Source organism: Dipodomys merriami, unplaced genomic scaffold (assembly GCF_024711535.1).
Source record: "Dipodomys merriami isolate MVZ:Mamm:240054 unplaced genomic scaffold, mDipMer1.0.p SCAF_20, whole genome shotgun sequence".
Lineage (NCBI taxonomy): Eukaryota > Metazoa > Chordata > Mammalia > Rodentia > Heteromyidae > Dipodomys > Dipodomys merriami.
In genome coordinates, this window is record NW_027203382.1 from 17,378,154 (window position 1) to 17,450,242 (window position 72,089).

The 72,089-nt window shown below is 35.7% G+C and overlaps 1 long non-coding RNA gene and 1 pseudogene across 1 annotated transcript; one reads left to right on the forward strand and one right to left on the reverse strand.

The window, feature by feature from the left end:
- Nucleotides 1-20,971: 20,971 nt before the first annotated feature.
- Nucleotides 20,972-50,760, reverse strand: LOC138832828 (uncharacterized). The gene is made up of 5 exons (XR_011373700.1): nt 50,675-50,760; nt 49,272-49,353; nt 25,642-25,738; nt 23,666-23,835; nt 20,972-21,311 (listed from the first exon to the last, which is right to left on the reverse strand). It is a non-coding gene; the product is annotated as an uncharacterized lncRNA (long non-coding RNA).
- Nucleotides 50,761-54,689: 3,929 nt separating this feature from the next.
- LOC138832799 (IST1 homolog pseudogene) lies at nt 54,690-57,202 on the forward strand (annotated as a pseudogene).
- Nucleotides 57,203-72,089: the final 14,887 nt, after the last annotated feature.

Here is a 72,089-nt window from a genome sequence, read left to right on the forward strand (position 1 = left end):
GCCTATTCACTTTGTTTAAAAAATTTTGGATTTTAATAATGAAATTATGATTTAGATGGAAAAGTTGATGTAAGGGCAAGTAATATAAGGAAGGTAAGAAAATGTAGGTGTATTGTCAGCTATAACCTTTCAGACTTGAGATATTCTATTTACATTGCAAAGATCGTGGTTATATCTTTCTGTTTAGAGCAAAAGACTTTAAGATTTTAGTTGGTCTAGATAAATTTTAATTTTCTTTCATTGAAACTCACTTTAAATATTTTTTCCGTTCCTGAAGGGGGTATCAAATTTCAGCCACTTTGGCTTATAAAGTGATTTAAAAATTTGATTGCTAAATCAAAGACATTTCAAGAGGACAGAGAGACTGTAGAGATCAAGAAATATATGTGGTTTCTATATATGTTAGGGACCTTAAAATATCCTGTATAGCTCTCATACAAAATTCTGAACATTTAGTGATTGGACAAATGAATAGAAAATTAGAAAAAAAAATCATTCCATGCAATCAATAATCTGAACTGAAATGATCAGCAGTGTTGACCCAGGCATGAAACTAAGCACATGGACATACCTTATAATCAGTCCATCATGCAAACAAAATCATTCTATCCATGTAGCATTTTCTCCACCTTTTGCAGGTAACCCACCTTTCCTGTCTCCAAAAATTTCTGTCTCACTATAGATAAACATGGATTTCATGGCCATTTCATTTTACTAGTGTATTTTCCCTCTTGGATCCCTATACATTTGTAGAAATACATATCTCAAAAAATATGTAATCTTTATAATATGCTAGTAGTTTATTAAGAAAAAAATATTTTCCATGATGACTAATAATATGAATATTTTAAAGAGCAAGTTTCCTGAAATTTAGTACAAATTTTTATTTACTTACGATTGTATATGTGTTTAGCATGAATAAATCTCCCAATTAAAGTTAATCAACCAATCCTTGGAGATCACTGTTGTCCTAGCTGTACACCAGGGTCTTCTGATTGACAGATTTATTTTTTTTTTAATTTTTAGAACAGTTCTCTTTGAAAACAATTTACAAATTGTAGACAATAAAATAAAAAGGTATTTTGTTCAGACTTTTGCCCTTATTTTATTTTTTATTATTTATTGAAAAGGTGAAAAACAGGGGAGTTACAATTATATAACTAAGGTAATGAGTAGATTTCTTTCTGCAGTTACCCCCTCCCTCATTTTCTCCTGCTTTCCCCTCACCAATTACCCCTCCCCAAAGCTGGTAAGTTCATTTCCAACAGAGTGTCTAGTATGTCGTGTTATTTCATCCTTTGTCCTGTGGCTTCTGTGATTCTCTTAGTGTTCTGAGGGTCAGATAAACTTTTATACAAGACAAAGGGTACAGAAAACTAAAACAAAAAATAGAAATAACTGCAAAGATAACATGACAAAATCCTCATGTTTCTAACACTTAGAGTTCATTTTGATATTTTTTTATTATATATTGTCATATGTACCTAGCAATTGGGCTATTGTGGTTCTCTGCTAAACATATCAGATATATTCTAGTTATTACAAATGGGAAAAACCATGCAAGCTACATTTCTTTGGGTCTGGCTTGCTTTGCTTGATATATATAATTTTTCTATGTCTTTCCATTTCCTTATGAATGTGGCAATGCCATTCTTTCTAATGAAAGCATAGAACTCCACTGTGTATATATACCACCTTTTCTTGATCCATTCATCTACTGAGGGCCACCTGGGTTGGTCGATATCTTAGCAATGGTAAATAAAACGGCAATGAACATGGTTGTTCTGGAAGCTTTAGAGTAGCTATGTTTGGGATCATTTGGGTAAATGCTCAAGAGTGTGATTGGTTCATCATAGGGAGCTATATGTTTCATCTTTTGATGATTCTCCATACTAGTTAAACGAGTTTACACTCCCACCAACGGGTTATAAGCATTCCCTTTTAGCCACATCCCTGCCAGCATCTGATGTAATTAGATTTCTTGATAATAGCCATTCTAACTGGGGCAAGGTGGAATTTGCATTTTTTTTGACATTTTTTTCTTGTTTTGAGGAATACATCTCTTTCTGTTTTTAATTGTGAGAATAAAATAAAGAGCATGTAATTGCATTTCTTTTATAGCCAGAGATGTTGAATGTTTATTTATTCATGTGTCTATTGGCCATTATTATTTCCTCTCCAGAGAAGTATTTTTAAAAATTTTTATTTATTTTTTATTGTGAAAATACTGTACAGAGGGGTTACAATTACATGGGCAAGATAATGAGTACATTTCTTATCAAGCATTGCAGCCTCCTCCTTTGTTTACCATTCCCATCCCTTCCCAGCCTCCCCCAGCTCCGCCTACCCAATCCTCCTGCCCCCCCACCAAAGTTGTAAAGTTCCTTTTCGACATGACAACTTGTAATACTCATTGTTGCAACGGGTCCACCTGTATTCTTATTTAAACGACTTGTTTTTCCCCTTCCCCTCCACAAATTATACCTACATCAAATACAGTGAAAGCAGGGGTTATAGTGTGGGGGAAGGACATACAAAGCAACAAACAAATAATCATATAAATTCGTTAGAAACAAATGCATGAAAGAAAAAAAAACATTTAAATACATATCTTAGGGTTCATTTTCCTAACATCACCTTATCTGACCGTTTTTGCTTGACTCAGAAATAAGTAGTTATTGCAAATAAGGGAAACCATGGGACCTATGTTTTTTTGGGCTTGGCTTACTTCACTTAATATAATTTTTTCCAAGCCTTTCCATTTCCTAACAAATGGGGCAATGTCATTCTTTCTGATGGAGGCATAGAATTCCATTGTGTATATATACCACATTTTCTTGATCAATTCATCTACTGAGGGGCATCTGGGTTGGCTCCATATCTTAGCTATAGTAAATAATGCTGCAATAAACATAGTTGTGCTGGTAGATTTAGTGTGGTCTTGTTTGTAAACATTTGGGTAAATGCCCAAAAGTGGGATTGCTGGGTCATAGGGGAGCTCTATGTGGAGTCTTTTGAGGAACCTCCATATTGTTTTCCAAAGTGCTTGAACAAGTTTACACTCCCACCAACAATGCAGTAGAGTTCCCTTCTGTCCACATCCCCTCCAGCATCTGTTGTTATTAGAGTTCTTGATTTTTGCCATTCTAACTGGGGTGAGGTGGTATCTTAATGTTGTTTTGATTTGCTTTTCTTGTATGGCTAGGGAGGGTGAGCAATTCATGTGTCTATTGGCCATCCTTCTTTCTTTTTCAGAGAAGTTTCTCTTTAAGTCTTTAGCCCACTTATTTATTGGGCAGTTGTTTCTTTGAGGATTTGTTGTTGGGGGATTTACTTTTTTGAGTTCCAAGTATATTTTAGATATGAGACCCTTATCCGTTGTATGGCTAGTGAAGATCTTCTTCCAATCCATGGGCTTTCTATTGATGTTGCTAGCTATGTCATTTGCCATGCAGAAGCTCCGCAACTTTATGCAATCCCATTTGTCCAACCTTTCTTTGATTTGTTGTGTTTCTGGGTCTCTATTAAGAAAATTTCAGCCTGCACCAAGGAGACCTAGGGTTTCTCCTATTTCATCCTGTAATGTTTTCAGTGTCTGCTTTGACTCCTAAGTCTTTGATCCATTTGGAGTTGATTCTGGTGCAGGGTGGTATATAAGGATCTTGCTTTAGTTTTCTACAAGTACTTAACGAATTTTGCCAGCAGCATTTACTGAAGAGGCTGTCTTTCTTCCATTATATATTTTTAGCTTCCTTATCGAAGATTAGATGGCTCTAGGTCTGTAGGTTCATTTCTGGGTTTTCAATTCTATTCCATTGGTCCTCAGGTCTGTTCTTGTGCCTGTACCAAGCTGTTTTGATTACTGTGGCTTTATAGTAGAGTTTGAAATTTGGTATTGATATTCCTCCAGCAGAGTTCTTCCCATTGAGGAGTGTTTTTCCTATTCGGGGTCTTTTATTGTTCCATATGAATTTTTGGATTGCCTCTTCTATTTCCTTGAAGAATGAGGTTGGAGTTTTGATAGGTATCGCATTGAATTTGTAGATAGCCTTGTGAAGTATTGCCATTTTCATTATGTTAATCTTTCCAATCCAGGAGCATGGGAGTTTTTGCCACTTTCTAAGTTCTGTTTTGATTTCCTTTTCAAGTTTTTAAAGTTTTCATCATAGAGGTCCTTCACTTCTTTGTTTAAGTTAATTCCTAAGTATTTCATTTTTTGTGGGGCTATTACAAATGGAGTTGCTTTCCTAATTTCAGCCACACTTTTCTCATTGTTGGCATACAGAAAAGCCATTGACTTTTGGGGGTTAATTTTATACCCTGCTACTTTGCCAAAGTTTTGAATCAGCTTGAATAATTTAGGAGTGGAGTCTATGGAATGAGTACATTTCTTATCAAGCATTGTAGCCTCCTCCTTTGTTTACCCTTCCCATCCCTTCCCAGCCTCCCGCTACCCCCCACCAAAGTTGTAAAGTTCGTTTTCCACATGACAACTTGTACTTCTTATTGTTGCAATGGGTCCACCTGTATTTAAACGACTTGATTTTCCTCTTCCCCTCCACAAATTATACCGACATCAAATACAGTGAAAGCATGGGTTATATTGTGGGGGAGAGACATAAAAGCAACAAAGAAATAATCACATAAATGCATTAGAAACAAATGCATGAGAGAAAAAAGAACATTTGAATACATATCTTAGGGATCATTTTCCTAACATCACCTTTTCTGACCTTTTCTTCTTGACTCATACATATACTAGGTACTGCAAATAAGGGAAACCATAGGACCTATGCTTCTTTGGGGTTGGCTTACTTCACTTAATAGATTTTTTTCCAAGTCTTTCCATTTCCTAACAAATGGGGCAATGTCATTTTTCTGATGGAGGCATAGAATTCCATTTTCTTGATCCATTCATCTACTGAGGGGCATCTGGGTTGGTTCTATATCTAGCCAAACAATGGACAAGTGTCTCATATCTAAAATATACTTGGAACTCAAAAAAAATAAATCCCCCAACAACAAATCCTCAAAGAAATAACTGCCCAATAAATAAATGGGCTAAAGACTTAAAGAGAAACTTCTCTGAAAAAGAAAGAAAGATGGCCAATAAACACATGAAGAAATGCTCAACCTCCCTAGCCATAAAAGAAAAGCAAATCAAAACAACATTAAGATACCACCTCACCCCAGTTAGAATGGCAAAAATCAAGAACTCTAATAACAACAGATGCTTGAGGGGATGTGCATTGTTGGTGGGAGTGTAAACTTGTTCAACCACTTTGGAAAGCAGTATGGAGGTTCCTCAAGAGACTCCACATAGAGCTCCCTTATGACCCAGCAATCCCACTTTTGGGCATTTACCCAAATGTTTACAAACAAGACCAAACTAAATCTACCAGCACAACTATATTTATTGCAGCATTATTTACTATATCTAAGATATGGAACCAATCCAGAGTAGTCTTTTTTTAAGTCAGTAGCCAATTTATTAATAGGGTGGTTGTTTATTTGAAAGCTTGTTTTTTGTGGAATTTAATTTTTTAGCCCTGGCTATATTTCTTTCTTTTAGATATGAGACTTTGCTTGTTGTATGTTTAGTGAAGAACTCCCAATCTATATCCTTATCTATCTATCTATCTATCTATCTATCTATCTATCTATCTATCTATCTATCTATCTATCTATCTATCTTGCTAGCTATATCCTTTGCCATGCAGTATTTCTTCAATTTAATGCAATCCCATTTATTCAAAAAGAAAGAGATTTCCAGTTTGTTTGGGGGAAGACATATGTCCTTGATATTTGCTATTCAGTGTCTTGATGAAGCCTTGATTTTCTTGTGGTGGTCAGTTTTCCTTGTAGTTTGGTTGTGTACCGACACCCTCTTGATATGGGAGTTTGGCTGTTACCTAGATTCCGATTCCCTGGCCTGATTGATCCTAACTCAAGGTGAAAAGTTAGGTGTTCAAATTAGTTTGTTTGAGGGCACAGAAAAAATTCTGCCTTCCAGGCTTGGAGACTTTGTGCCCCTCCTTGCAGCCGAACTTATTGAGAGAAGGAGTTTGCCAGAGATATGGAAGGATTTGGGATCTGCTGTGTTCCAGGATTCTTTCCAGGGTAGCTGAGGAAGAGTTTGAGGTTGGGGAACTATTTCAGGGACCTTTGGGTCACCACAGAGAACTTGTTCTTCAATACAGGGGTTCCCTATGTGTTACTCACAGGATCTAAAGGTGCGTTGAGCTGGGCATTGAGATCTGTTGAGGGCCCTCTGTGGCTAGATTGTAGTTTTCAAATACCTCTTCCTAGCTGCACCTAGGAGGTAGTGGAAGAGGCAGCAGTGGAAGGACGCACCAAGGAGGACTCTCAGTCCACTAACTGATTCTGGGATTTTCCCTGATTATCATCCTTGGTTCCTGCGAGTCTGAGTACTATGTGATTTCTTAAGTATTAGTGGGGTCTTCTGTTTAATGTTTGGTTGATAGCTTTTCAGGTCTGTCTTTCTGGGTTTCCCTGCACTTCTTCCTGAGGCAGCACAAGCTGAGGAGCCATGGCTACAGCTGCACAGGAGGGGTCTACTCACTGTTTTGTTGTGTTTCTGAGGAGACATTTTTTTCTGTATTAGGATAAATCTTTATCTGTTTAAAGTTTAATTGGTGTGGCTCTCTTGAAGTAAATTGTGACCTGAGACTGTATAACTCCGATTGGTCAGAGACACCGAGGGAGTTTACCTGTGTCATTGTGTGGCCATCTTCCTGGAAAATCTCTATTTTGTTAATGAATAAGCCATAGCATGTAAAAAACTATTTTGATAGGAAAACTGTTACATAAGTTGCAGAATATACTTGAAATGGTTGGCCATGTTTATGCTCATATTTCCAAGCAGCTAAGGATTCAGTACTATTTCTTGGCCTGAAGTTTTCTAATGAATACATGGGACTTCTAGTCCATTAGGGCCTTGACATCTGCAAATTGTACATTCACAACATATTTGAATTGGCCAAAAATATTTGAAGAACAAAATACTTTGTACTTCAGACTCTTTCTTATGGTTTTCCCTTGATAATGTTGTATAATGATTTAAATGTCATTTACCTTATAGATTGTAAAAAATCTAGATAGAATTTACCTTAGCATTTGCCTAAATTGTAAATATTACACTACTATACATAAAAGATTTGAATGTTGGTTAACTTTGGTTTTCTGCAAATAAAATTCTGGTACTTATTGTCCATATTTAACAAGGAAATAAAATGTTTTGTGTGTAATGTAATACTGACAGATAATATTTTTTTCATGTATGAAGGCAGCTCATCAACTACCAATCCCTTGGCAGTGTTTAGAGAAGAATATAAATTAGTCCCTGCCAGAAATTCATTGTTACAAATTGCTGAATGATACTGGACTTTGTTGCCAGTCAGTAATGATTTCAGGTATCAGATAGTCTCTGTTATTCAGTCTCCCTTTACAGCATGTATCTTGTGACCAGGCAAGGTAAAAATGTAAGTCCCTGACTATTTTTTCTTTTTTTTATTGTGAAAATACTGTAGAGAGGGGTTACAATTACATGGGCAAGATAATGATTACATTTCTTATCAAGCATTTTAGCATCCTCCTTTTTTCCCTTCCTATCTCTTCCCATTTTCCCCCACCTCCTCACCCAATCCTCCTTCCTCCTTGTCCCCCACCAAAGTTGAAAAGTTCATTTGACATAACAACTTGTACATATTATTGTTGCAATAGGTCCAACAATATCCCTATTTAAACGACTTTTTTCCCTTTCCCTCCACAAATTATACCGACATCAAATACAGTGACAGCAGGGGTTATACTGTTGGGGACAGACATTCAAAGCAACATCTTATAAATGTGTTAGAAACAATCGCATGAAACTTGGAAAAAATTCTATTAAGTGAAGTAAGCCAGGCCCAAAGAAACACAGGTCCCATAGTTTCCCTTATTTGCAATAACTAGTATATGTCTGAGGCAAGCAGAAAAGGTCAGATAAGTTGATGTTAGGGAAATGAACCCTAAGATACGTATTCAAATGTTTTTTTCTTTAATGCAATTGTTCCTGACTATTTTTCTAATTCCTAGACAAGTGACGTATGATTCTATCTGGGAGCTACTTTTAGGATTGACCATTTCAGATTGTCATCTCCATCTGTTGGATCATTCCTTCTATTTCTTCTGTTGGTGCTCATAACTAATAAAAATGTTGCCTCTCATACTGTACCATACACCTTGTGTTGTAAAAATCAATTCATAACCCATTCAATGTAAAATAAAATAGAAACATAGTGGAAACTTTGATCCAGAGCCACATTTATGCATATTATACAATTGTGAAGGCAAGAACAAGGACGATTATTAATTTCTACCTATCAATGTGTTAACAGATAAAGAAAGGACTTTGTGAAGCAAAGGAAGTACTGAAGTATATTTTGTTTTCTCAGAAAATTACCAGAAACACTAAAAGGAAATGGAATATTTGGCTCCTTTTACCAGCACACTTTCCAATGTAAATTAATGTACTTGGAAGCTGACTAATTAACCCTCTTCCTCTAATGTCATGTGTTCTTATTCTGTTATGGTACACTTTAATACATTTTGGTTTAGTTGCATTTGTCTTAAAGCTCAATGAATTTAAGTTTTGTTTTTGTACTTCCAAATGATGTATCATGAATTATTTGAAATCAGTTTTTCCTCTCATTCTCATCAATACTGTTATTGAATATGTATTAAGAATCCCCGTCAGACAAATGCAGCACAATCTGGCAAGTTGAAACCAGGTGTGAATCTACTATATGTAAGGAACTGCCTGAAATGTCCCTAGAATTGCCCAGATCCATTTTCCACCCCTGTAAAAGTTGAGATCATTAGAGTTTTTTATCTTCTTCCATAGTGGTATTATATTTTTAGTCTTGTCTGTCCCCTCATGTTCCTCTGACATTTTATGTTGTTAGTTTTTACCCCACTATAAAGGTAATTACTCTTCAGTCAGCCTCACCAAATTTAGGGAGAAGTCACCTTCCTTTTTTCTTGTCCTGCAACTTCCTATTTTTTTTCCAGTGGATTGTATTTAGTGGGTTTTTTTTTCTACGTTCCATTCTTGTTGAGATAAGATTTGCAGGTATTTCAGAGTTTTCCCAATGTAACCAAGAAAAAAGTATTTGGTAACATTTTAATTATGTTCAGAAAAGCAAAAAAATATTTCCAGTCAATTTTTTCCAATGGATGAGGTAAACATTCATAAAAGTATTAGATTCTAATATGCACAAAGAACCAAAGTGTTAAAAATTTTGACAGAAGTTAACAGTCATGAAAGAAGTTCCATTTCTTTAAAAACTATTATTATCTTTAAGTAATGGTACGAAGAAATTAGCATTCTACAACTGAGTTTATAAGTACAAGACATCATAATAGCTATCACCCCTTTCAAAAATTAATCCTTACTACTTTAATCCATCAATACCAAAGTTAACTGTTTCTTTTATACCTATGAGACTAAAGTAGTTAGCCAGATTCAATAAAATTCTACAAACTTTATTTCCAATTTAAAACATGTTTCTTGAATTAATATGACTAGTAGAAGTGACTAAATATATAAACCATGTGTGAATTTCTATTTTAATCAAAACATCAAATGCCTTTAAAGAGCTTTGTTTAACCTAATTATCATGCAGAGTTATCACTACAAAAGTGATAGTCACAATAGTTCATTTGATAAATATGTGTTTTGTTTATTTGTATAATTAATTGCATATAACCTTTCTTTTTTCTGTTTCCCTATCTTCTAGGAGAATTCTATTTAAAGGTGAAAAAAGTAAGGGTGTATTATAACCCTAAGAAGTATTTTTTCTTGTTGTTATTGTTTTGTTTTTAGCATGGATTTTATGGTCTAGGAAATTAGCTTATTATGATTTCCCAAGCCACAGATGTTCAAATCATTCAGCAGCCAGTCTTCAGTTTATGACACAGCATGTAGTAATGTAAGTGAAGTTACTGGTCATGTCCACAGATGCAGGATTTCATATTGCCATGTCTACCTAAGTATGCAGAAGTGTAAACACATAGACACACACACAAAAACATACACACACACACACACACACACACACACACACACACACACACACACACACATATATATATACTTATAATCCGCTAAATTCTATAACTTATTAGTGATTGATTCCAAATGTAAATATTTCTTTTCCTTTGATTAATTTGGACAATTGAAAAGAACATATTTCCTTTTATATCGATTTCCAGTTAGAATATATCAGACATTCAGAATATGAGAATGTGCTCTCATTTATTTTGTTGTATAAGAAAAACTCTTCTTTAGGTCTGTGATGGAGAAAGACATTAAGCCCTCAAGAAAATTCAAATTCTAAAGCAATGTGACATATTGATAGAAAGTTTTGCTTATAATTAATTGGAAAATTCTATTAGAATTCTAAAGAATTCCATGGGTCGTGCATTTAACACACCATTCAGGTAAGTCTGTAAATTGTTAAAGGCATTTTCAAATCAAGATAGAAATTTTAGGAGTTGGAGGAAGATGGGGGCTAAGCAAGCTCTCACGTAGAAACCAGTTTTAGTGTTCCAGTGGGAAATCTAAGGCTGGAGAGGCACACCAAGTGTGCCATCATTTTACAGAGAGTTTGGCCAGAGAGGAAAAACACAGGCAGCTTGGTTAAGGACACAGATTTGAGCAGTCACTGGTGTCTGTGGCAGGGGTGGTAGCGGCTGCTGCCTTGGCCACCATATCAACAAAGAGAGCTATGGACAAATTTGCCAGAGGGAGTGTGCAAGTGGATTTTACTCACCATCAGCAAGAATTGACAAGGAATGGGAATCTTCATCCTGCTGACCACAGTCGCAGACCATGTATGGCCTGGAAACCAAGGGAAAGGTGTGAGTAGCCCTAAGACATCCTCACTCCTTGCCACAGAGCAGTGGTGGGAAGGTAGCACCTCCCCCACCACTAGAGAAGAACACCATCTGTGGTAATGACAAAGACCAGGCCAGAGCAGCTAAGGCCTAACTCAGGTCTTGGAAGAAGACAATAAGAGCCATTCAACAGTTCAAAGGAACCTGACCTGTGGGGCTCAGCTCCAAACGTGGGGAAAATTGACCTTCCCAATTAGAGGCAGCTCTGCAAGGGGGGTGACTGTACTCAGTGGGTAAACAGAGCCAGAATCTGCCACACCCATCTGCAGCTGAGGCAGCAACTCCAGCTGCTGAAAGGTAAAAAAATAAATAAATGGAAACTCATTGCACATAAATTCTGAAAATAGTTCCAGATTGGGTTGCTTGAGTCTCTCAGAAGGAAGCCCATCAGGATAAAGCTACTGATTGCTGACAGGCCACAGCCCTACCTACAACTCCCATACTGCAACTCCAAGCTAGAGGAAAGAGCCATCTCCCTCTTTTGTAATACTCAATACAGATCACCCTCCCACTTAACTAGCCTGGGAGGAGGGTCATAAAGGCCCTAGTAAGGAAGGGCTTCACTCTTCCTGCTCAAACAAACCGATTTAAGAAACCAGTCAAGCCACAGGAATACCAAACACCACAAGCCAACCAGCGACTACAGCAAGAGACTGGTTATGGACACAGGAGAAACACAAGATCCTCCCCCACACACACAGAAAAACAATCAAAGAACACCATTTTTCTACCTAATTAAGAAAATGTTTTCTATTTTTTAACATCATTTTTATTTTAGGTTTTTTTGTTTGCTTGTTTTTATTCTCTTTATACTCTTTCCCTTTCTGGTCATATTTGTTTTTGTTTTGCTTTACTTAACTGCTGTCCTGTTCATCCTCAGATATACACCCATCCTGAAATTTTAGACTTTATCCTTCATTGTGTCCATACTTAATTCAGATGTTTATTACTCAGTTCACAAATTCTCAGCCTTAATTAATTTAGTTGTAGTATTATTCCTTTATACTTACATAATTTTAAGAGTTTCATTTTTATATTTTTTATTTTTCCTTTTTCTTTATCTCACGTCTCGTTTCCTTCTATCCCTCTCCTCTCTCTGAATTTAGGTCTTGATTACATCCCCTCTTTCTGGTTCCCTCCCTACATTCTTCTACTTATTTTCTCCTCACAATTCTCCCTAAAGCTATTAATTTCTGGCCTGCTTACTCTTTCTTTGATTTTCTTAGTCCATTGATCCTTAGCTGTTTGTTGTTGAATTAGATTGTATCTGTTGAACTAGATTGTATCTGTTCTCATTTTTACTGCACCAGACAATCTGCACATCTGCAGGGCTCTGGTTGATGTTTGCCTTAAAATAGTGTTCCAGCATGGAATTGGTTTTGCTTTCATACCCAAATGGGCAGAACAAGCTGGAGAAACACAAGAAAAATGGCAAGTCCAGGTATCTCAACTCCTGCTCATGATATTCAGGAAACAGAGCAGTTAATGAATAATCCAGAGGAGAGTTTCAAAAATGGTCTACAAAAACTACTGGTAAACATGCTGAATAAAAATGAAAGTCTGCAAAAGACCCTATGGGGGCATGGGAAATGTGTGAGTGTGATGTGATTAAACAAAGATTAATACAGAAATTTTGCCAGCATAAAGAGGCTAACCAAAGATTAATAGAAGAATTGTGTTAGCAAGATGAAAAATAAACAAAGATTAATACAGATATTCATGGAATCCATAAATAAAAAGTAGTAGGAATCCTTGGAAGCCACAAAGGGAATGCTGAAAGTATCCCTACAAAAGGAAAGGGAGTCAAATGAAACCAATCAACTAAGGGATTTGAGAATGAACACTGAAAATCAAATTAAGGGGATAAAGAAGTCCATAGAAGATCTAAAACAAAGTTCCAACAGAATTTGAAGCCATCAAATCTGACCAATTAGAAGGAAAGGAAAAAAAATTAGAAAGTCTTGACTGTAGGTTAGACCATGCAGAAGATTGAATCTCTGGGATTGAAGAAAGCCTAGACATTATAGAGAAAGAACAGACAAGTATTCAAAGCAAATCCAAAATACAAAAAATATGATAGATCTATTCAACATTTGGAAGACATCATCAGAAGGCCTAATTTAAGACTAATGGGTATAGAGGTGGGCATAGAGACAGAAGTAAAAGGTCTAGGAAATTTATTTTACAGGATCCCAAACATGCAAAAAGTTAGGCCCATTCAGATTCAAGAAGCTTTTGGAACCCCAAACAGACCAGAACAGAAGAGGACATCCCACTGTCACATTGTATTCTGCACAGGATCAACTGAAACCAAGGAAGGATCTTTAAAGCTGTCAGGGAGAAAAAATAAATTACCTACAAAAGGGAAACCAATCAGAATAACTTCAAATTTCTCAGCAGAGACAATGAAAGCAAGAAGAACATGAAATAATGTATGTCACATCCTGAAGACAAACAATTATCAACCAAGAATACTGTACCCAGTGAAACTCTCCTCAATACCAGAACGACAAATAAAACCTTTCCACAGCAAAGAAAAATGCAAACAATATATCTCCACCAAACCAGCACTACAAAAGATACTTAAAGGTGTCCTACACATAAAAAACCAACAAGAGCACGATAAAAAGCAAAGAAATGGCCCCCAAACAGATTCCAAGAATCATAAGAAGAACCTCATTGGCACAGCCCACAAGAAAGTGGATAACATGGCAGGAACTTCTAAAAACCTTTCAGTCCTAACTCTGAATATTAATGGACTTATCTCTTCAATTAAGCGACACAGACTGTCTAGTTGGATCTAAAAGCAAGATCCTTCTATCTGCTACATTCAAGAGGCACACCTTGCCCTCCTCCCCAAATCCTGAAAGTGAAAGGCTGGAATAAAATCTACCATAGCAGCCCCCATAGACAGGTGGAAGTTCCAATCTTAATATCAGATAAAATAGACTTCAAATTAAAATGCTTGAAAAGAGACAAGAAGGTCATTACATACTAATTAAGCAATCTCTACTTCAGGAGGATGTTACAATTCTAAATATCTATTCACCAAATAACGATCAGCCAAATTTATCCAAGAATCTCTATTTTCCCTAAAAATCTCACATAGATCCAAAGACAGTAAATATTGGGGACTTTAACACACCACTATCCCCACTAGATAGATCAATCCAGCCAAAACTCAACAGAGAAACCTCAGATGCATAGATCAACTGACAAAATTAACTGACATCTTCTGAATATTTCACCTAGCAGCATCAGAATACATGTTCTTTTCAGCAGTATACTGAATATTCTCCAAAATAGACCATATTTTAGGTCATAAAGCAAATTTGCCCAAATTCAGAAACATTGAAATTATGCCCTGCATTCTCTGAGACCACATGGGAATAAAATTAGAACTCAACACCAAAAGCCAATAAAGAAAATCTTGTAACACATGGAGGCTGAAAAACACACTGTTGAACCACCAGTGGGTCATGGAAAAGATTAGAAGGAAATCCAAATATTCATGATCTTCAACAACAATGAGCACACAAATTACCAACTCCTCTGGGACACAGCAAAGGCAGTACTCAGAGGCAAGTTTATAGCTCTGAATTCCTACATAAACAAATTGGAGAGATCTGAAGCCAACAATTAAATGAGACACCTGAAGCTCCTTGAAAAAAAAAGCAACAAGCAAACTCCAATACAGTAGATGGAAAGAAATAATTAAATTAAATCAGAATTTAAAAAATAGAATAAAAAACTATAGAAAAAAATCAACAAAACAAAGAGTTGATTCTTTGAAAAAATTAACAACATTAAGAGACCCTTAGCAAATCTTGTCAGAAAAAATGTGAACACACCCAAATAAACGGAAACATCACCACAGAAGCAACCTGGATTCAGAATATTATAAGTGAAGACTTCTCAATCTTTATACGAATAAGTTTGAGACTCTGGAAGAAATGGACAATTTTCTAGCAAATATCAATATGCTAAAACTAAACCAAGATGATTTAAACCATTAAACAGACCCCATATCAAGCATCAAAATGGAAACAGCAATAAGAGACCTCCCACCCAAAGAAAGCCCAGGAACAGATGGATTTACAGCTGAATTCTACCAGGCCTTCGATGCAGAACTCACACCAATATCCAACTCTTCCATGAAATTGAAAGTGGAATGTTACTTACAAACTCTTTCTATGAAGCCATTGTAATACTCATCCCAAAAGTAGGCAGGGACTCATCAAAGAAAGACAACTATAGATCCATTTCTTTGATGAACATCGATGTACTCTTTCCACTTCTATTCAATTTAGATTTAGAATGCCTAGGTGCAGAAATAAAATGCAAACATAAATGGGATCCAAATAGGGAAAGATGAAGTAAAACTCTCCCTGTTTGCAGATGACATGATCATGTATTTAAAGAACCCCATGGACTCCACTTTCAAGTTACTCAAACTGATTCAAAACTTTGGCAAAGTAGAAGAATACACTATTAACCCTGAAAAATCTATTGAATTCTGTATGCCAATATTGACAAGAGCACAGCTGAAATCAGGAAAGCAACTCCCTTTGTAATAGCCCCACCAAAAAAATACATAGAATTTACCTTAACTAAATAAGTGAAGGACCTTTATGGTGAAAACTTTAAAAAGCTGAAAAAGGAAATTAGAGAAAAACTATGGAAATGGATAAAACTCCCATGCTCTTGGATAGGGAGAATTAGCATCCTGAAAATGGCAATACTGCCAAAGGCTATCTACAAATTCAATGTGATATCTATCAATATCCCAAACTCATTCTTCAATGAAATAGAAGAAGCAATCCAAAAATTCACATGGAACAATAAAAGACCCCAAATAGCAAAAAGAATCCTTAGCAGAAAGAACAGTGCAGGAGGAATATCAATATCAAACTTCAAACTCTACTACAAAGCCATAGTAATCAACACAGGTTGGTACTGGCATAAGAACAGACCTGAGCACCAATGGAATTGACCTGAAGACCCAGAAATTAACCCACAAACTGATAGCCATCTAATCTTTGATAAAGGAGCTAAAGAAATAGAATGGAAAAAAGACAGCCACTTCAGTAAATGGTGCTGGCAAAATTGGTTGAACACCTACAGAAAACTAGAGCTAGATCCTTATATATCACCCTACACCAGAATCAACTCAAATGGATAAAAGACCTGGGAGTCAAAGCAGACACCCAGAAAACATTACAGGAAGGAATAGGAGAAAATCTAGGGCTCCTTGGCACAGGCCAACAGTTTCTTAATGAAGACCCAGGAACATAACAAATCAAAGAAAATTTGGACAAATGGGATTGCACAAAGCTTCAGAGCTTCTGCAAGGCAAAGGACATAGCTAGCAAGATCAATAGAAAGCCAACAGACTGGGAGAAGATCTTCACTAGCCATAAAATGGATAAGGGTCTCATACCTAAAATATACTTAGAACTAAAAATAATAAGTCCCCCAACAACAAATTTTCAAAGTATCAGCTTCCTGATTAATAGGTGGGCTATAGTCTTAAAGAGAAACTTTTCTGAAGAAGAAATAAGAATGGCCAATAGGCACATGAAGAAATGCTCAACTTCTATGGCCATAAGATAAATGCAAATCAAGACAATAGTGATATTCCACCTCCTCACTCTAGTTGGAATGGCGATAATCAAGAAATCTAATAATAACAGATGCTGGAGGGAATGTGGCCAAAAGGGAACCCACACTACATTGTTGGTGGGAATGTAATCTTGTTTAGTCACTTTGGAAAGTAGTATAGAAGTTCCTCTAAAGACTACACATGAAGCCTCCCTTATGCTCAGCAATCCCACTTTTGGGCATTTTCCCAAATAATGACAAACAATGCTATACTAAAGCTATCAGCACAAATATATTTATTGCAGCATTATTCACCATATCTAAGATATGAAACTAACCTAAGAATATATATATATATATATATATATATATATATATATGAATTCTGTGCCTTCATTAGAAGGAATGACACTGCCACATTCATTAGGAAATGGAAAGACTTGGGAAAAATTATAATAAGTGAAGTAAGCCAGGCCCAAAGAAACATAGGTCCCATGGTTTCCCTTATCTGCAATACCTAGTATATGTCTAGGACCAGCAGAAAAGGTCAAAAGCTATGTAAATATGACCTTATAAGTTGATGCTTAAGGAAATGAACCTCAAGATCGGGACATGTGATGTTTTTCCTTTGTTGCTGTTGTTTTTAAAGTACATATAATAATCTTATAAATGCGTTAGAAACACATGCATGAAAGAAATGAAAACATTAAAATACATATTTAAGGGTTCATTTTCCTAACATCACATTATCTGACCTTTTCCGCTTGACTCATACCTATACTAGATATTGCAAATAAGGGAAACCATGGGACCTATGTTTCTTTGGGCCTGGCTTACTTCACTTAATATAATTTTTTCCAAGCCTTTCCATTTCCTAACAAATGGGGCAATGTCATTCTTTCTGATGGAGGCATAGAATTCCATTGTGTATATATACCACATTTTCTTGATCCATTCATCTATTGAGGGGCATCTGGGTTGGTTCCATGTCTTAGCTATGGTAAATAATGCTGCAATAAACATAGTTGTGCTGGTAGCTTTAGTGTGGTCTTGTTTGTAAACATTTGGGTAAATGCCCAAAAGTGGGATTGCTGGGTCATAGGGGAGATCTATGTGAAGTCTTCTCCCCCACAGTGTAACCCCCGCTTTCACTATATTTGATGTCAGTATAACATGTGGAGGAGATGGGGACAAACAAGTTGTTTAAGGATTCAGGTGGACCTGTTGCAACAATGAGAAGCACAAAATGTCATGTCAAAACCAGCTTTACAATGTAGGTGTGGGGGGGGGAGGGGGTATGATTGTGGGGGGGGAGGGGGTATGATTGGGTGGGGGGGAGGGGGGTGGCTGGGAAGGGATGTGAAGGGTAAACAAAGGAGGAGGCTGCAATGCTTGGTAAGAAATGTATGCATTATCCTGCCCATGTAATTGTAACCCCTCTGTACAGTATGTTCTCAAATAAAATAAAATAAAATTTTAAGTTAAAAAACAAATAAAGTACTTATAATGTACTATGTGACTTCTTTTGCTTCTTTTGTATGTTCTTCCCCCATGGCATAACTCTTGGTTTCACTGTAGTTGATTCCAGTGCCCTACATCTTGTATGTCCAATTTTCTAATTTGAAGAGAGGAAGGGAAATAACAAAATGCTGAAAGAAGGATAAATTTTGACACTTTGTAACAATGAGACACACAAGATTCTATCTTGAAAACAAACTCTACATCTTGCAGGAGGGGGGAGGGAGCAGGATTTGGGGAGGTGGGGCCGGAAGGGATGGTAGGGGAAAAATTTTAAATTCTTGATATTTATAAGTTTATATGTTGACAGCAATTATATGGCTATTGGCAGCATCCTTGTTATTATTATTGCTATCTCAGGATTCTATTACAGTTTTGTTTTATGGATATCATTTTCAGACAAAATTTATAGGATGTCTAATATCTTGCAAATAACTTAGGTAGGGGACATGAGATATATTTGACTGAGTGACCAATTGCTTCACCTTTCTGAGGCTCTGAACTCAATTTTCAGCATTATAAATATAAAAATAAGAAGAATTTGAGATAGAATTATGAGGTAGTAGTATAATCTATTTTATTTTCAATCAGGCCCCCATGTGTAATGAAAATAATCCATGATATTTAAGAACACAGTGCAAAGCTATTCTGAACAGAAAAGTTTCAGGCTCTATTTCAAAAAAATATATTTCAATCTCAATCATCCTCTCTATAAAAAAGAATTTTTTTCATATTTAGTGTGAACTGATTATGGATATGCACAAACATCTTCTTAGAACAATCATCTCCTAATTGCACAATTGGTTCTAAACTTTCCTCAGTGATCCTAGTTAATCTTTCTAGTAACATTGTTGCTGTTGCTATTTTGTGATAATTCCATAAGCTTAGAATGGTGTGTTTTTGTACCAGAAGAATGGTCTTTTGCCCATTATTGGAAACTCATAAGTGAATGGACAATAGTCACATTCTTCAGCTACTCTGTAACTTTTATATTATGGAAATCTCAGTTTTCTTCAGCTTATCCTCAGCTTTTACTCAAAATAGAGGAAGAAATCTGAACTTCAAATATTTTTCTTGGATCCCAGAAAGTCTACCTTCAAACTACCAAAGTCTCAATCTCAAAGAAATCTTCTCATTGAGATGAATTTTGCTTTATCTATTCTTGTCAAGGTTATGCTATACATATTAAAGAATATTTGTTTATTTTTAATATTATTGTGTGGACATTTATTTTTATATTCTGCATCTACATTTAGTAACCCATATGGATATCATTATAAGGTTGTAATGTTAAAAAGTTATGCATATAAATGTTGATAAAGCATCAAGAGAACACAATATTTGTTTATACCAGGTGGATGGCAGTCAATAAATGGAGTAACAACACTGGAATTTCTATAAACATATCAAAGACAGTACTTTCCAGTCCTAATTTTTCATTACGCCTACATGTAGTATAGAATGTAATTAAACATATTTAACAAAGTTGTTGGAATAATTATTACATAAGAAAAAATGGAAGAGATAAAACTCTTCATATGGTACAAATCTGCCACTACAAGAAAAGCATTCTTCTACAAACAGACTTCATTTTATATACAAAAAGAAAATACCTATGCAAATATGCTTTTAAAATATATTTATGCATATATCTTCACTAACTTTATGTTAAGTTCTTTCAAACCTAGGACAATGACAAAGGAACTGAGTTTAAAAAATGTTTTACTATCTTCACTATGAAAATAATTAAATTAAAAATACAAATGGAAAGGTAGTCTATTTTCCCTTTTCATTAAAAAAATGTTTTGACTACACTCTTGCAGCTCTATTAAAAACAATAATAACTCATTTGTTAATTTTAATTTGTTAATTTGTTAATTTCCTTGTCATGAAACAATTTTATAATGGAAATCAAACAAGCTCTCCAGTATGTTAAAACATTTCCCATGGTTTTAATAGCTCGGGTTTTATTATTTCTGTGATGATCTAATGTATATAGGAAGAGCTTACTACTCTGAAGTCCTCAGGAAGGAGGTGCAAAGAGTTTAAGTGTTGAGAGTATTTCACAGAGAATGTTTTTGCCAATAGCAATGTGACTCACTGATCATGGTACGCACCGTTGAGTTAAGTAAATATCCATGAAATCTTTCAACATTACACTGGGGGAAGAAAATATAGCTTTTAAAGCATTTAAATGATGGTAATGTAATATAAAAATTTAGCATATAATTTCATTAGAAGTAGGGTAATTTCTACATCAGAGTAGCCAAGTTGTACAATTCTCTGATGATTTATTAACAACTTACTCAGTCATATGCATTCACAAAAGGAAAATTTTCTGCTCATAAAATGACCATAAATACTATAACTCATACTGTGAATTTATTATCAAATTATACCCTTTAACAGTGATAAGATACTGGCAATGTGTGTGTGTGTGTGTGTGTGTGTGTGTGTGTGTGTGTGTGTTTGTATCTGTGTAGTGCCTCTGTCTCTCTGTGTGACTGAAGTTTCTGCTCAGAATTTCTACTTTCCCATCTAGTGCTCTACAACTTAAGCTACACTTTCAGTTCTTCATTTTGCTAGTTATTTTGGAGATATAATCCAGAGAAATTGATTCCATGGTCTTGTACTATAATCCTCCAGATCTCAATTCTCTTGAGTTTCTTGGATTCCAGGTGTGAGCCTCTAGAGTCTGGCTGATGTTTAAATTCCTATAATAATGTATTTTCAGATATCAAAGACAAAACATGTAACAGCTGATAAAGGTTATGACCTTTTAGACATAATGTTTTCAATCTTCGAGTCTGTGAAAAATATTCTGTGGATATTATCATTTGTAGTGTAAATTTTTATTTTGTGCTAGGTTGAAAATAGAACATAAGATTCTCTTACTATGCATTGAGGTGGCAGCTTTACACATCAAGGCCAGTACTCAAGTCAACAGTACATATTTTAAATATGCTCTGTTGCTAAATTATTTGGTTGGTGGATCAGGTGTATAAAGAATTTTCTGATATGACGTATTTTTAACTTACAGTTCTTTTTTGTGATTTCACCCCATTGTACGCAAAAAGTATCTGTGCTGTTACTGCAATGTAGTCACAAAAATCTACAATATATACTTTGAAACACAGAAGCTCGTTCAGTATTCATAGCTGAGATGCTGATGTATTTTTCCTTGAGGAGACATTCTGCAAGGATGCTTTGTTGCGGGAAAAGTTCATACCATCCTGAAATAAACAAACAGTCCATAAACTCTAGAGTAGCAGTCAGCAGTAAACAATCAATCTGTGAAACATTCACTAGACTGGAAAAAACTCTTTTCGATACTGAACAATTTCTTCAAAACTTTTACTCACTCATGTATCTAGCAAACTTCTTTGAAAATGCCTAGTTTAAAGAATATGTAATGTATGACTAGAACTAGTAAGAATGTTTTCAGCGACATTTAGCATAGGTGATAATGTAGAAGCCTGCAGCTATAGAAAACATGTCAATCAAAATATGACTGATTCTTCAAGGTGACCTTGTATATAACTGTGTGAAATTTTGTTGGAAGTATTTCAGGCTCATGACAATGAATCTCACAACTGTAGTTATCAGGAAGATATAAATAAATAAATATATAAATTATTAGGTTAGAAATATATATAAATATATGTAATATGTAAAACTATTTATATATAACTTTTATATAGTTATCATAATGACATTTATATACAATTACATATATCTATACATGGGAATACATACAAAGACAAAGAGTTATATATAACTATGTAGTTATAGATACATATATCTATATATCTATATATAATTTTATGTAGAGGAAAAAAGAAGGGAGTAAGTGTGCTGGAGGATATAAGTAAGAGAGAAGAAGGAGAAGGAGAGGAAAATAAAAAAGAAAGGAAAAAGACAAAAGAGAAAAGAAAAACTACAATGAAACAAAACCAAAACACCACAACCACCACCTTATATTGAAGAATAATTGTAATAAAGAGAATTTGTGTTATGTTCCCTGAACCCTAATGCTGCCTTCTCTAAAAAGCCTAAGGTAATTGCTATCTCCTGTCATATTACAACTCTTAATTTTGAAGAGAGAAATGTGATATAAGGAAGTGTAGGATATTATATGTGTACATATTGTTTAAATTGTATAAATGCATATCTCAAATCATCACATCAGTAGACTCAGAGCATTCAACTTGGAGATTTTTTTAAACTGAGTCTCTAAAATTGATGAGAGAGAGATTGAGAGAGAGAGAGACAGACAGAGAGAGACAGAGAGAGAGGGAGAGAGTTTCTCAGTGTGTTAGGGATCAGGGCTGTTCCCTACTGAAGTTTATATAGGAATATGCCCGAGTTAGGACCTTTTTAGAGGAAGATTCCTAGTTTAAGTTGGACTTTGACTGTAATTGCTACTAGAGCTATATGCAGCTATTTCCATCAGAGATACTGGGTTGGGAGATGTGATGGCAAATGTAGTGATTTACATCCTTTTTTCTACATAGGTGTAGGTCCTGGTGTTGTTTTCCCAGGTGTCTCTCTGGCTGCATGACTCTCTTAGGGCATTATTGTCCACTGATAGGCATTTGGGAGAGAATCGGGAGCTGTAGTTTGCTGGCTCATAGGTGGGTCCTGATGTTTTTGTTTTTGTTTCTGTTTTTTTTCCCCAGGTGCATCCTGAATGCATCTGTCTCCAGGGGACATTGTTGTCTGCTGTCATGAGTTTGGGGGGAGGGTTGAGAGTTTTAGTTTGCTGGGGCAGTGGTTGGGTTGTGTCCCAGGATTCTTTCCCAGGTAGCTGTACAAGGTGTGAGGAAAAGTTTGTTCCTTTGCCCTTTTCCAATATGTTCCCTCCCTCTCAGGCCAGGGATCTGGTCAGGGCACTTTGGGTCACCCCAGGTCACCACAGGTAACGAAGATTTTTGAGTAATGTTACTTCAATCATTCATTCATTTATTCAGCAAGTCATGTTTTCTTTTGTTATTATCCTTCATATTATCCTCATTTAACAAAGCATGTAATGAGTATAATACGTCTTGATCAATGTCACCCCCTTTAAGCATTCTTAACCATATCTCCCCGGCCTGACCCTTCACTCATTGTTCTTAATTTTGTAGAGGATATATTGAATTCTTGACTGTCTTTTCCCACTTCTCTTCATTCATCTACCATTTTCCCCTTGACTCCACACAACCCCTTTCAAGTACCTGTTGCAGATATTTATTTTGTTGAGGTTTGTGCCTTTCTGAGAAATTACACTATTTGAGAAGCCCCTTGAATCTCATGTATTTCATTTACATTTTTATATCCTTGAATAGCACCCAACATATTTACCTATAAGTTTATAAGCTAAAGGTATCTTTCACATCTAAAGGAAAACATACATTCTTTGTCTCTCTAGGCCTGACCTCACATAATATAACTATTTCTAGGTCTTTTCATTTCTTTACCAATGGTAAAATATCATTCTAATGAATAAGTAACATTCTACTATGTAACATTCTCTTGCATAACATTCTGTGAGTAATATTCTCTTGATCCATTAGGGCATTGAGGAACATTTGCACTGATTCCATACCTTGGCTATGGAGAATATTTTCTCAATGGACATGTGTTGATGGCTTTACTGTATCCTGTTTTTTAATCTTTTGGATAAATGTGCAGGAGTAGAATTTCTGGATCATCTGTGACAAGTGCTTTGGAGTCCCATACATAGTGATGACTAAATCTTCAGTAGTGGTTATATACCTGAGCATAATAGAAAACATGAGTTAGAGTTCACTATTTCAAATTATCTGAGAGATGGTGTATTGGTAAATAGTCAGGGTATAGAGGAACTGAGAAGAGGAGTTTTGTGTGTATTAAACAGAATTGTTCATTTTCAAAGGAATGAAGACAAAGCTCAAGTTATAGATCATTTGCCCAGCAAGAATGAGCCCCTGAGTTCAATGTTTAATCCTTAGTATGGAAGCAAGGGTGGGGGGAGAGAAGGAAAAGATAGGAAACGGACAGAAAACAAACGCTGTTGAAATCATTTCATGTGAGGTGAGAGATTTTGTGAAGGTGTTGGCCACAGACAGATGAAAATCTATCGATGGAATAGAGCAATTATGAGCTGAAAAGTTGGGTGTGCTAATAAATATTTTGCAAGCAGCAGACATTGGTAGCTCTTGCTTGTAATTTTAGCTACTTGGAAGGCTGAGATTTGAGGGTCATGGTTCAGAACTGACCCCAGACAGGAAACTCTATGAGATTCTTATTTCCAATTAATTGAACACACAAAAATAATCTGGAAATGGAGCTGTAGCTCAAGTGGTAAAATGCTAGCCTGGAGCTAAAAAGCTCAGGGAAAGTGCTTAGTCCCAGGGCCAGAGCAAGGCCCTGATTTCAAGCCCTATGACCAGCACACAGATACACACACACACACACACACACACACACACACACACACACACACACACACACCACACACACACACACCACACACACACACACACACACACACACACACACACACACACACACACACACACACACACACACACACACTCCAAAGGTTTTAGAAGCATAGAAATAGCTTTGTAAGCCTGGTCACTGATTTTCAGATGTTGCTGTGGATGAATGTTTTACTAGAGATCATAGTTTGGAACTTCTGCCCCAGTGCAAAAATGTTGAAAGGTGGAATTTTAAGTGATGATAACTCTGCTCTCATGAATTGAAAAATGCAACTATCTGGAGTGGGAGTTCATTAAAAACAGGTTTGACTCGTTTTCACTCACATATGTTCTCACCTGAAAGATGACTTCCACAATGCTATGAGGCACAAGAAGGCCCTCACAGGCAGGTTCTCTATTTTAAGAGGGACATGTAAGATATTTGCAAATGCCATTGTTTCTAACATATTTATAAGATGATTTCTTTATTGCTTTGTATGTCTCTTCCCCATGGTATAACCCCTGCTTTCACTGTATTTGATGTTGGTATAATTTGTGGAGGGGAAGCAAAAGAACAGATCGTTTAAATAGGGATACCAGTGGACCCATTGCAACAATGAGATGTACAAGTCATTATGTCGGAAAAACGAACTTTACAGCTTTGGTGTGTGGGGGGGGAGAGGGGGGTGGGATATGGGAAGGGATAGGAAGGGGAAACAAAGGAGGAAGCAACAATGCTTGATAAGAAATGTACTCATTATCTTGCCCATGTAATTGTAACTTGTCTGTACGGTATTTTCATAATAAAAATTTTAAAAAAGTTTCACATAAAGGGCCCTTACTGTCATGTAACCCAATTCTGCCTTTTAGTATATAAACATATTTCACATGAGGGACAAAAATACTGTTATTGCTTTACATGCACATTAGAGATCAACGAAGAGATCAATTGATGGTGAAAAATAGGTTTCTACTGGAATTTGAATTTACAAGTAGCAAGCAGAGAAGTAGAGAATCTTTTATATGGTAATATAGTAACTTATCAACATCAACTCATGTTTTACTAATGCAGATACAGACACTTATATAGAGATATAGTGGTTAGATATTTCTTACCTACCTAAATTATGATATTGATATCCAGAAACCAGCAAGCATGCCTTTCACATCAGAGTGCCTTTTTGATATCATTCTGTAATGTAAGTAATCAGGGTTTCCTAGAGAAATGATTAACATTAAAGCTGAGTTATAAAATATGTAAGATGATACATGAAGATCTTGTAGTATCACCTACACACACAGACACACAGACACACACACACACATATACACACACACACACTTCAGGAAGACATGCAAAGGAGGAGAGGAGACAACATTATGAATAACCTTCAATGCTTTAAGTAATGACATAATAGTTTTGAATTAAATTTTATTTGAAAGGATAAAACAAATGAACATAAGTAGTCCTAAAAATAAATAACAAAAATAAGTGGGAGGAAAGACAAACATCTCATTTAGAAGAACTTCCAATAACTTATATGTGTATTTTTCCTATAGAAGTGTAGTATAATTCTTTGTCCTTTAGTAAAGACTTCCTTCTAATACAATACTGAAAGCCAAAAAGAAGACATTCATAGTAGATAACCTGACAAACACAAGATATTTAGGTCAATTATCAGCTGTGAAGGACCACACTGAGATATGGATCAGATATTTTTTTACAGTTAATATATTGCATTGAAACTTTATGGCAATCTTTCCACAAAACTATATAAAGCCAAAAAATAGATTGCTAAAAATATCAGCTTAAAAATGCTAAATTAAATTAGAATATCCTTCCTATATTATCAAAAAATTGATGAACACCCATTCCATATTATTAGTTAATAAAATAGCTCTCTGTTCCTACCTTCAAAATCTATTGGCTCACAGCAATAGCATTTCTATTTCTCTTGAAGATGTTACAGTTGTGTTGTGCTTTTGTTTCATACCTCAGTTCCCACATGGTTCTGCTGTGAAGTGATGTTTGGCTAAATGGCTCTACCAACATGAATTAGTTGATTCTTTTCTCTATTTCTCCTTTTTCAGGAAGCTGACTTAGAATGTGCCCAGGACAGCACAGCCAGGTTTAAGAGGACATACAGAAGCAGAGAAGGCCTATGATCAGGCTGGTGGAATAGCAATTCTTCAGTGGTGTATCAGCCAAGCATGGGCCCACTGACATCAGTGTCACAGGGCAGGCTCGACTGAGGAATGGAGAAATAAATTCTACTTGGTAATGAGAGGAGACAAAAATAACTGTTGTAAGTTAATAGGTTCATGGATTGCAGGAAATAAATAATCATGTCTGTCTGACAATTAAATGTGCCCATACATATAGATCTCTTAGGGTTCAAGTTTTTTAAAAGTGTGTCTGACTTTTCTATTAGATTTAATCTTGAAGGATAGATTCAGTGCCTGAATCAATATTTAGGATATGAATTTTGTAAATTAGTAATTCAATAAATATTAAATTCAGCTCTTTCTGAGTTAAAAAAAAACTAATTTAGGTATATATTTCTAGGTTTCTCAGGAAATTAAAAACATCCAAACTATTCACTAAGAATGGAGCCTTATTGTAAAGCAGATTTACTCTGATTCCTTCATCATTTTACAGAAAGATACATTTCTATTTTCTCTGAGGCTTTGATTTATTACCATGAGTGTGGTAATAACCTAATAAACCACAACAAGTGCTATAAAAATGAAGAAAATCTTATGCATACCTTTGTTTTGTATATTTGTGTGCATTAGAAGGAAGAAACTAGATTTATCAAATTTTTTTAAATGGCAACATTTTTGTATATCTTCTTAAATATAGTAATATAGATTTTTGCAATATAGATAATGATAATTTTTGCAATCACAAGTAGGAAATGTTTTGTTAATAGCTCCATATCTAAGTAAATATACTTGAAAGCTAATGCATAGAGATTGGAAAAAGGAAGAACGGGATTGTGGCAGAGGAGATGAATTTGCTCAAACTGCAGTCTGTGTGCATGTGCAGAAATATCACAATGAAACTCCCTTTATATTATTAGTGCATGTAACTCAAACATAATTACCAAAGATAAAATTCTGTTTAGAATAGCATGTAAACTGCTCATGTTAGAAATATCTTCTCATCTTTTGATAATAATAATGTAATGAGCTGGGTGCTGGTGGCTCACTCCTATAATCCTAGTTCAAAGCCAGCTCAGGTGGAAAGCCAGTGAGTCTCATCTCCAATAAACCACTCAAAAAACAGGAAGTGGCACTGTGGTTCAAGTGGTAGAGTGCTAACCTTGAGCTGAAGAGTTGAGGGACAGCACCCAGGGCGAGAGTTCAAACCCCACAACCGACAAAAAAAAAAAAAAAAAAAGTAATGAATAGTCAAAATTAACAACACTTTTCCAGATGTGCTCCATACAAAGGTTCACTTAACACATGGCTAAATCTTAGGGGGAAAAAATCTATTGTACTAACACTTTAATTTTGTAATATCCAATAGGGAGATTGTTGTTAACCTCTGAAATGCAATTGCCTCAAAAATGAATAACTGTCATATTTGTCCCTATGTGGCTGATTGTATAGTTTCTCTTGCTGACCAAGTGAAAACTGTTACTCATATTAAATTTAAATGCAAGTTAAAAATCTAAAAATAAACACATTGAACTAGTTCATAAAAAATATACTGAATGTCTCTTCAAGAGTACAAATAATTAGGAAAATTATTTGACATATGGTAGCAACTTCTTGAAAATCAGAAATAATTAAGCTTATTTGTCAAGTAGAAAGACAGAATTACATTACTTAATGTGAAAAGAGAGAGGGATTATCCAGAATATTATCTAAAAATATATTCTTATCATGAGGACAAGAAAGGTACTTATAAAGAAACTTTTTCTAGGGGCTGGGAAGGAGGCTCAGTGGGAGAGCGCTTGCCTTGCATGAATGAGGCCCTGGGTTCAATTCCTCAGCACCACATAAGCAGAAAAAGTGGGAAGTGGTGCTTGGCTCAAGTGGTAGATCCCTAGCCTTGAGCTGAAGAGCTGAGGGACAGCGCCCAGTACCAGAGTTCAGGCCCCACAACCGACCAAAAATAAAAAAGAAACTTTTTCTAGATTAAAAAGGTAAAACTTCTGCTTTGACATATTCAAATTTTATATCAATTTAAAAATTATCTCTTACATCAGAAGTTCTAATGCATAACATTTTAGCACTTTTGTCACTGATAGTATTATGTTGAAATAAGTTGAGATCATGTTGAAAAAATAATTGCCTTACCCAAGGACTATTAATAGGTAACTCAAATCAATTCTTTTGACAAGTAGAATTAATTTGATGATCACAAATACTAAATAAAAACAAGTTTTGAGATGGTGGAAACTCAGATGTTTGAATGTAAAGTTGCTGTAGAGAAAGAAAATAATTATGATTTGCTAAATACCTTGGAAAACCAAAATCTTGAAATAAATATCATTTGGCCATGAAATTATATTGTTAGAAGATACAATTAATTATGACCCAAATGTCCTACTTTGATTTTCCACAGAATGTTAAAACTTCCTACCTGAAAGATATTCTATAGATTTTTATTATTAAGTTAATTAAATTTATCTACATCAATAATTAAATTAACTCCAATGTTTCTGTTTTATTTTGCTTTTTATCTCCAAATAGTTTATTTTTTTCCCTGAGATCACAACTGCCAAATATTTTCCTTTTAATCATGTGCTAAATGTAGATAGTGATTCCATATTTGTGAGGCTATAATTAGAAATTTGAATATCATTCCCATGTTGGTGTTAAAATTTAGACTTCTGTTGAATTCTAAGGTATGCATTATTATATACACATCACATTCTGCCTGGAATTTTTATTGTTATTGTAATTGTACAGAAGGATTGTAGTTCGATGTCAGGTAAAAAGTAGTTGTTTTTTTTTTATCGTTTATTTAGTTATTTATTTTTGGTCGGTCGTGGGGCATGAATTCTGGGCCTGGGCTCTGTCCCTCAGCTCTTCAGCTCAAGGCGAGCGCTCTACCACTTGAGCAACAACGTCACTTCCGGTTTTCTGGTGGTTTAGTGGAGATAAGAGTTTCACGGACTTTCCTGCCCGGGCTGGCTTTGAACTGTGATCCTCAGATCTCAGCATTCTGAGTAGCTAGGATTACAGGCGTGAGCCACAAGCGCCCAGCTAAGTACAGTTTTTTTATGAACAGAGGTATCTCTTTATTTTTTCTTCCTATATTTCCCCTTCCAACCTCCTCCCCTGTTGGCCCCCTCTTGTCAAGTTGTATAGTTAATTCTCTTTTTCTCTTTTCAGGGGTCCTGAACTCTGGGCCTGGGCACTGTCCCTCAGCTCTCTAGCTCAAAGCTAGCACTCTACCATTTAAGCTACAATGCCACTTCTGTCCTTTTCTGCTTATGTGGTACTGACAAATCGAACCCAGGGCTTCATGCATTCAAGGCAAACACTCTACCACTGAGCCACCTTTCAAGCCCATAGTTCATTTCCAACATAGCATCTAGTGAGCATCACTGATGGGTTTGTTCACCTTTTGTCCCCCCAATTTTTGGGTTTACTTTCTTTAGCAAGATATTGTACCAAGGGCTTGCTTTAAGTCTGCTAGATGATTATCTATCAAAATTAAATTGTCACATCTTTGTTAAATATTGTAAGGTATATTCCTCTTTTGTTGTCCCTCAAAATAAAATGACACATTGAGCATCATTTAAAAATTTTTGCATCTTCAATCCTAGTTACTGAAGAGGCTTAGATCCAGAAAAATCATAGTTCAACATGACCTTGGGCAGACAAATGCTTTAGACTCCATCTTCAAAATAACCAACCAAAAACTAGATTGGAGACATTTGACCTCACATCTGTGATTCTAGTTACCCGACATGCTGAGCTATGGGATCAAAGTTCAAAACCATCTCAGGCAGGAAGTTCATGAGACTCTTATCTGCAATTAACAACCCCAAAACCATAAGTGGAGTTGTGGCTCAAGTAGTGGAGTGCCAGCCTTGAGAAAAAAGCTGAGACAGTATCCAGGCTCTGAATTCAAGCCCCAGAACCAGCAAACAAACCTGTATGTGCATGCACACCCAACAAAACCTAGATTGAGTGCAAGGCCCAAATGATTGAGCACAAGCTGAGTAAAGCTAGTCAAGAAAACTCAAAGTCCTCAGTTTAATTACCAGTACTACCAATCAAAACACAAAGTATATTTAGTAAAATGAATTAGGCTCATTCTAATCTTAGTTTAATTGATTTTGTAAGTACTATTTCAATTTATCCTCTTATATTAATAAATGAATATAAAATCATGTTTTAATAAATAGTATTTAGAAAGTTCTTTCTTTTGTAAATTCAAAAATTTTTAAATGTTACAGAAAAAATTGTTCCTTATGAAACAAATTAAAGAAATTCATCTTATTATTTATATAAAGTAAGTCAAACTAATACATTGGTTTGTGTTTTGCAAATTCTTATTTGGAAAATGAGTTTTAAAAGGATAATGACTTTTTAAAACAACACAGAAGAAGAAAATTACTTCTACAATTCCGTCTGATGAATACTTTCCCTCTATTTCCCTATACTTCCTCTCCTCTGTCTTCTCTTTTCTTCCCTTCTCCTCTCACCCATCTTCCTCTCTTTTTTTTTCTTGATTTAGGCAAATAAGTCACGTCAATACCAATAGTACTGTGATTCTAGATCAGCAGACATTTGACTTTTGTAAATAATGAGAAGTTATTTATACCATGTTATAAAAGAAATTGACATATATTATATTACTTAAGAAAATTAAAGACCAAGATTCTTTTCAACTAGAGTTCCTATTTTATTAGTTTTTCTAATTCTGCCTATCACATTGACAGTTATTATTTTTTTTCTTTCCTGAATTAAGAGTGCAGCTGCAGTTGTGAGAACTGAATATGTAACAAATCGCACAGCCTTCAAAGCTATAAGTATATTTTGAGAGAAGACCTCTAAGTTTACTTTTAATCATCTTTATTTTTCCACAATTCCCTAGACTCAAATTGTATTTTTCCAATTCCATACTTCATACAGAATTGAGCAATGAACTGTGAAGTTATAACTATGTTTCTTCATTTTCTGGTACCCTAATACACACAAGTACAAAAAAGTCTTTAACATTCACTCTCCAAAAGCATCTGACTTGAGCTACTATCCACCAAATATGACTGTTATGAAGTCTTGAACTGTAGAAGGCAGACAAGCATGAAACAAGGCTTTTCTTCAATTTTCATCTATTACTTTCCAATGAACGTGTTCAGAGAGGTAAGAATCTTTCTTCTCATAATCAAATTTATATCTGAACCTCAAAAATTAAGGTTCTAGAATGAAAATATTTTACACATATATTATTTTATTTTATGTATTCTTTGTACTAGTAACGACTATGACTTAAAAGTAAGACCTTGTACTAACTATTCTAAGTATTGCTATTAATTTCATCTTGCTAATTTTCCCAAGTGCTATTTTCATTGGGCTGTTTAATGATATCTCATGAAAGGTGCTATATTAAATATGTTCTAGATGTGGTTCAATTTTCAATTAGTTATTTGTGCTAATTACCGGACTCTTGATTGATTCCTAATGGCTTTGCTTTCACCTGTTTCTCTTCCCATTACACTAAACTCCAATCACTCTAGCAAAGAAAATAAACCTGTTTTACTTCATCTGTTTAAATTTCCTTGATTAAGAGGTAACATGGAAACAACTGTAACATGCCTCTTAATTTCTAGTGTGGAGTTCTATAATTAGTCTTTTTTAAGTGAATTCTACTGGCAATTTCCAGGAACTTCCTTTCAGAAAACAACATCTAGACTCCTCTCTGAAACTTTTGTTTTGTCCTTAAGGAAACTACAAAATTATTTATGTACATTGAGTTAAAAAGCTTGAAATTGACCTAAGGTATTACATGTACATTTGGCAAAAGATGGGGGAAGCATGCATATGTTTATTCATTGGCAGGTTGCCTTTTAGGTTTCAGAACTCAATATTAATCTCAACTGTCAGGAAACTAAAATATGGTTATAATAAAAGCACATGCTAGCGGAGTGCTCACATCTATAATAGCTATTCTGGTGATTGAAATGCTGAACATCAATTCAAGGACAGCCCAGAAAACCACCTCCCACCCACCAAAAAATTAAGCCAAAAACCTCAAACCATAGAACTTCTCTAAAATATCCAGAAAAAAGCCAGGCTAGAGACTTGGCTAAAGTAGTTGAAATCCAGCCAAGCAAGTATGCTAAGCAAATTCAAGCACCTTAGTTCTATTTGAAACTGTGTATGTAACAAAAAACAAGTTTCTTTTTTCGCTTTTGTCAGTTGTGAGGCTTGAACTCAGGGGCCTGGAAACTGTCCCTGAGCCTCTTCGTGCTCAAGGATAGTGCTCTACCATTGAGTCACAGCTCCAGTTTCAGTCTTTGAGTGGTTAATTAGAAATGAGAGATGGTGAGACAAAGGACAATGGGGAACCAATGCAACAGCTATATTCACAAGACAACATGTTTGGAAATGATCTGTACAACTTGGGTGGGGGGACTGAGGGAGAGGAAAGTAGGAGAATAATGAGGGAGGGGGGAACAAGAAATGTACTTATTGACCCTGGAGCCAGTGGCTCACACCTTTAATCCTAGCTACTCAGGAGGATGAGATCTGAGGATCATGGTTCAAAACCAGCCTGGGCAGGAAAGTCTGTGAGACTCATCTCCAATAAACCATTCAAAAACCGGGAGTGGCACTGTGGCTCAAGTGGTAGAGCACTCACCTTTAGCTGAAGAGCACATGGATAGTCCAAGCCCAGAGTTCAAGCCCCATGACCAACCAAAAAAAAATGTACTTATTACCTTATTTATGTAACTGTAACCCCACTGTATATCACCTTGACAGTAAAAAACTCTCTCTCTCTCTCTCTCTCTCTCTCTCTCTCTCTCTCTCTCTCTCTCTCTCTCTCTCTCTCTCTCTCTCTCTCTCTCTCTCTCTCTCTCTCTCTCTCACACACACACACACACACACACACACACAAGAAAGAATCTTATGGGACATTTCTGCCAGAGCTGGCTTCCAAATGCAATAATCAGATCTCAGTCTCCTCAGTAGCTAGGATTACAGACATGATCCACTGTTGCTGGGCACAAGTTCCATTTTTTAAAACATTGATTGCTACCTAGCCATTGCTCTTCAGAAATTCATTTAAAGTCAATGTTATGGGAATCCCAGTAGAACTAGATATCTGGAGACTGACAATCTGTGGTCATGATATAATCTCTGTGCCATTGTCTGATTCCCAGAAAAAGAAAAGTGGGCCCAGGAGAGTTTTGTATGACGGTCCTAATGATTACAAACAATGCCATTCATCTGCATAAAAATATTCCCTTTACAATTATTCACCAATGTGATTCCTCTCTATAGAATACGTATTTCCTTCATCAAATTTATTTATTTATTTGATTTTTTATTTTTTTATTGTGAAAAAAATGTACAGAGGGGTTACAATTACATGGGCAAGATAATGAGTACATTTCTTATCAAGCATTGTAGCCTCCTCTTTGTGTCCCCTTAAGCGCCCCCCACACCCAAACCTCACCCCACCACCCCACCAAACTTGTAAAGTTCGTTTTTGACATGACAACTTGTACTTCTCACTGTTGCAACCAGTACACCTGTATCATTATTTAAACCACTTATTTTTCCCCTTCCCCTCCACAAATTATACCGACATCAAATACAGTGAAAGCAGGGGTTATATTGTGGAGAAAGGACATAAAAAGCAACAAAGAAATAATCATATAAATGCATTAGAAACAAATGAATGAAAGAAAAAGAACATTTAAATACATATCTTAAGGTTCATTTTCCTAACATCACATTATCTGATCATTTCTGATTGACTCATACATATACTAACTATTGCAAATGAGGGAAATCATGGGACCTTTGTTTATTTGGGCTTGGCTTACTTCATTTAAAATAATTTTTTCAAACTCTTTCCATTTCCTAACAAATGGGGCAATGTCATTCTTTCTGATGGAGGCATAGAATTCCAACGTGTATATATACCACATCTGGGTTAGTTCCATAGCTTAGCTATAGTAATTAATGCTGCAATAAACATAGTTGTGCTGATAGCTTTAGTGTGGTCTTGTTTGTAAACATTTGAGTAAATGCCCAAAAGTGGGATTGCTGGGGCATAGGGGAGCTCTATGTGGAGTCTTTTGAGGAACCTCCATACTGCTTTCCAGAGTGCCTGAACAAGATTACACTCCCACCAACTATGAAGTAAGGTTCCCTTCTGTCCACATCCCCTCCAGCATCTGCTGTTGTTAGAGTTCTTGATTTTTGCAGTTCTAACTGGGGTGTGGTGGTATATTAATGTTGTTTTGATGTGCAATTCTTTTATGGCTAGGGAGGTAGAGCATTTCTTCATGTGTCTATTGGCCATCCTTCTTTCTTCTTCAGAGAAGTTTCTCTTTAAGTCTTTAGCCCACTTATTTATTGGTCAGTTGTTTCTTTGAGGATTTGTTGTTGGGGGATTTAATTTTTTGAGTTCCAAATATATTTTAGATATGAGATCCTTGTCCATTGTATGGCTAGTGAAAATCTTCTCCCAATCCATGGGCTTTCTATTGATCTTGCTAGCTATGTCCTTTGCCATGCAGAAGCTCTGCAACTTCATGCAATCCCATTTGTCCAACCTTTCTTTGATTTGTTGTGTTTCTTGATTTCTATTAAGAAAATTTTGGGCCTGTGCCAAGGAGACCTAGGGTTTCTGCTATTCCATCCTGTAATGTTTTCAGAGTGTCTGCTTTGACTCTTGAGCTCTTTGATCCATTTGGAGTTGATTCTGGTGCAGGGTGATATATAAGCTTTAGTTTTCTGCAAGTAATTAACCAATTTTCTCAGCACCATTTACTGAAGAGGTTGTCTTTCTTCCATTCTATTGTTTTCGCTCCCTTATTGAAGATTAGATGGCTATAGGTCTGTAGGTTCATTTCTGGGTTTTCAATTCTATTCCATTGGTCCTGAGGTCTGTTCTTGTGCCAGTACCAAGCTGTTTTGATTACTATGGCTTTATAGTAGAGTTTGAAATTTGGTATTGATATTCCTCCAGCAGTATTCTTTCCGTTGAGGAGCGTTTTTGCTATTCGGGGTCTTTTATTGTTCCATATGAATTTTTGGATTGCCTCTTCTATTTCCTTGAAGAATAATGTTAGAATATTGATAGGTATCACATTGAATTTGTAGATAGCCTTGGGAAGTATTGCTATTTTCACGATGTTAATCTTTCCAATTCAGGAGCATGGGAGTTTTTGCCATTTTCAAAATTCTGTTTTGATTTCCTTTTTCAAGTTTTTAGTTTTCATCATAGAGGTCCTTCACTTCTTTGGTTAAGTTAATTCCTAGGTATTTTATTTTTTGTGTGGCTATAATGAATGGCGTTGCTTTCCTAATTTCAGCCACTCTTTTCTCATTGTTGGCATACAGAAAAGCCATTGATTTTGGGGGGTTAATTTTATACCCTGCTATTTGCCAAAGTTTTGAATCAGCTTGAGTAATTTGGGAGTGGAGTCTATGGGATTCTTTAAATACAAGATCATGTCATCTGCAAAGAGGGAGAGTTTTATTTCTTCCTTCCCTATTTGGATCCATTTTATGTTTGTATCTTGTCTTAGTGCTGTAGCTAGGCATTCTAATACTAGATTGAAGAGAAGTGTAGAGAGTGGACATCCTTGTCTTGTTCCTGAGTTAAGAGGAAATAGCTTTAGTTTTTCACCATTATGTATAATGCAGGCTGTAGGTTTGTCATATACAGCCTTTATTGTATTCAGGAAAAGATCCATGGATTCCTAATTTTTCCAAAACCTTCATCATAATTGGGTGTTGGATCTTGTTGAATGTTTTTTCTGCATCTATTGAGATAACCATGTGGTTCTTATCCTTGTTCCTGTTGATGTGATGTATAATATTATTTGATTTGTGTATATTGAACCAGATTTGCATCCCTAAAATGAATCCTTTGTGATCGTGGTGTATGATTTTTTGGATGGATTGTTGAAGTCAATGGTTGAAGTCAAAATTTTGTTGAGAAGTTTTGCATCAATGTTCATCGAAGAAATGGGTCTATAGTTCTCTTTCTTTGATGAGTTCCTGCCTGGTTTTGGGATGAGGGTTATGATGGCTTCATAGAATGTGTTCTATAGTCAACTTTCTCTTTCAATTTCATTGAAGAGTTGGAGGATTATTGTTGTGAGCTCTGCTTTGAAGGCTTTGTACTATTCTTCTGTAAAACTACCTGGTCCTGGAATTTTCTTAGATGGGAGGTCTCTTATTGCTGTTTCTATTTCAATGCTTGATGTGGGCCTGCTAAGATGGTTTAACTCATCTTGGTTTAGTTTTGGCATGTCAGTATTTGCTAGGAAAAAGTCCATTTCTGCCAAGTTCTCAAACTTATTAGCATAAAGTTTTGAGAAGTAATCCCTTAAAAAGTTCTGAATCTTGGTTGTTTCCGTAGTGATGTTTCCATTCTCATCTCTGAGTTTATTTATTTGGGTGTGTGCTCTCCTTTTTCTGATAAGATTTGCTATGGATCTTTCAATTTTGTTAATTTTTTCGTAGAACCAAATTTTTGTTTTGTTGATTCTTTCTATAGTTTTCTTGCATTCTAATTCATTTAATTTTAATTATTTCTTTCCATCTACTGGATTGGGGTTTATCTTGCTGCTCTTTTTCAAGGAGGTTCAGATGTCTCATTAAATTGTTGGTTTCAGATCTCTCCAATTTGTTGATGTAGGAACCCAGAGCTATAAACTTGCCTTTGAGTACTGCCTTTGCTGTGTCCCAGAGGAGCTGGTAATTTGTGTGTTCTTTTTTGTTGCATATCATGAACATTTGAATTTCCTTTCTAATCTTTTCCATGACCCACTTGTGATTCAGCAGAGTGTTGTTTAAACTCCATGTGTTACCAGACTTTCTTTGGTGGCTTTTGTTGTTGAGTTCTAATTTTATTCCCTTGTGGTCAGAGAGAATAGAATGCAAGGTATAACTTCAAGGTTTCTGAATTAGGACAAGTTTGCTTTGTGGCCTAAAATGTGGTCTATTTTACAAAATGTTCCATGTGCTGCTGAGAAAAATGTGTATTCTGATGCTGCTGGTTGAAATATTCGTCAGATGTCTGTTAAATCTAGTTGATCTATGCAGCTGTTTAGATCTGGGTTTTCCCTGTTGAGTTTTTGATGAGTTGATCTATATAGTGGGAGAGTGGTGTGTTAAAATCACCTACAATTAATGTCTTTGGATCTATGTGGGATTTGAGGGAAAGTAGTGTTTCTTGCATAAATTTGGGTGCTCCGTTGTTAGGCGCATAGATATTTAGAATTGTAATATCCTCCTGAAAGAGAGATCCCTTAATTAGTATTTTGTGACCTTATTTTCTCTTCTCACAAATTTTAATTTGAAGTCTATTTTATCTGATATTAGGATTGCAACTCCTGCCTGTTTTGGGGGGCTGTTTGCTTGGTAGATTTTGTTCCAGCCTTTAATATTGATAATGTGTTTGTTTTTATGGGCAAGATGTGACTCCTGAAGGCAGCAGATAGAAGGGTCTTGTCGCTTAATTGTAGAGTTAAGTCTGTTAATGTTGAGAGATAGGACTGAGAGGTATTTGGGAGTTCCTACCATATTATCCACCTTCTTCGGGCTGAGAAATCCGGGTTCTTCCTATGGTTCTTGGATTCTCAGTTTGGTTGCAGTTTCTTGGCCTTTATTGTGGTCTTGTTGGTTTTCTATGTGTAGGACATCTTTAAGAATCTTTTGTAGAGGTAGTTTGGTGGATATGAATTGTTTCAATTTTTCCTTGCTATGGAAGGTTTTTATTTGGCCTTCAATTATAATGGAGAGTTTAGCTGGGTACAGTATTCTTGGTTGATAGTTGTTTGTTTTTAGGGCATGACATACATCATTCCAGGCTCTTCTTGTTTTAATTGTCTCTTCTGAGAAATCTGAGGTGATTCTAATTGGTTTCCCTTTATAGGTGATTAATCTTTTCTCCTTGGCAGCTTTAAGGATCTTTTCCTTGGTCTGAGTTGATGCTGTGTGGGTTATAATGTGACAGTGGGATGTACTATTCTCGTCTGGTCTATTTGGAGTTCTAAAAGCTTCTTGTACCTGAACAGGTCTATCTTTTTGCATGTTTGGGAAGTTGTTTGCTAGACCAATAACTTCTGTTTCTAGGTATTCCTCTACACCCATTATCCTTAGATTAGGCCTTCTGATGGTCTCTTCCAAGTGTTGGATAGATCTATCATATTTCTTGGACTTGTCATAGATGGTTGTATGTTCTTTCTCTATAATATCTAGGCTGTCTTCAATCCCTGAGATTCGATCTTCTGCATGGTCTAACCTGCTGTCAAGACATTCTACTTTGTTTTTTTAATTCTTTTCCTTCTAATTGGTCAGCTTTGATGGCTTCACATTATTTGTTGAATATTTGTTTTAGATCTTGTATGAACTTCTTTACTTCCTTAATTTGGTGTTCAGTGTTTATCCTCAAATCAGTGAGTTGATTGGTTATGGTTTCATTGGACTCCCATTCCTTCTGTTGTGTTCCATTTAACATTCCCTTTGTGGTCTCCCTGACTTCCTTCAGCTCTTTGTTAATGGATTCCATGAATGCCTTTAGTGATCTTTGTGTATTCTCTTCCTCCTCTCTCAATTCCTGTATTACTCTTTGCTTAGCTTCCTCCCCTTCATGCCATTCCTGTAGTTCTCTTTGAATGTTCTCAACCTGTTTGTGCCATTCCTGCCTTTCTCTTTGAGGATTCTCAAGCTGCTCTCACAAATCCTGTATCAGTTTTTGAGTAGCTTCCTCATGCTCATGATATTCCTGTATAAACCTTTGGATTGCCTCCTCTCTCTCCCTATTACACTCATACAGAGTCCTTTGTCGGTTTTCAATCTTTTCATTTATTATGTTTGCCAGCAGTGTTTGTAGAGCTATTTGGGAACTATCCTCTGGATTATTCATTATCTGTTCTGTCCCCTGATTATCATGAGTGGGAGTATATATACCCAGACTTGCCATTTTCTTATGGTTTTCTGGCTTACTCTGCCCATTTGGGATGAAAATAACACCAGTTTTGTGCTAGAACACTATCTTAAGGCAAGCATCAACCACAGTCTCTATATTCACAGTCAATAGTCTGCAGATACAATCTAGTTCAACAGATACATCTATCCAACATCAAACCACTATATATTAATGGTCTACGAATCGCAAAGAAGAATTTGGTAAACCAGAAATTATTAGGTTTAGGGAGATTTTGGGTAAATATAGGAATAGAGTGATGTGGGAAGGCACAGGGAGAGTTAACTACATCATAATCTCAAAGCAGGAAATAGGTTGGATAGGATGAAAGTAGAGAGAGAAAAAAAAAGAAGAAAGAGAAAGGGAAATAAAAGAGACTAGAAAAAATAGAAAGGTAAAAATTAAAAGTATTATGCAGAAATGGAAACAAACTATTCAGAGAAGAACGTGAATATAAAGAGAGAAGGAGAGGGATATAAAAGAGATGTGAAAAACTTAAAAATAAAAATACTTAAAATATTATATAGGTATAAAGTGGTATTAATGCTAATAAGGGATTTAAGTCTCAGAGGTTTTGAATTGAGTAATAAATTTGTGGATTAAGTGTGTACACAATGGGGGATAGGGTCTAATAGTCAACTACGGGTTTATTTGAAGATGTGCAGAACAACAATTAAGTCACATAAAGAAGAATGAAAGAGAAGAAAAGGTGAAAAGGATAAGAAAGAAATAAAAAAAGATCAGAACTTCAGTAGAGCTAAACAAAAAAAAAAACTTTTTTAAAAGAAAGAAAAAAAAAGAAAAATGTACACACACACATACCCATAAAATAAAAATTATAAGAGGAAAAAAAAGTTACTAGAAAACAATTTTTTTCAAAAAAGGTAAAATGTAAAAATTTTAAAAAGTTTTAGAAAAGAAAAAAAATTTATAAAAGGTACAAAAAAAAGAAAAAAACAGTTCTTTGATTTTTTTGCGTAGCCATAAAAGAAATGCAAATCAAAACAACATTGAGATACCACCTCACCCTAGTTAGAATGGCAAGAATCAAGATCTCTAATAACAACAGATGCTGGAGGGGATGTGGACAGAAGGGAACCTTACTTTATTGTTGGTGGGAGTGTAATCTTGTTGAAGCACTTTGGAAAGCAGTATGGAGGTTCCTCAGAAGACTCCACATAGAGCTCCCCTATGACCCAGCAGTCCCACTTTGGGGCATTTACCCAAATGATTACAAACAAGCCCACACTAAAGCTACCAGCACAACTATGTTTATTGCAGCATTATTCACCATAGCTAAGATCTGGAACCAACCCAGATGCCCTCAGTAGATAAATGGATCAAGAAAATGTGGTATATATACACAATGGAATTCTATGCCTCCATCAGAAAGAATGACATTGCCCCATTTGTTAGGAAATGGAAAGACTTGGAAAAAATTTATATTAAGTGAAGTAAGCCAAGCCCAAATAAACATAAGTCCCATGGTTTCCCTTATTTTCAATATCTAGTATATGCATGAGTCAATCAGAAAGGTTCAATTAATTTGATGTTAGGAAAATGAGCCCTAAGATATGTATTTTAAATGTTGTTTTTCATTAATGCATTTGTTTGTAACCAATTATAAGATTATTTCTTTATTGCATTGTATGTCACTCCCCCACAGTATAACCCCTGCTTTCACTGTATTTGATGTCGGTATATTTTGTGGAAGGGAAGGGGAAAAACAAGTCGTTTAAATAAGGATACAGGTGGAACTGTTGCAAAAATGAGAAGTACAAGTTGTCATGTTGAAAACGAACTTTATAACATGGGGGGGGAGGATGGGAAGGGATGGGAAGGGTAAACAAAGGAGGAGGCTACAATGCTTGATAAGAAATGTACTCACTATCTTGCCTATGTAATTGTAACCCCTCTGTACAGTATTTTCACAATAAAAATTAAGAAAAGAAAAAAAAAAGAAAAGAAAAAGTTCTTTGGTTTTTTTGGGAGGGGTGGGAAAAATCCTTTATCTCTCTTGTGTCCTTAACCAGCCTCTTGTTGGAGTCTCTGGTCTGTTGGAGTCCTGTGGCTTGGTCAGTTTGTTTGAACAAGCAGAAAAATGCTCTGCTCTACCCAGGATTTTGCAATCCTCTTCCCAGGTTAGTTCAATGGGAGGAAGATCTGCTTTGGATATCACAAAAGAGGGAGATGGCTTTTTCCTCAAGTTTGGAGATGCTGTGATGAGGCTAGGTTCTGGGTAGAGTTGAGGCCTTTCAGCGAACAGTAGCTTTTCCTGGGGGCTAGTTTGTGAGAAACTCACAGAGCCCAGTCTGGAGCCCCTCTCAGGTTTTCTGTTTACTGAATTTCAATTGATTGTCAGTGCTGCTAAAGAGAAGGGCAGTCTCTGGCTCTGATTACCCAGTGAAAAAAGCCACTCCTAGGGCTGGCGCCCAAGCTGGGTGAATTTTCCCTGGGTGGAGCTGAGTCTGGCACGTCAGGTTTGGTTCTTGTGACCTGCTAAATGGCTCTAGTTTTCTTCCAAGGCTTGAGTTGGAGCTAGCAGCTCTGCCGACCTTTGTCGGTATCCAAGATGGAGATCTCCTGTACTGGGGGTGGGGAGGGGTGGCCTTCCCTCCTCTGTTCCCTGAGAAGGAGTGAGGATGTCAGACTTCGACTCATGCCGAGTCTTGGTTCCTGGGTCGTCTCTGGTCTGTGAAGTGTAGGATGAAGATGTCTGCTCCTTGTTGGTTCTTGCTGGTGTTGAGTAGAATCTGCTCACCAGCCGTGTCTGGCTCCTTCATCCCAGACTCTCTGTTTTGGAAGTATGGCGACTGTGGCTGCCGCCACCGCCACCGTTGCTGCCACAGTGGCGGCTTCTGGCAAGTGCTCAGAGTTGTCTCCTTGCCTGGATTTTCCCTCTCTGGCCTAACTCTCTGTCCTGTGAAGGCACACTTGGTGTGATTCTCTGGTTTAGGACTGTTCACTGGAACTCTAAAACTGCTTTCTATGCGAGAGCTTGTTTAGCCTCCAGCTTCTCCTCTGCCATCTTCTATCAAATTTATTTATAACCAAAGGAAGTACATGGGTCCTGTTGACCTTTCTTCAGTCATACAAATTACTTTCTGAGAATAATTAAAGACAACCTCTACCTTTTATAGGATAGGATTTTTCTCCCAATATCTCTTCTTATGTTTCTTCCCTTTGGAAGCACATTTGATTATTTTAACTCCTAGTGATGTAGATAGAATATTTCAAATTCTAAGCAAAAGAATATACATTCAGTAATCAGCAAACATGGAAGGGTGTAGACAGTAACAGAATTAGAAAAAAAAAGTTGGGGGAGGATGTTAGTCCATCATGTTGAATCTGAAACATAAAGAAGTGTCTCTTTTCTTTCCTTTCTTTCTTTTTTCCCCTTTCTGGTCCTGGAGTTTGAACTTTGTGCCTATACATTATCCCTGACCTTTTGTTCTCAAATAGAGCTCTACCACTTGAGTCACAGCTCCACTTCCAGCTTTTCCTGAGATTAATTGGAAATAAGCATCTCATGGACTTTCCTGCCCAGGCTTCTATCAAAGGGTGATTCTCAGATCTCAGCCCCCTCAGGACCTAGGATTAAAGTGCAAGCCAGGCCCAAGGAAATATGTTTCATGGTTTGCTTCATGTGTAACCATTGGAATATGTCTATGATATTTTTTAGCAGGGAATCACAATATCAATCACTAAGTGCATATGACCATATATAATGAAGCATATCAAAATGAACTCCAAGAATTGGAAACAAAAGTTTCATTTTATGTCATGTATGCAGTTATTTCTATTTTTGTCTTTCTGTTTTAGTTTTCTGTACCCTTTGTCTTGTATATAAGCTTATCTGATCCGTAGAAGGGAAAAGGAATCACAGACACAGCAGAACAAAGGATGAACTAATGTAACAATGATACCCATTAGACACTATGTTGGAAAGTAATTTTACCATGTGAGGGTAGGGGAGTGAGGAATGGTAAGTGGGAGAATATGAGGGATGGAGTAGCAGTGTTTAAAAAAATGTACTAGTTGCCTTATGTTTATAATGGTATTACATTTGAAATGAACCCCCCTGTTCATCATCTTTACAATAAATAAAGAATATCAAAGATGAAATGAAAAGTAAAATATAGTATAAACCTGGTATTATGTTATTTTCATTTTTATTTACACATTATTAATTGATATATGACTTGTTTGAGTTATTTGCCTATTACTGCATTTTAAATAAGCTCACTGATTAATCCAAGGAAAGATGCATATTTGTTGAAGAGATCACATGCAACTTTTATAACATATGAAGATAAAACAAGCCTTAGTTAGAGCTTTTAAATAGGTAAAAAAGTAATTTATTAAATTTTCAGTTGTAGGATAAGAGTAAATGTATAACAACATTATATATAAAAATCAGCTGAAATTTTAATTTTTTCCTGTTTCTGCTCCCATGTACATTCATTTATTCATTTATTCCATGAGCATCCACAGAGCACATATTATACTCTGAGCATCTTTAGCATTCAGAGAGCACACATTATGTTCTGGGCACCATGTTAGTTATTTGGAATACAGGAAAAAATAATGTGCAATTATCTGTGGTTTTCTCCAAAAATTCCATTGTGTGTATGACATATGTGTAGCAGACATAATATACACCTGCACTGTGCATTAAATCCTCCCAGTCTAGAAGAGTTCATCTCTAGCACAGGCTATTGTAGAGCAGGTGCTATAAACAAATGATGTAAAGCTAACAGGGAAGGCACTGACAAGCCTTATGACTTACTGAGCTATTTAAAATGAGCAATGAGCCAAAGCAGGAGTCCAACCTGGAAAGAATCAATAATGAATATATTATCATACATATTTTCTCAAGATCAGGGTAATAATCATGTGACATTCACTCAGGTTACTAAATAATTTTGAGGTTTTCTCCTCTCCCCATGCATTCTAGTGTACTAGAATCTTAGCATCTAATTTCAATATAAAAAATGAGACTAACTTGTTAATTTCATAGCTATGTTACTCTATTATGTCATTAATTTTTATCCAGAATTTATCAACTCATTTAATCCCTGAAAGATAAAGTGATAATAGAGAATACATTTTATATTAATACAGTCCTGTACTGGATTCAGGTTTTGGCCTTCCAATCCTTCACCAGCTATGTTGTGACATGAAATTTTTACAGAATATGTGAATATCGTGTCTTCTCTCTCATTTCTTTTGAATATTCTAAGTTGATTACTCATGTTTTTATTGCATTATTAAATCAATTACTTCATATCCTTTCAAATTGCATCATTTAAAATTATTGCTATCTTATATTTTACTATTATTTCTATGATTCACTATTGTCTTTCTTCGGTACTTCTTTATTTTGGCTTATTAGAAACATTAAATATATTTTGCAAATTAGTGTACTATATTAAAAAGGAAAAAAATTCATATTGTTCTTGTTGCTTGTTGATATTTTCCCCCTGTGTTTGCCCATTGTATTACCAATAAAATTATTAACATACTGTTATTCCCTTATACTTTAGCATCCATGAAATAGGCATTCTCAAGACAACCTGGAACCAGCCTTCTGGATAGTAAGACAGGATTTTGTGTGTGTGTGTGTGTGTGTGTGTGAGAGAGAGAGAGAGAGTGAGAGAGAGAGAGAGTGAGAGAGAGAGAGAGAGAGAGAGAGAGAGAGAGAGAGAGAGAGAGAGAGAGAGAGAGAGAGAGAGAGAGAGAGAGAGAGAGAGAGAGATTCTTTTGTTCTTTTTCTCTGACAGAACCTGGATTAATACAAGTGTTGTCCTGAACATACTAGGGGAAAGGAAATACATTTCTAACATGGAAAAAAATCACAAAATATATGTACTTTGATAGAAATAGGTATCTTATTTGTAACTCTAGAATCAGAGAAAGGAGAAAGAAAATCTAGGACTTGACTGCTATGTCTATAGTAAAATGCACCCGAAAAATAAAGTGTGCACTTGTTGGGCACTGGCTCATGACTGTAATCCTAGCTACACAGAAAGCTGGAACCTTATCTGAGGATCACAGTTCAAAGCCCACCGGAGCAGGAAAGTCTGAGATTCTTTTCTCCAATTAACCAACAAAAGCTGGAAGTAAACTTGTGGTTCAGGTGGCAGAAATAGTGCAGGTCCAGTGATCAGGCTTTGAATTGCCCTAGGACACACACACACACACACACACACACACACACACACACACACACACACACACACACACACACACACACTGCAAATGTATAAATTGTCTTAAGGTAGTTTTTTAACCAAAACATGACTATTAATAAGTAATGTGCATGTAATTATAAACTTTTATACAGTGATACAACATGAAACATTAACTTACACAGTTTAATTTTACAGACCTGGTATATCTTATTGACACATAGGTATATCCTATTCAATTTAATAGAAAATTGTGTTTATTACTGAGGCAGAATTATGATAAAATTTCTAATAAAATCAACAGAAATAAAAATATTTATGCCTAGAACTCATTATTCCTCTTCATGAAAACCAAAATTCTGATTACAAGCAATGAAATATTAACAAATAACATAATACTCTTGTACACACATCATAATCAGACCACTTATAAAGTACAAATTAATTTATTCCAATATAGAAAAAATAAAAACTCAATTTAACTTTCTCATTAAAATTCTAAAGATGGTGCATCTCACCAATAGTTGTAATGAAAAAATTCACACTTCTCTGGAGTTCTAATTTTAGCATTGCTAAGTATCAAATAATATTAAATAGAATAGCATGTTCCTTCATACTACAGAGAAATTGGCATATCTAAGGCTGTACAGGGCAGCATTATTCTCTAATGCTAATTTGGCACCTCAGTACTGTGGACTCAAGGAACAAATTTTATTTTTTCCTCATGGTCATTGATTTCCTCTTCCTAGACAATTTTACATCCTAATTTGGCACCTTAGTACTGTGGACTCAAGGAACAAATTTTATTTTGTCCTCATGGTCATTGATTTCTTCTTCCTAGACAATTTTACATCCTTTTTCATGAGACCCACTCCCAACATGCATTCACAATTTGGATAAGACAAAGATGAGTCATATTGCCTTATATACCTCATTAGTTTTAACAAATACTTAGCTGGCACTCACACAAACACTGTCCTACCTGCTGTTCTACTGCTTGCTATATTACTCTCCTGCTGTTTTTTACAGGTGTCTTGAAGCTGGGCTATTCTAAAGAATAACATCATTACTACATCACTGTCACAGGCTCTCAAGCATAAATTTGAAGAGAAAAATTACTGAGAAAAATGTAATCAAGATATCCCATGATTATACAGCACAAAATGAAAATAAGTTTACGTAGCTCTTAGCACCTTTCACAGTACTGCAAAGTAGTAACTGTCTTTTTTTCATTCATGTTCTTATTTTATTGTAACATGGCGTAATTTGACACTGGACATGTTTGTTAATACAGCAAAATGTTCTCTTTTAGAAATTAGAGGATGTTATAATAATTATTTTTATGATTTTTACTTTAAAATTGTATACAGAGGGATTACAATACATGAGTAAGTTAATGAGTACATTTCCTCTCGAGGATTGTTACCTTCTCCTTTGTTTTTCCCCTACCATCCCTTCCCCTTCCCACCTCTCCAACTCGCTGCCCCCCCCAAGTTGTAAAGTTCATTTTCAACATAGTGTCTTGTCCATCTCATTGTTACAGTGAGTCATCCTGTATCCTTGTTTCAGCATTTTGTTATTTCCCTTCCCCTCCCCAGATTAGAAAAAATGTATATACAAGATGCAGGGCACCAGAATCAAATACAGTGACATCAGGGGTTGTACCATGGGGGGAAGAACATACAAGAGAAAAAAAATCACATAGTACATTTTAGATACATTAAAAACAACAGCGAGAAAGAAAAAAAAAACAAGTTGTGTCCCTATCTTGGGGTTCATTTCACTTACACCATCATTATTAATGTAGAAAACATGTTTTTCATATGCCATTTTAATATGGATGCTTGTACTTCTACCATTTCTCAGTACAACTTATAAAAGTTATCAATAGTTAAACATAAATTTTGAGATGTCCTATCGTAGGATTATGGTACACAGAATAACACATTTCTATTTGAAAATAGGAGCTAAATGTAAGATAATATCTAACGGTTAATACTTTGAAAAAAGAAAGAAAGAAATGTTATAAAATAAGCATTCTAGGTACCAAGGATATAGCTCAGTGGTAGAGCTCCTGAGTAGCAGTCACAAGGCTTATGCTTACTCCCCAGCAGCGCAAAATCTAAAAGAAAATGAACAAAAAAACTACTCTTTCCATTTGCAGCAGCAATTATGTACTAGATCTTGAGGGACACAACAGCTTATAGAACAGCCTAGAGACCAAGCTATATCAACATACTTCATGAAATATGTAGTAAAGATTAGAAATATCACCACTTTTAGTCTCTCTCTTCCCTCTATCTACTTCCTCTCCTCTGTGATGATAGTAAGGTGATGATAGACATGAAAAGAAGTAGAAAATGCAGGACTTGAAAGTTTGACTCAAGTAATAGAACATTAACCTATCAAGTACAAAAAAACAAATTTCTCTACAATTATGGAAAAATAAACACACAAACAAGAAAGTCTACAAAAGTTTACAAAACCTGAAAGTGTTCTACTGAACTAAGGAAAAAAGTACTGCTATGGGATGTGAAGCAATTACAATCAAATAATAATATTGAAATTACTAGATGTTTTTCATTTCCCAGTGTTTTGGGAAATCATTGGATGAAGTTACACTCTAATAAAAAATAACAATAGACCAATAATATGCCAGTAAGTGATAGCATTACATTCTACTGAAAGTTATCTTACATGTTGGATAAAACTGTGTATTTTATATTTGGGTAGATTAAATTCTAAACTCCCCAAATATCTCTGCTGACAATTGAACGGTGTTGAATCTCCATTGTCAATATGAAATTTTCTCTTCTTTCCTTTCTTATATCCTAACAAGAAATTCATTTCCTTTTCCTTCCTGGAATGGGGGAAGGAGTCAGGTTCAGTGTCTGTGAACTGGTACTTCGGAGAACAATCGATTATTGATTATGTGAGATTTCATAAATAAAATCAAATGTGGACAGATGATTAATCATTAATTTCCTGTTCACTTCGAGAGAAGAACAAAATAACCAAAACAAAGCTCTGTGTTTCTGTTCATTTTGGGCATGTTCAGCAAATGCATGCTCTATAGAGTGAGCCCATAAGCCTGTCACACTGTCAGCTGAAATACTTACAAAACCACAGCCACATCCATACTTATACAATGGGAGATAATATACATAAACACATGAACAGAAACACAGCAGGTAATTAAACAGTCCCTGAAGTCTGTATCAGACTATATTGATACTGCAGCTCTACTTCTAACTGAACAAATAGCAAAAAGAAATTGGATATAAAATTGATTTGATCAAGCACAGGCTGTTACCTACACAGGCTGGAAAACTGTAATCTGGTCTTATTACTTCTACCTAGAAAAGTAAGGAATTCTACAGAAACAATGGTCCTTCGGCACAGAGCTAGACTTACCCTTTCTGGTCCAGGAAAGCAACAAGCTCAAAGTTGATGATGATAGACAAGACTTTTGGTGTTTCACAATGAGGTGAATCATCTAGTGGAAAAGAATGACTATGGTTTCTATCTAGTGCTTGCTGTCTTCTGTTGTTTTTTCCCAGCATACCAATAAGCTCCCTGTTCCATGAACAGAAACATTTATACAGGAAATTTGGGGAATATACTTCACAAAATCACACACACAGCCACATACTACAATACACACCACACATACAAATAAGCTCAAGATTTCCCTGATTAAGTAATAGCTTCTGTTGCACTTATTTATTTCAGAGTTGGTTGTTTAAACTCAGTAGAAATAAGTAAAATGCTGATTAGGAACAATACATGTTACCATTAAGATTTATGGATTTGAACCCTTTTGGGAATAGATCTTGGAAAAACAGCACATTCTAGTGGTCATTCTCAAAGTTATGACAATAGACATAAAATATCAAGTTATGATTGATTTATTATTAAAAATCCTTTAAAGTCACCCAAACCAATGAAATTTGAAACTTCTTTTGTTTCTGAGAAACTAGAAGCTATTTCTCTCCCATTTAAGATAGTAGATGACAAAGAAATTTCAACTTTAGCTCTCTGAAATGAAAAGCAGGAAAGTATTTTCAAATCCCTGATTATTTATTTCTGCAGTCAGCTTTCAGAGTATAGCTTCTATTTTAAGGTAAGAATTCATTCTTATGTAAAAATGGAAAAAGCTAACTTCAGGGAAAGGCTGGGATGCAGAAAGACAGGGATCACATTGAACAAGATGAATTGTACTTCAAAACTCCTTTTAACAACTACCTAAAGATAATTAGGAATGTTAAATGGAGAATTCATTTTGAATATGGATCCCACATAGACCTATTTTTGTTGTTGGTGTTGGTGGTGTTGAGATCATGCTTTTGAAAGTCTAGAAAAAGTGTACTTACTAACTGCTCAATTAAGTTTAACTTCAAGTTAAGAATCATAAACTCAATATTCTGAGAATCTTTTAAAGTACTTTCAATTATAGTTTATTTTATGTATCAGTCAATAATATTTATTGAACTATATACACAAATTAAAATTATATATATTTAAAATGCTATGATTTATATACAATATATTAATAATATGAAGTAATTACTCTGAGGTAATTACTACATACATAAAGTATTAACTTTGTATGCACATGATTAAAATCTAACTTTTCAATAATGTTCAACTATGCAGTCTACAATATACATTACTGACTAGTCTTCATGATGTTTATTAGATTCTCAGAAACTATTCATGTTACTACTAGACGTTTGTACACTTTGACCATAGTCTCCCCGTTTCTCTCATCATTCACATCATAGAAGCCACTGCTAAATTATTTCCATGAGTTTTACCTTTTGTGTAAAATTTCAGGTATAAATGAGATCATGCAGTGATCCAGTATATTTCACTTAACATAGTTCCTTGCAGGTTCATCCTTGTTAAAGACAGCAGGATTTTCTTCTCTTGTAAGGACCAGTAACAGCATCACAATGTGTGTATGTACATGTTTTAATTAACTATATCAATTCATCTTTCTCCAGTCACAACTTAGGTTCTCTGGATATACTGTTCATTTTAAATAAAGATGTAAGGAATATGGTATGCAAATATTTCTTTGGGGTCCTGCTTACAATATCTTTGGTCACATACACGAAGTATGGTTCCTACAAAACATGACAATTCTATTATAATTTTTTGAGGATGCTCCACACTGTTTTTTATAATCATTTAAAAATTGTACCACTATATAAGGCCTCGCTTTTCTACATGACCTCAGCAACATTTGTTATTTCTCATCTTTTTGGTAATAACCACGTTTGTATGGATGAGATGATAATTCTTCATTAGCTTATGTTTCTTTTATGTTTCAACTAATTAATTAGTATCTTTTAAAATTTTTTTGATGTATTTTGCCCACATGTGTTCAAGTCTTCATGAGCAAAAAAATTCACTTTTAAAAGACCTCACTAGTTAAGAGTGGAGAATCTCAATATAATTCACATAATAATATTTTACATAATATTTAAAAATATCTTAATAACTTATGGGATAAAATTATGATTTGTCACAATATCTATTAAGAAATACAAGCTATACATTTTTAGCAGATTAAATAAGATTTTTCTGGAGATTTCTAGGACCAAACATTAAAATAACAGAAACATTATATTAGAGAAAAATTATGACATCTAATTAGGTCTATGTATAGAAAGAGAGAACTATTTGTAGGCATGTATAAATTCAGCAAGAGCCAGAATCCTGAAGTGAATGTGAGGGATGTTAAGGAAATGAACCATGTTTCTCTCTAACAATATATGTATATTTTTACTAATATTTGACATCTGCTTGACCCTGCTACTTAATTTATAGAGTCAAAGGTTGTAGACACTGATAGATCAGACAGTGTTTGTTCCGTAACAGTGTTTGCTTCAAGTGGTTTACAGAAAATTATAATCTTACAAAGAGTTAGAACAAGTGAACCAGTGTGAGAAACAAGCAACATTACATTTGAATATTTAGATATCATTTTAATCAAAACTAGAGTTTATTCAAAGTGTTCACATTTATGCTTACTTCTTGAATACAGCAACTTTCAGTGCAATATTTTTGGGTCTTTCTAAACTTTCCCTTCGAGTTTTTAGGCAGATAAATTAACTTCTTAACTATGAGGTTTAGGTATATTCACATTGTGTACTATTTAATTATACTCACTATTAAATTTCAAGAAAAATTTTATTCAAACATAAAACAAAGCTACTTAGAAATCAAATTTCTTTTCACATTGCTTACTAGTGTAAGAGATGAAAGCAGCTATGAGCTCTCAGTCCAAGTACAATATAATTTAAAAATGGAGGTACCTAAAAACAAGCACAAAAAAGTGGACAATATATATGGAAAGGAGTAATTGATTAACGAATAAAAAATTGAGTAACTACATTTATGAGGGAAAAAAAGTTTTCCTGTTAACCTGTATTGGAAAGAAGCTATGTTCTCAAATCAGTTCATTTTGTAATAATGTATTATTAAAGTTACTAAAGGAAATTAAATATATTCTGTGTATTGGTATTGTTCCATGGTTCCAGTTGTTTGAATTGCTGAATTTCTTTTTAATATGGACAAAAGGGGAGTACCACCCTAGCTTTTATACTAAAGATTTAACCTTCAATATCAAGATGATTTTATTTCCTGGAAAAGATCAAAGAATTATCTAGAACTGGCATGAATATGTAATAAAGTTATTTATTTAATATAAAAAATTGGAGCATGCCAGGCGCCGGTAGCTCACTCCAATAATCTTAGCTACTCAGGAGGCTGAGATCTGAGGATGGTGGTTCAAAGCTAGCTTGGGCAGGAAAGTCCGTCAGATTCTTATCTCCAATAAACCACTAGAAAATTGGAAGTGGCCCTGTGGCTCAAGAAGTAGTGTGCTCATCTTGAGCTAAAGAGCTGAGGGAAAGTGCCCAAGCCCAGAGTTCAAGCCCCATGACTGACAAAAAAAAATAAAAAAAATGGAGCATGTGCAGGTTGTAAAAATATCAATAAAGCAACATCATTCCTTATGTATTCCAATTTCAGTTTAGATTTTAGCCTATTTAGTCAACTTTTATATTCATATGAATAAAATCATTTTAATAATCCACTCAGGAATCATGGACAATTGAAGGATTAAAAAGCTAAATTGGATGCCAGAAGATTTTACTGGCTTTCCTATCTTCCATTAAGTTGATATTGGTCAATCAGAGGTACAGGCTTCATACCTCACAGTAACTTACACAGAGATTTGGTAATGTGTATAGCACCATTAACAATGGTGGTATCCATTCGGAGAGTTACAGTTCTATATTTTTTTCTCCCATTTCTTTTTAGTCTTACAAAGATGATCAGAACAAAGGCTATGTATCACAGCTATATTAATGCACATGTGTACAATTAAGGAAGGAAGAAAAGAAGGGAAGGAGGGAGATAAGGAGGGAAAAGAAAGAAAGAGTGACTAAATTAGCCCAGGAGTTATCCTTTTGCATTGTAAAACACATCTAAAATATGTCTAAAAAGAAATTATGATTAACTCTAATCCTAAAATGGGCTTTTGAGAAAAGATACAGATGAAAAGTAGGAAACCCTGAATATTAATATATTTAATACTATCCAAATTGTTATATTACTTTTAATCAACATACCATTTTAACATAAAATGTTCAATAAAGGAGCTACTGTCTGTGTGGTATTGTATTGGGACTTTCTATATTAGCTTCATCATTTTCTCTTTAAATCTGAAACTGTTCTCAAAATAAGGTTAATTTACAAGAAAACATAGACTTATCCATTTCCAAGGTTGGACATTAGCAGATATGAAATGTGATTTATATTCCTCAAACTGCAGAAGCACAAAGGACTATAGACCTGCTGTACCCTGAAATCCATTGTTCATTTGCTGCCAGCCAAGGAGAGGACACACAGGCATGCCAAACATGTTTATATGAAATACAGAGAGCTCCCTGCTGAGCCAATAAAATTCTGTGGAAACCCTATATTCCAGCGCTTTTCTGCCAAATCTTCCTTCCATGACTCATGGCTCCACACATTCTTTTCTAATTGGAGAGGAGGCTGGAGAAACTGCTCTTATTGTCCTCCTACTTAGCAATCTCCTAACAATTTTTGGCTTACATAACTGTACTTCAGCATCTACTTTTCAGTGAATATTTCCTAAAATGGTAGTGGCCTGGTTATTAGACATAATGTACAACAACTGAAGCTCAAAAACTGGTAATACATGCTCAATAAGATAGAAAATGAAATGCTTTATTACAAAACTAGGCCTCTGGAACCACCAATTAGAGGTAGTCTTGGATTCCTCACCTCCAAATATTTATAACAAATTTTCAGATTTTGAAATGTATTTTATTTTGGAGATAGAAAATAAACAGATGCTTGTAAAGTTAATTTGAAATATGTAAGATAACTAAACATGTAATATGAAAACACTTGGAAGAAAGCATGAGGCAGAAGGCTTACACCACATTGTTTGAACCACGACTTTCATAGAACATAATGTATATATGGAACTTCAAAGAAAGAGAAGCTCTCATTATCCACTCTGGAAATATTTGTTCTTCAGTAGTTACTAGTAAGAAATTAAATTACAAGTTACCTGGTAGGAAAAAACAATAAAATATTTATCTAAAAATGAAAGAAATATATCAAAATAATCAATTAGTATAGAAAATATCTAGTAATTAAAAGAAATATATGTATATTTAGTATACACATAACACTGTATGTACTATACATATCCCAATGCTTACAGAATTAACAATTATAAAATAATTGAAAATTTTTATGCATAATAAACCCTTTACCTGTTTCAAAATGGGTAAATAAAAAAGAGGTAAGACTAGATGTTGATAAGATAAAGCACTGCTTGAATCTTGAGTGGTAAAACCACAATGGTCCAGCCCTTCTTTAGATGAATGGATCAAGAAAATGTGATATGTATATATATTCCATTGTATATATACGTATATTCCATTACACACACACACACACACACACACACACACACACACACACCCCACACACAATGGAATTCTATGCTTCCATCAGAAAGAATGACACTGCCCTATTTGTTAGGAAATGGAAAGACTTGAAACAATCATATTAAGTGAAGTAAGACAGGCCCAAAGAAACATAGGTCCAATGGTTTCCCTTATTTGCAGTAGCTAGTATATGTCTAGGACAAGCAGAAAAGGTCAAAAACTATGTACATATGACAATATAAGATGAAGCTAAACGAAATGAACCCCAAGATAGGGACAAAAGAGGTTTTATCTTTCTGTTGTTTTAATGTAATAAGTACTGTGGGGATTTTTGTTTGTTTGTTTCTTTTGTATGTTCTTCCCCTATGGTATAATCCCTGATTTCACTGTATTTGATTCTGGTACACTGAATCTTGTATGTACATTTTTCTAATTTGGTGAAGGGAAAGGAAAAAACAAAATGCTTAAATAAGGATACAGGTTGAGCCATTGTAACAATGAGATGTACAAGACACTATGTTGAAAATGAACTTTAAAGCTTAGGAGAGGGAAGGGGAGGGAGAAGTTGGGGAGTTGGGGAGGGAAGGGATGGTAGGAGAAAAACAAAGGCGGGGGTAACAATGCTGGATAGGAAATGTACTCATTATCTTACTCATGTAACTGTAACCCCTTTATTCCATATATTTACAATAAAATATATATTTAAATAAAAAAATAAAAAACGTTTCAATTTCCTAAAAAGTTAGATACATCCTATAGAATCTAGCAAATCACACTAGCCATTTGCTAGGAGAAAATGAAAATATACATCAATGCTAATATTTTTGCACAAAGGTGTGCAGAAATTTTGAACCTGAAAGACAAAACTAAAAGCCTCAAAGGTGTCCAATCACTGAGTGAATAAATAAAAGATAAACTCATTAAGCTAGTATTTGTCAGTCTTAAAATGGGAAGAGCTATGCTACCATGCATCATCATTACTGAGGCAAAGAATACAGAAAACATGCAAGTATGCCCTGTGTATTCCATTTATATAAAATAACTGACCTATACTGACAAAACAGATGACTGCCTTGCTACATGAATGGGATTGGGGCAAGCAATGTGGACTATAATTGCCTTTATGGTTTGTGACTGTAAGAACTGGAATGTGAAAAGAAATGTTTTCTAGTTTCTAAATAAAGTTAATATGGAATAATTGAGAATTTCAAGCAAACAAGCATTGTATTACATAAATAAATAAATTTTAGACTTGGATATGCTGGGTTAATAGTTTTTTTTACAACCAGGCACTCGTGGTTCACATGTGCAATCCAAACTACTTAGGAGGTTGAGATATGAGGATCTGAGTTCAAAGGCAGCCTGAGCAAAGCAGTCTGTAAATCTCTTATCATCAGAGAGAGTAGCCATTTTGGATGCTCAGTGGTCTGTCCAAAGTCGCTTTTTCAAGTTTTTACATCTGGATTCAGCTAAAAGGACCAGTACCACATGCTGCTCTGGATTTAAAGCTGAGCATTTATAAGTCAATCTGAGATTAGTCATAAATCGTCTAGAAGAAAAAAATCGGAATTGGCCCAGAAGGCAAGGGTGGAGATTGCTGACTATCTAGCCTCTGGGAAGAACCAGCAAGCTCAAACCCGTGTGGAGCACATTATCCGGGAGGACAACATGGTGAAGGCCATGGAGATCCTGGAGCTGTACTTTGACCTGCTAGTGCCTCGGTATGACCTCGTCCAGTCCATACAAGAGCTAGATCTTGGTCTATATAAATCTGGGTCTACACTGATTGGACTGCTCTTCAGCTTCAGTCAGAAGTAGCTGAGATGAAAGTAATTGCTGATCTGCTCTGTGCCAAGTATAGCAAAGAATATGGCAAGTTATGTAGGACCAACCAGATCAGAACCGTGAATGACAGGCTAATGCACAAACTGAGTGTGGAAGCCCCACTGAAAATCTTGGTGGAGAGATACCTGATTGAAATTGCCAAGATTTGTCCTGTGAACATGGCAGAAGCTCCTACTGGGATAGAGACAGATCTTATTGATGTTGGATTCACAGATGATGTGAAGAAAGGTCGCCCTGGAAGAGGAGAGGATGGGTTTACTGCACCTGTTGGTGGACCTGAAGGAACAGTGCCAATGCCCATGCCCAAGCTTATGCCAATGTGATCTCCAAAATCTCCTTTTTCATATCCACTGCCAAAAGAACCATCTAACCACCCACCTCAAATACCCACAACTCTCCCATCATATGAATTTGCTGATGACATTAATGCTGCTAAAAATGTCTCTTCTGCATAGATTGTTGGTCCTGGAGATAAACCAGACTTGGAGACATAGACTTTGATTATCTTTCCCATAGATTCAAGGAGTTGAAGAAGAAAATACAAGCATTTAACCAGGCACTTGCCATGTTCCAGTAGATGAGACTGAGCAATTTTTCCTTTCAATAAAGAATCTCCATGAAATTCTATTATATCTATTAACATTGAATACAATCTTCCTCAATTCTGTGATTTCCCACTTCTCTGGTAATATTCAGAGACTAACACTGGAGATTGTTAAGGCCAGAGCATCTGATGGGGCAGTGTGCCTTGTCCTCTCAGAGGAATCTCAGGTTCTCTCCTGGGCAGATGCTCCCCAGGAGAGTGAGAGAGCTGGCTGGATGGTGGAAAAGGGCATCTGGTGAAGTGTTTCAGCCTTGTGTGGAGGTTGCAGACCTGCAACCAAATTTCCCCGCCCAGGAATATTGTGAGAATCGAGGCCATGAGGCATTTTCTCACTCTGGTATGAGTGGGAGAAAGAAAATGGTTCCTGGAAGCAGAGTCTTCCTGTTGGTGTATACACTCCTCCTCCTTCAGGGCACTGTTCCACCTGGATTCAGTTGATGAATATATTTGGAAAAAAAAAGTTAAATGCTCCTGTTAGTTCTACTGGATTCTCAGGGAGCCCTCTACAGCCTTTTGCTTTATTTTGAGTGTCAGATTTCCTTTTCTGCAGAGGGCAATACTGTATTAACTTGCTTCCCCCACCATGTTACTTACAGAGGGAAGGGCAGGTCACATACTGGGCAGAAGCCACTGTTCAAGTATAGGGTATGCTTTCAGCTGCCCTAATAGAAGTACTCGAGTCTCTAAGGTAGTGATCTGGAAAGCCTACAGAAGAGGGATATGTGTTTTCATTTGAAAACTTAAAAAAAAACACAACTGATCTCAAAATTTTGAGTACCTGTGTGGCTATAGTTCACTGCTTTCCTGGGTGGATGAGACTCTTTCAAGTGCTATGACTTATGTGCTCTCTTACCCCTAGCTGAGGCTTTGCTTTGCTTTCGTTGTGTCTCTGTACATACCTGCTTCAAGCAACCTTTCTTTAATGATTGATTTGTGTCTCATAGTTAAAGATCCTGAAGGAAAAAAAAAAACCTTCTATCTCCAGTTAATCACGAAAAAAATGCTGGAAGTGGAGCTGTGGCTCAAGTGATTTAGTGCTAACCTTGAGCAAAAAGCTCAGGGACAGCATCCAGGCCCTGACTGAGTTCAAGCTCCAGAACTGACATAAAACAACAACAACAAGAATAAGGCAATCACCATTAAGTGTGATTTGAAATTTAAATATGATACATACTAAATCATATACCAAACATAAGTTCTTGTAACAGTTTGTAAAATGCTTTTAACATTGGATTAGAAAATATGTAAATGATTTCTGATCTCAAACTGCTTATGACTTTTTGATTTTATATAAATGGGTAATTTAAACTTAAAAGAGCTAACAAATGTACTCATTATAAACTCCACTAACATTTTATGTTCAAATGAACTTATAAATCATTATTTTCTTATATTTCTCCTAATCTAAATTTTTACATTCAGCTAGTCAGATTTTACTTTTTTTTCTAACATAATGAAATGTAATTTACTCATAAGTGTCAGTCTTATTTGGATTACATATGATGGTCTATAAAGATCTGGAATGGCAAGATCACTTTGAAAAAAAATGTCTTTACTGTTGTTAGAAATCTACCAAGCAACTTTGCATTTACATTTTAGCTGGTTTACTTAGTAAAACTATTTCTGCTTTTAAAATGAGATAATTCTAATCCATGTAGATGATAGTAGGATACCAGGTGATTTATACATTGGAGTCTCTCTCAAGGACAAATTTAAATAACTTCTCTGAAAATTTTCCTTAATCTTCTTTGATGAAAGATAAAAGAACAACACATTGTAAACAAGTCCTCGGCCAGAGTTTGTATGTAAGGGTATTTGTCAGGCCCAGGTAATTGCTTAAAAAAAAAAAGGTGAAAGGCAAGAAAGGATTGTAATTTGATTATATTAGGAAGACAACTGACACCAAGTATCTCAGATCATCTTGAAGATATTAGTATGCATTTAAATATAAACTTTTAAGTTAAATTGAGGAAGAATTTGAGCAGAGGACAAGAAGTATGGTGAATGCTGTGATCTTAGACAAAATGATCGGGTTGATTGCAGTTATGGTTCTGTAAACCCAAACAAAGCCTTAGATCTTTTTTTTTTTTTTTTTTTTGGTGTGTTGTGGGGCTTGAACTCTGGGCCTGGGCACTGCCCCTCAACTCTTCAGCTCAAGGCTAGCGCTCTGCCACTTAGCCACAGTGCCACTTCCAGCTTTTTCTGCTTATGTGGTGCTGAGGAATCGAACCCAGGGCCTCATGCATGTGAGGCAAGCACTCTATCACTGAGCCACCTTCCCAGCCCAAAGCCTTAGATCTTGAGGAGAAAACCTGATTCTCTCTCTCTTTTTATTGTTATTATTTTTAATTATCATTTTAAAGGTGATGTTTATAGGGGGTTACAGTTATATAACAATCTGGTTCTCTAGAGATGAATGTTTATCAGTGAGAGGGTCTGTGCTTTCTGGGCAACCACTTTTCTAAAGTGCATGCTTAGGCCAATGTCTTTAGATTTTCAAATGACTTGTTATGAGTATGTGACAGGCCACTGTAAAATCCGATCTAATGATACACAGTTACTCTTATTTTTGTGCCTTCAACCTTGAAAAGAGGCAAACATATGTAAGATGGGATTAGGTATTTCATTTTGCTTTGTTTTGTTTCCATTAAATAAGCTTGAAATCAGGGCTCTGTATTTGGCAGAAAGGTACTATGATACCTGAACTACAGTTCTAGCACATCTTGTTCTGATTATATTTGACATTAAGTCTCATGTTTTTTGCTAGTGTGGACAGGAGATCCTCTGATTATGTGTCTTGTCATAACTGAGAAGTGCATGTCACTGTGGCCATCTTTCTTCTGTTGAGAAGAGCTCCCATAGACTTGGTTTTTGTTGCCTGGCTTGGAGCTACAATCCTCCTGATCTTGGCCTCCCTCCTACCTGGATGATAGACACACACCATGTTGCACATCTATTGGTTGAGGAAGGTCCTCTCATAATTTTGTGCCTGGTCTGACCTCAAACCACAATCCTCCTCATCACAACTTCCCACATAGCTGAGATTACAAGCATGAGCTATCACTGCCTGACATTTTTATGTGTGTTTTTCAAAAGTTTTACATTCATTCAAATAATAATTTATTAGTACTTGAAAAGCTCTAATTTTAGCAACCATACTCTTTATATCAATTTCATGTTCAATATTTTTTTCTTTTTTCCCTAGTATTATATACTAGAATATTCACATTTTAAGAGTATTCTAATAACTATACTTTCAGTATATTACAATAATAACACAGAAAAATGAACTTTTTTCTGTACTGATATGGTCTAAATTTCATTTTTATCCTGTAACAATATTAGTCATTATTATAAGCTTATAGTTGATAAAATTATGTATGTTCACCAGTCAGCAGCTACATGCATATTATCCCCAGACTCAGGCATCAAGACTGTGGGCTTGTGACCAGTCTGGCCTCTGTGTTGTGTCCATTAGATGGGAGGAGAGACTTGCCTTTCAAAATTATCTGAGGATTAAGAAAACTTAGTTTTGTACAGGGACATAATTTATTATCAATAAAATTTCTATTTAGTACAATGTGAATATAAATGATTATACATTGTTTTAATAACAGCACTGAGGAAAGAGGAAGGGAGAAATGTCACAATGTCTTAGGCCAACTCACCATCCTGTGGCAGCTGCTCAGGGAGGGTTTTGACTATTTTAGGTAAGCCAATTACAATGTAACAAGTTGCCTAAATGTGAGAGAAAAGGCAGGAGACAGGAGATAGGAGTAAAGTAAAACAACAGCCCAGAGACTCTAAGACTGATAACCTGTCTCTGTGTCCTGTTGCTCAGCCTCCTGAGTGGCCTTTACTTTTTCTTTGTTAAACTGTTTCTGACATTGTTTCTATACTGATGGAGAACATGAAGCTATCACAACTGCATCAGTACAGATGAAAATGGGAAAATAAATGTTTTTATATTATTAATACCATGCAGATCTTTCGACATGTTTCAGTGTTTTTCACTAGTAGGATATCAGGTACTCTTAATTGGTTGAAAGTAAAGGCTCTGGAAACAACCTAATATTTATAAATACTGATTACTGTGATATGACTTAAATGAAAATTTTGAATCATACCCCAGATGATTTTTATATGGCACAGTAAAGAACAGTTGTGACCATAAGAATGGAATAAAGGTTAATTTTCATTAGAGAAACTAAGTAGGAACAATTATATGAAGAAAGGACTGGAGAGATCCTGTTTATTCTCAATAAAACTAAGTTTATGATGTGTATCAAAAGGGACCGATGCTTTTGCAATAATTGGTTTGACAATTGTTTTTTTTCCTGTTTTCCCTCAAAGTCTTCATGATATTCTAAACAATGTCTTCTGATTTGATAAGCATTACTTCATAGTGTATGTGTTTTTATTATTGCAGTACCTTAAATCTAGTATCCAAATGAACTTTTTCAGAAAAGACCATATATATATATATATATATATATATATATATATATATATATATATCTTCTCAATTAGGATTTAGTATTTGGTTCCTTATATATGTAATATAGCATATCCAACTAAGATTTCCAATACCAAGAAAACTTGCATGAAAAGAAAAGAAAATTGTTATTTATATCAGAAAAAATTCAACAACAACAAACATCTTGAGGAAACCTGGCTGAGTAAAATGAATGGAGAAGAAGCTGGACGTCTGTGGCTCATGCCTATAATGCGACTCAGGGGGAGATCTGAGGATTGAGGTTTGAATCCAGCCAGCAGGGAAGTCCGTGAGAATTTATCTGTAATTAGCCACAAAAAGCTGGAAGTGGAGTTGTGGCTCAAACTGGTAGAATACTAGCCTGGAGCACAAAAATGAGAGACATGACAGTGTCCAAACCCTGAGTGCCAGCCCCAGGACAGGCAAAAAAAATAAAAATAAAATACACTAAGAATACGTTTTCAGGATTCTCTGATTTTCTGTGGATGGCACATCATATTTTCCATTATATCTCTATTTTTCAACTTGTGAATTATTGTTAAAATGATAATAGCTAGATCTGTACATAAACCATTGTCTTATTTCTGGCCCAAACATGCTTGGTATTTTGTATTTATTATACTCATTCGTGTTCTTTATTTTGGCTTAAATGAAAACAAAAAGAAGAAAAGTACCTGGGAGTCATTTTGAGTGGCAGAATTCCAAGTACCTGGGAACAACAAAATTCACTACATTGTTAGAGTTTTCAGCCAAGATCTGTATGCCATTGGGATATGGAATAACCAGCTTCTTCTGTTCTTCCCTCTCAGCCATATTTCAAGGTTGCATCTTAAGACGTTGATAAATATATAGGTCAGATAAGGAAAAAAGGTAGCTCAGTAGACCCTGCAATCTATCAGGCCCACTCAATCCTTATCTTTGCTTTACCTACTGCTTATCTTATAACATGTGTTCTTTTAATTAAAAACAGTACATCTTCTCTTGTTTAACTGGCAAATAAGTCTTTCCACCTCAATGGAAGGAAGGGGAATATGTTAAAAGGAAACCTAATCTTTTAGCAGAAATTTCCTTACAAGCCATAAAAAGATTTAAAGTTCCTAACAATTAAAAATACTTGAAAGCAGAAACATTGTTGTATCTTTAGCCATATCAATTATTATCTTTATACTGTAGAATTTATTTCAACAAATATTTGTTGATAAAGACTTTATTAGATGTTGAGAATCTTTAAGTAAAAATTAAAACAGACAAAACTCTTATCCTAGGGTGCTGAGACTGGAGTGTAAAATATTGTGTGAGTTTATGGCAATGCAGAATGAAGGGATTGGATCCACCAACAACTACATATATATATATATATATATATATATATATATATATATGTATATATACATGTATGTATATATATTTGTAATATATCTGCAAGAAGACAAATTTTTGGAATAATTTTGTGATGGTAAACAGATTACTTTTTAATCAGGATGAAAACAAATAAAAATGACACAGAAAGGATTTCTAGAAATTTTTATTTTCAGACATTTTAGCATCGCAATAAACATATTTAAGATCATGTATATTGAAAAATAAGGCATATAGTTTAATATAATTTTATTATTAGGTGTTATACAGAGGTATACTATTTTATAATGCATATATATTACAAAATAGTAAAATTAATGTTATGACTTTTCTATATCAAAATCTTTCAGTGTTTCATAATTCTTTGCAGGCGTTGCCTAAGCATCCTTCTTCACATTATGCTTAAATCATTGAATATACCAATAAATAGCCTATGCAATGGTTATTTATCTTTGAAATGTTTTTGCCAATTGTAGAGTACTCTCTACCTTTTCACAGTTGTATGACTCTCATCATACCTTTTTGTTCCTACAAATAACTCCCTGCTTTAAATACCTAAAATGAATAAACAAGCAACAATTTAGATAGCTACTAAAACATTTGAAGCAAGGAACTCATATCTATTTTTTAAAGTGCAGTTCAGGATGATCTCAAAATTGTGATCCTCTTGCCTCCCTTTCACCTACTTGATTATAAGTGTATAACACCTTGAAATATGTTTGTTGGCAGTATGTAACTCTGGAATGTAACTCTGGGAGGCCAACAACCACTTGAACCAAATCCCTAGCTCCAATGTATTCTTTTTGGGCTTCAACAGGGACTAAGCCATAAGGGAAAAAAATAGAGAAGAAAAAAGAAAGCACATAATACATTAAAAATAAAAATACCAAAGGAAAACCTCGTGTTACCACATGTTGGAGTTTATTTCACTTAGCATCATCTATATGGTCATATGTGCATAGCTATTGAGCTATTCTGTTCATTTGCTAGGATTATCCTAGAGATATACTAATTATTACAAATGAGGGAAAGCATGGATCTATCTTTCTTTGGGTCTGGCTTACTTCACTTAATATTTTTCCCAAGTCTTTACATTTCCTTACTAATGGGGTGAGGTCATTGTTTTTGATGGCAAAAATTCCATTGTGGGGGAGGAGAGGGAAGATGGCGGAGGAGAAGCAGGAATCTGAACAAGCTCTTGCATAGAAAGCAGTTTTAGAGTTCCAGTGAACAGTCCTAAGCCAGAGAATCACACCAAGTGTGCCATCACAGGACAGAGAGTTAGACAAGAGAGGGGAAGCCAAGGCAAAAAGACACATATGAGCGCCTGCCAGCAGCCGCCTTGGTGGCGGCAGGGTCGCCACGGCCATACCTGAGCGCTCACACAGAGAGTCCAGGACAAAGGAGCCAGACGCAGGGGGCGAGAGGATTCTACTCAACACCAGCAAGAACCGACAAGTAGCAGACATCTTAATCCTGCGGTGTGCAGACCAGAGACGACCCAGGATCCAAGTCTGGAAGTGAGTAGAAGCCAGACTTCCTCACTCCTTCTCAGGGAGCAGAGGAGGGAAGGCCACCCCTCCCCCCCAGCACCTGTGATCTCCATCTTGGATACCAACAAAGCTTGGAGGAGCTGCCAGCTCCAACTCAGGCCTTGGAATAAAACGAGTCATTTAGCAGGTCACAAGAACTTAACGGCAGCGAAGTGACCTGCCAGACTCGGCTCCATCCAGGGAAAAGTCACCCAGCTCAGGCACCAGCCATTGGAGTGGCTTTCCTCACTGGGTAACCAGAGCCAGAGGCTGCCCCTCCCTCTAGCAGCCTCCACAATCAATTGAAAAACAGAAACCCTGAGAATGATTCCAGGCTGGGCTCTGTGAGTTTTTTTCACAAAATAGCCCCAGGAAAAAGCTACTGATTGTTGAAAGGCCTCAACTCTACCCAGAACCTAGCCTCACCACTGCATCCCCCTCTTTTGTGATTCTCAAAGCAGATCACCCCCCCAGTAAACTAATCTGGGAGGGGGATCTCAAAATCTTGGGTAAAGCAGAGCATTTTTCTTCCTGTTCGATCAAACTGACTTAAGAAACAAATCAAGCCACAGGACCTCAAGCTGACCAGAGACTCCAACAAGAGGCTGTTTACAGACAAAAGGGAGATACAGGATTCTTCCCACCCCTCCCAAAAAAATCAAAAAAAAAAATCAAAGAACTTTTTTTTTTCTTCCTCTTCTTTTCTTTTTTATTTTTTTCCTGTTTTTTCTCTTTTTTTTTTTTTGGTACCTTATATATATATAATTTTTTTTCCTTTTCTAAAAATTTTATTGATCTTTAATTTTTGCCTTTTTTGAAAAAACAATTGTTTTCCAGTAACTTTTTTTTCCTCTTATAATTTTTATTTTAGGAATACATGAATGTGCGTTTTCCTTTCTTTTCTTGTCTTCTTTCTCTTTTTCTTTCTTTCTTAACTATCTTTTTGTTCTTTTTGTCTAGCTCTACTGAACTTCTGATCTTTCTTTCTCCCTTTCTAATCCTTTTCCCCTTTTCCTCTCTTTTGATCTTCTTTATGTGACTTAACTCTTGTCCTGCACATCCTCAGATAAACCCATAGTTAACTAGTAGACCCTATCCCCCATTGTGTACACACTTAATCCACAACTTTATTACTCAATTCAAAACCTCTGAGACTTAAATTCCTTAATAGCAGTACTACCTCTTTATACCTATATAATATTTTAAGCATTTTCTTAAGTTTTTCACTTCTCCTCTATGTCCCTACCCTTCTATTAATATACTCACATTCCTCTCTAAATAGATGGTCTTTTAATCTCCATAATAATATTAATTTTTAAGTTTCTATTTTTTTCTGGTCTCTTTTCATTTACCATTCCCTTTCTTCTTTTTCTCTCTCTCGCTACTTGCATCCTACCCAACCTATTTCCTGCATTGAGATTAGGACATAGTTAACTCTCCCTGTGCCTCCCCACACCAATCTATTCCTATTTTTTACCCACATCTCACCCTAACCCTAAAAATTTCTGGTTTTCCAAATTCTTCTCTGCGGTTTGAAGCCCATTAATATATAGTTGTTTAATGTTGAATAGATGTATCTGTTGAACTAGATTGTATCTGTAGACTATTGACTGTATAAATGCAAACGTTGGTTGATGGTTGCCTTAAGATAGTGTTCTAGCACAAAACTGGTGCTATTTTCATCTCAAATGGGCAGAGTAAGCCTGAAAAACACAAGAAAAATGGCAAATCCGGGTATCTCAATTCCCAATCTTGATAATCAGGGGTCAGATCAGATAATGAACAACCCAGAGGAGAGTTTCCAAATAGCTCTACAAACACTGGTGGCAAACATGATAAATGAGAAGTTTGACAACTTACAAAGGACTCTGTATGAGCGTGATAGGGAGAAAGAGGAGGCATCCCAAAAGTTTATACAGGAATATCATAAGCGTGAGGAAGCTACTCAAAAACTGATACAGGATTTGCATGAACAACTTGAGAATACTCAAAGAGAAAGGGAGGAATGGCGTGAGCAGGCTGAGAACACTCAGAGAGAACTGCAGGAATCCCACGAACGGGAAGAAAGACAACTACAGGAATCCCACAGACGGGAGGAAGCTAATCAAAGAGTAATTCAGGAATTGAGACACCAGGTAGAGAATACACAAAGATCACTAAAGGCATTCATGGAATCCATTAACAAAGAGCTGAAGGAAGTCAGGGAGACCACAAAGGGAATGCTGAATGGAACCCAACAGAAGGAATGGGAGTCCAAAGAAACCATAACCAATCAACTAAGTGATTTGAGAACAAACACTGAACACCAAATTACGGAAATAAAGAAATCCATACAAGACCTAAAACGGAGCTTCAACAAAGAACTTGAAGCCATCAAAGCTGACCAATTAGAAGGAAAAGAGATAAAAAACAAAGTAGAGCGTCTTGACAGCAGGTTAGACCATGCAGAAGATCGAATCTCAGGGATTGAAGACAGCCTAGATATTATAGAGAAAGAACATACAACCATCCAAGACAAGTCCAAGAAATATGATAGATCTATCCAACACCTGGAAGACACGATCAGAAGGCCGAATCTAAGGACAGCCTAGATATTATAGAGAAAGAACATACAACCATCCAAGACAAGTCCAAGAAATATGATAGATCTATCCAACACCTGGAAGACACCATCAGAAGGCCTAATCTAAGGATAATGCGTGTAGAGGAGCACCTAGAAACAGAAGTTAATGTTCTAGGAAATTTGTTTAACAGGATCCTAGCAGAGAACTTCCAAAACATACAGAAAGATAGGCCTTTTCAGATACAAGAAGCTTTTAGAACCCCAAATAGACCAGACCAGAATAGGACATCCCACCATCACATTATAATCCACACAGGATCAACTCAGACCAAGGAAAAGATCCTTAAAGTTGTCAAGGAGAAAAGGTTAATGACCTATAAAGGGTAACAAATTAGAATAACCTCAGATTTCTCAGCAGAGACAATCAAAGCAAGAAGAGCCTGGAATGATGTATGCCATGCCCTAAAAACAAACAACTATCAACCAAGAATACTGTACCCAGCTAAACTCTCCTTCATAACTGAAGTCCAAAGAAAAAACCTTCCATAGCAAAGAAAAATTGAAACAATACATCTCCACCAATCCAGCCCTACAAAAGATTCTTAAAGATGTCCTACACATAGAAAAACAACAAGACCGCAACAAAGGCCAAGAAACTGCACCCAAACTGAGAATCCAAGAACCATAGGAAGAACCCAGTTTTCGCAGCCCAAAGAAGGTGGATAACATGGCAGGAATGCCCAAATACCTCTCAGTACTATCTCTTAACGTTAACGGACTGAACTCTCCAATTAAGCGACATAGACGGTCTAGTTGGATTAAAAAACAAGACCCTTCTATCTGCTGCCTGTAGGAGTCACATCGTGCCCGTAAAAACAAACACATTTTCAATGTTAAAGGCTGGAACAAAATCTACCAAGCAAACGGCCCCCATAAACAGTCGGGAGTTGCAATCCTAATATCAGATAATATAGACTTCAAAATAAAATTCGTGAGAAGAGATAAAGAAGGTCAATACATACTAATTCAAGGATCTCTCCTTCAGGAGGATATTACAATTCTAAATATCTATTCGCCAAACAATGGAGCACCCAAATTTATCAAAGAAACATTACTTTCCCTCAAATCCCATATAGATCCAAATACATTAATTGTTGGGGATTTTAACACACCCCACTAGATAGATCAACTCAGCAAAAACTCAACAGAGAAACCGCAGATCTAAACAGCTGCATAGATCAACTAGACTTAACAAACATCTACCAAACATTTCACCCAGCAGCATCAGAATACACGTTTTTCTCAGCAGCACATGGAAAGTTTTCTAAAATAGAACACATTTTAGGCCACAAAGCAAACTTGTCTAAATTCAGAAACATTGCAGTTATACCTTGCATTCTCTCTGACCACAAGGGAATAAAATTAGAACTCCACACCAAAAGCCACCAAAGGAAGTCTGGTATCACATGGAGGCTGAACAACACACTGCTGAATCAAGAGTGGGTCATGGAAGAGATTAGAAAGGAAATTCAAATGTTCATGCTATTCAACAAAAATGAACACACAAATTACCAGCTCCTCTGGGACACAGCAAAGGCAGTACTCAGAGGCAAGTTTATAGCTCTGAGCTCCTACATCAACAAATTGGAGAGATCTGAAACTGGCAATTTAATGACACATCTAAACCTCCTTGAAAAAGAGCAGCAATATAAACCCCAATCCAGTAGACAGAAAGAAATAATCAAAATTAAATCAGAATTAAATGAATTAGAATCCAAAAAAACTATAGAAAGAATCAACAAAACAAAGAGTTGGTTCTTCAAAAAACTTAACAAAATTGACAGACCCTTAGCAAATCTTATCAGAAAAAGGAGAGAACACACCCAAATAAATAAACTCAGAGATGAGAATGGAAACATCACCACGGAAACAACCAAGATACAGAACATTATAAGGGAATACTTCTCAAAACTTTATGCTAATAAGTTTGAGAACTTGGCAGAAATGGACCTTTTCCTAGCAAATATTGACATGCCAAAACTAAACCAAGATGAGTTAAACCAGCTCAACAGGCCCATATCAAGCATTGAAATAGAAACAGCAATAAGAGACCTCACAGCTAAAAAAGTCCAGGACCAGATAGTTTTACAGCGGAATTTTACAAGGCCTTCAAAGAAGAGCTCACACCAATACTCCTCCAACTCTTCAATGAAATTGAAAGAGAAAGCTCACTACCGAACACATTCTATGAAGCCATCATAACCCTCATCCCAAAACCAGGCAGGGACTCATCAAAGAAAGAGAACTATAGACCCATTTCTTTGATGAACATTGATGCAAAACTTCTCAACAAAATTTTGGCCAATCGACTTCAACAATTCATCCAAAAAATCATACACCATGATCAAACAGGATTCATTTCAGGGATGCAAAGCTGGTTCAATATACGCAAATCAATTAATATTATTAATCACATCAACAGGAGCAAGAATAAGAACCACATGGTTATCTCAATAGATGCAGAAAAAGCATTCGACAAGATCCAACACCCCTTTATGATGAAGGTTTTGGAAAAATTAGGAATCTATGGAACATTCCTCAACACAGTAAAGGCTGTATATGACAAACCTACAGCCAGTATTATACTCAATGGTGAAAAACTGAAGCCATTTCCTCTTAACTCAGGAACAAAACAAGGATGCCCACTCTCTCCACTTCTCTTCAATCTAGTATTAGAATGCCTAGCTACAGCAATAAGACAAGATGCCGACATAAAGGGGATCCAAATAGGGAAAGAAGAAATAAAACTATCCCTCTTTGCAGATGACATGATCTTGTATTTAAATAATCCCATAGACTCCACTCCCAAATTACTCAAGCTGATTCAAAACTTTGGCAAAGTAGCAGGTTATAAAATTAACCCCCAAAAATCAATGGCTTTTATGTATGCCAACAATGAGAAAAGTGTGGCTGAAATTAGGAAAGCAACTCCATTTGTAATAGCCCCACAAAAAATAAAATACCTAGGAATTAACTTAACTAAAGAAGTGAAGGACCTCTATGATGAAAACTTTAAAATCTTAAAAAAGGAAATCAACACAGAACTTAAAAAATGGCAAAACCTCCCATGCTCCTGGATTGGAAAATTTAACATTGTGCAAATGGCAATTCTTCCCAAGGCTATCTACAAATTCAATGCAATACCTATCAAAATTCCAACCTCATTCTTCAAGGAAATAGAAGAGGCAATCCAAAAATTCATATGGAAAATTAAAAGACCCCGAATAGCAAAAACGCTCCTCAACGGAAAGAACACTGCTGGAGGAATATCAATACCAAACTTCAAACTCTACTATAAAGCCATAGTAATCAAAACAGCTTGGTATTGGCATAAGAACAGACCTCAGGACCAATGGAATAGAATTGAAAACCCAGAAATGAACCTACAGACCTATAGCCATCTAATCTTCGATAAGGAAGCTAAAACAATAGAATGGAAGAAAGACATCCTCTTCAGTAAATGGTGCTGGCAAAATTGGTTAACTACATGTAGAAAACTTAAACTAGATCCTTATATATCACCCGGCTCCAGAATCAACTCCAAATGGGTCAAAGACCTTGAACTCAAAGCAGACACTCTGAAAACATTACAGGATGGAATATGAGAAACCCTAGGTCCCCTTGGCTCAGGCCGAAATTTTCTGAATAGAGACCCGGAAACACAACAAATCAAGGAAAGGTTGGACAAATGGGATTGCATAAAGTTGCAGAGCTTCTGCAGGGCAAATGACATAGCTAGCAAGATCAATAGAAAGCCCACGGATTGGGATAAGATCTTTACTAGCCATACAAAGGACAAGGGTCTCATATCTAAAATATACTTGGAACTCAAAAAATTAAACCCCCCAACAACAAATCCTCAAAGAAACAACTGCCCAATAAATAAGTGGGCGAAAGACTTAAAGAGAAACTTCTCTGAAGAAGAAAGAAGGATGGCCAATAGACACATGAAGAAATGTTCACCATCCCTAGCCATAAAAGAAATGCAAATCAAAACAACGTTGAGATATCACCTCACTCCAGTTAGAACAGCAAAAATCAAGAACTCTAACAACAACAGATGCTGGAGTGGATGTGGACAGAAAGGAACTTTACTTCATTGTTGGTGGGAATGTAAACTTGTTCAACCACTTTGGAAAGCAAGATGGAGGTTCCTCAAAAGACTTCACCTAGAGCTCCCCTATGACCCAGCAATCCCACTTTTCGGCATTTACCCAAATGTTTACAAACAAGACCACACTAAATCTACCAGCACAACTATGTTTATTGCAGCATTATTTACCATAGTTAAGATATGGAACCAACCCAGATGCCTCTCAGTAGATGAATGGATCAAGAAAATGTGGTATATATACACAATGGAATTCTATGCCTCCATCAGAAAGAATGACATTTCCCCATTTGTTAGGAAATGGAAAAACTTGGAAAAAATTATATTAAGTGAAGTAAGCCAGGCCCAAAGAAACATAGGTCCCATGGTTTCCCTTATTTATAATATCTAGTATGTGTATGAGTCAAGTGGAAAAGGTCAGATAATGTGATGTCAGGAAAATGAACCCTTAGATGTGTATTTTAATGTTTTTTTCTTTCATGCATGTGTGTCTAACGCATTTATAAGATTATCTCTTTGTTGCTTTGTATGTCCCTCCCCCACAGTATATCCCCTGCTTTCACTATATTTGATGTCAGTATAACTTGTGGAGGAGATGGGGAAAAACCAGTTGTTTAAGGATACAGGTGGACCTGTTGCAACAATGAGAAGTACAATTTGTCAT